Here is a 72089-nt window from a genome sequence, read left to right on the forward strand (position 1 = left end):
GCCTGCGTAGGTTTATTATTCCCCTTTGCTGGAAATTAGATTTAGTGATCACGCAACAGTCATCTCTCTATACCCCTGGCAAGTTATATTTGGTCCCATCTGTGGGGCCTATACATCAGACTCCATGTTTAGCTCACATGGTTTATGTCGGTTAATAGTAGCTTCGACAGTCAGACTCTTAGTGTATTGACCACGTTTTCAGCATTTACTTCAGAAATATGTTCAACATGTTATCTTCATCATTAGTGCTTGGTCATTGCACTCAGTTTAGTTCTCATCTATACTTCTCTTTATATCTATATTATTGTTTAGAATATATCATAACTCAGTTATACGTTATTCAACCTTAATACTTTGTTCAACTTAGCATATCTCTATACTACATGCTCAGTACATTGAAGCACATACTTTTCTACATCATTTCATGATGTAGGTTACGACACTCGGCATCTAGATCATGCATAGATTAATCCTCGGTTCAACTTCAGCAACTTCTGTAGTGAGTCCAGCTCATACTTCGAGGACAATAGACATGCTTTCTATTTTAGTCTTCACTTCAATTTTCAGTTTTGCAAGAGTTAGTTGGGGGCAAGTCCTTTCAGACATATAGTCAGTGTTGAGTTGTTTCCCCTATATATTCAGATAAATTTTCGTTTGGATTCAAATTAGTTTTGTCTCATTTAACAGTTATGTTGTTGCTTACCTAGTTATATTTTTCAGTATGGTTGTTATATGCCAGACTCAGGATTATCTTGGGCCACTCGTGATCCTAGGTCTCGTGCAACATATAGGGATAGCCTCGAGGCGTGACAAGGAAGGTGCTTAGGTATCTTGTCATGCATAACATCTTTATTCTTTTCCAGTAGCTTCTCTATGCAAGGCTACAACGTCACTTATTCCTTTTTTATTTGGTGTGAGCTCAACTTAAGCTATACATTGCCCGAGAAGAGCGGTTTGGGTGCACTTCAACCACTTGAGGCTCCTAATAAACCATGTATTCCTCCATACTTTCAGTGGTTTTCCTGAATATCGGCTCCCCCTTCTTAAGCCCCTTGACATAGCCAAAATATGTGCTTGGCTATGTTTGTGTGGCATAGTCACTGTAGGCACCATGCAAGATCCTTCTTATTCCATGACCAAGAGACACTAGAGGTAGGGGCCGATCATGGCATGAAAATCTAATGAAAGAATTTATCGCATGACTATGTCTGCATTCACATGCACCAGCTGCTTAAGGTTGGACATGACAGATGGGGACTGGCTAGGTCTATGTATTATATCTGGATCGCTTGATTGTAGGTGATCGAAGAAAAAATCAAATGAAAGTAATATCTACAAATCCTACCGATAAACAATTGAAGAAAATTATTATCTGGCTGAAATTGTAATGTTGTCAAATGTAAAAAAAATCATAAAATTTGAGTTCAGGGGGAAATGTTGCTGAAATTTCGATCATAATTTAATGGATACTTATGTCTTATCCCAATTTCTCCATAAGATAATTTTTCTGGCTTAGCCGCCTGAACATTATCTATGTGAAGAAATTTCAATTTTACAAATATGGTAGTGTTGTGATTCTACTTCATCTCTTCTTCTCCCTATTATAGTAAAAACCACCTTTTTGAGATAGGATCCTTGAAAATATTATTATTTTCTAAGTTTTCAGTTTGTCCTTTCCACTAATGTTGTGGAAAATAAGAAAATGTCTAGGAACATACCGTGTCGAATTATGTTTGTCAATTAATTTTTAAAAATTAATAATATGTGTTTGTTATGTTTTGCATTAAAATAAAAACATAAGATTCTTTAACTTAGTATTAACTCACATTTATATTTTTTTATTTTGGGCGTGCACAAATAATCACATTTATCATATAATACATGTATGATGTCATATAGGATTCTATGTAGGATGTGAATTGTCATATAGGACGCCAAGTAGAATCTGAGTGTCCACTTATTAAATCTATAATAATTTAAATGGCTATTGTGCACATTCAAAATTAATGAATATATATATATCAAATGAGATCAAGGTAAAGGCACGTTAATATATTATATCTAATATAGAAGTATTACTTATATGAGAAAATAGAACGAATAAAAATATCATTCTCACACATTACTAATTTTCTTCTTTCCCCCACATGAACTTAAACTTTTCAACAAAAGTAGGCACATCACTCACTATAAATACCACATGCATTCTTTTACTTAAATCACATCCATAACTAATAATATTACTGATTAAATATCTCATAAAAATAAGAAAAATGAAAATGATGAAATTTTTTGTGCTTGTTGTAACTATTTTAGCATTGTTGCTAAGTGTAGCAAATGCACAACAATGTGGAAGTCAAGCTGGTGGAGCTTTGTGTGCCAATGGGTTATGTTGTAGTCAATATGGTTATTGTGGCACTACTCCTGATTACTGTGGACAGGGATGCCAGAGTCAATGCAACTAAATTATGTTTTGTGTGTACGTTCTAGCTTGAAGGCTATGATAATAATAAGGTAATATATATCCATGTGGTTGTGTGTTTAAAATATATAAATTTGTATTACTAGAATAAAGTGGGAACATGTATGTACTGTGAGTTAATTCCACAAGAACAAGAATATAGTGTCTGGTCATGAACACTATATATGTACTAGCTTGTTTGTTTTCTATTTCAATGTGATGTTTATTAAGAATGGTCAAAAACCACTTAATAAAAATGTCCACTAATTAAGTATTATTAGATTCATCCAAATAATTTTATTTTCCATATCATGTTTTCAGCCATGTGTTAAACATATATATCAAATAAATAGTCCAATTCAAATTAGAAAGAAGCAACGTGCAAGTCAAATAACAAATAGACCAGACTTTAACACATAAAACAATTCATAGTCAACAAGTATAATTATCATATGATCAACTATATCAATAAAGATCGTCCAGTCATTCAATACTCACTGTTAGGATCGAAAATAATTAGATGTAATGCGAAAGTTAACAAAGCAAACTTCGATAGACCTCGATAGATCACGCGCGAGTAAGAAGACAAACAAGAAATATATCAAAAGACACAAAGATTTAACGTGGTTCGGTCAATCAATCTACGTCCACAAAGAAATGAAAAATTCACTATATAAATATGAGAGTACAAAAATTCACTATATAAATCGGTCATATCTATATTCTTGTTCAGAATATTCATAGCTCAGTTATACATTGTTCAACCTTTATACTTTGTTCAACTTAGCATATCTCTATACTGCATGCTTAGTACATTCAAACACATACTTTGCGCTATATCATTTCATGATGTAGGTCACGACACTCAGCATTCAGATTATGCATAGATTAATCCTCGGTTCAACTTCAGCAACTTCTGTAGTGAGTCCAGCTCATATTTCCAGGACAATAGACATGCTTTCTATTTTACTCTTTACTTCAATTTTAAGTTTTGCAAGAGTTAGTTGGGGGCATGTCCTTTCAAACTTATAGTCAGTGTTGAGTTGTTTCCCCTATATATTCAGATAAATTTTCATTAGGATTCAAATTAGTTTTGTCTCATTTTTTAGTTATGTTAATGCTTTCCTAGTTATATTTTTCAGTATGGTTGTTATATGCCAGATTGAGGATTATCTTGGGGTCACTCGTGATCCTAGGTCCCGTAAAACGTATAGGGATAGCCTCGGAGCATGACAAGGAAGGTGCTTAGGTAGCTTCTCTATGCAAGGCGGCAACGTCTCCTAGTAAACCATGTATTTCTCCATACTTGCAATGGTTTCCCTGAATATCGGCTCCCCCTTCTTGAGCCCCTTGACTAATTGCATAGCCAAAATATGTGCTTGGCTATGTTTGTGTGGCATAGCCACTGTAGGCACCATGCAAGATCCTTCTTGTTTTATGACCAAGAGACACTAGTGTAGGGGCCGATCATGGCATGAAAATCCAATGAAAGAATTTATCGCATGACTATATCTGCATTCACACGCACCAGCTGTATGAGGTTGGAGATGACAGATGGGAACTGGCTAGGTCTATCATCTATGTATTATATCTGGATCGCTTGATCGTAGGTGATCGAAGAAAAAATCAAATGAAAGTAAATTGTATCACATGACTATATCTTCATATCTAAAAATCCTACCGATAAGCCATTGAAGAAAATTATTATCTGGTTGAAATTGTTATGTCAGCACAAAAAATGTAAAAAACTAAAATCATAAAATTTGAGTTCGGAGGGAAATGTTGTTGAAATTTCAATCATAATTTAATGGGTACTTATGTCTTATTCCAATTTCTCCGTAAGATAATTTTTCTGGCTTAGCAGCCTGAACATTATCTATGTGAAGAAATTTCAACGTTACAAATATGGTAGTGTTGTGATTCTACTTCATCTCTTCTTCTCCCTATTATAGTAAAAACCACCTCTTTGAGATAAGAGCCTTGAAAATATTATTATTTCCTAAGATTTCAATTTGTCCTTTGCACTAATGTTGTGGAAAATAAGAAAATGTCTAGAAACATTAATTTTTAAAAATTAATAATACGTGTCGACTTATGTTTGTCAATTAATTTTTAAAAAATAATAATGTGTTTGTTATGTTTTGCATTAAAAATAAAAACATAAGATTCTTTAACTTAGTATTAACTCACATTTAGATTTTTCTATTTTAGGTGTGCACAAGTAAACACATGTATCATATAATACACGTATGATGTCATATAGGATTCTATGTAGGATGTGAATTGTCATGTAGGACGCTAAGTAGTATCTGAGTGTCTACTTGTTAATTCTATAATAGTTTAAATGTCTATTGTGCACATTCAAAATTAGTGGGTATATATGTCAAATGAGATCAAGATAAAGGCACGTTTGTATATTATATCTAATATAGAAGTATTACTTATATGAGAAAATAAAACAAATAAAAATATCATTCTCACACATTACTAATACACATTACTAATTTTCTTCTTTCCCCCACATGAACCTAAACTTTTCAACAAAAGTAGGCACATCACTCACTATAAATACCACATGCATTCTTCTACTTAAATCCCATCCATAACTAATAATATTACTGATTAAATATCTCATAAAAATAAGAAAAATGAAAATGATGAAATTTTTTGTGCTTGTTGTAACTATTTTAGCATTGTTGCTAAGTGTAGCAAATGCACAACAATGTGGAAGTCAAGCTGGTGGAGCTTTGTGTGCCAATGGGTTATGTTGTAGTCAATATGGCTATTGTGGCACTACTCCTGATTACTGTGGACAGGGATGCCAGAGTCAATGCAACTAAATTATGTCTTGTGTGTACGTTCTAGCTTGAAGGCTATGATAATAATAAGGTAATATATATCCATGTGGTTGTGTGTTTAAAATATATAAATTTGTATTACTAGAATAAAGTGGGAACATGTATGTACTGTGAGTTAATTCCACAAGACCAAGAATATAGTGTCTGGTCATGAACACTATATATGTACTAGTTTGTTTGTTTTCTATTTCAATGTGATGTTTATTAAGAATGGTCAAAAACCACTTAATAAAAATGTCCACTATTTAAGTATTATTAGATTCATTCAAATAATTTTACTTTTCATATCATGTTTTCATCCATGTGTTAAACATATATATCAAATAAATAGTCCAATTCAAATTAGAAAGAAGCAACGCGCAAGTCAAATAACAAATAGATCAGACTTTAACACATAAACAATTCATAGTCAACAATTATAATTACCACATAATCAACTATATCAATAAAGATCGTACAGTCATTCAATACTCACTGTTAGGATCGAAAATAATTAGATGTAATGCGAAAGTTAACAAAGAAAACTTCGATAGACCTCGATAGATCGCGCTCGAGTAAGAAGACAAACAAGAAATGTATCAAAAGACACAAAGATTTAACGTGGTTCGATCAATCGATCTACGTCCACAAAGGAATGAAATATTCACTATATAAATATGAGAGTACAAAATATAGAGAGAATTTATTACATCAATCAATTCACTAGGAATACAAGGGAGGTTCACACAAGTGATAACGTATTAAACTTGTGTTCCACAAATTTTCCCCACAAGAAACGGACTAGCCAATTATAAACCATTTCCTACAAAAAAAAAAAAAGGATAGCCAAGGTTAAACCTTTTCCTAAAATAAATAAACATATATATGGTAAGAAACTCAGACCAAATAATACCCAAAATTCACTACATCATGAAACAAAACAGCAATAAATAAATTAAAGCATACACACATGCTAAGTGATTTATATATGCAAATATTCATGATCTGCAGTGAGCAAACTCCATACATGGACCAAAACGGCGTGGTAGTCGACTAATATATATATAGTATATAATAAAAAGCAAAATATACAATAATATTTGACAAATTAAAAAGTTAGTATACATAAAGTGTGCAAACACTACTTAATAAAAGATTCTTATTTAGTTGCAACTTTTTCTGGTATATATTTTCTCAACTTTTAGTCAAGTGGAGTCTTGAATAGATTTGATCTTTCTGAATTTCTAATCATACAAAAGGCAATCTTTTGGGTAATAACTGCAGAAAAAATTACTTTCCTTGCAAGAAGAAAAAGGGGAAGAAGCAGGGTCGGACCCACGTTGGGTCCAGGGTATTCATCCGAACACCCTCGGCAAAAAAAAAAAACGATATATATAAGGTAAATTTTTTATATTTTTGTAGATACATATATTTTGAACCCCTTAATAACAAATAAAAATAGATGGCTTAATGGTAAGACCCTTGAATATTAAGTTGCACGCCCAAGGTTTGAATGCCTTCAACATTTATTTATTTTCCTTTATAGTTTCAAGCATTTTTTATTCAAAGGACCCATTTCGAAAGACTTATTTACACGTTTATATTTTTATTTTTTGAACCTCCTAAACAAAAATCCTAGGTGCGCCGCTGGGAAGAAGAGTTTATTAAATTGCAAGAAAGTATTGAATATAGCAAGATCTTTGATTTACCATTAATAATTGATTGTACAAATTAGTGTTGTCAATCTGTGTTAAGAAAATCAGAAATTACTTGTTGTAATAAATCATTCAGAAACACGAAGTAACTGAGATTTTTTAGAACCAGTAAATAAGATGAACAGAACTTTATTTGTAAAAAATAATTTAATCTGTAAAACTTACCAGAATCTGCAATACTCTTTCAGAAAATTTAGGAAAAAAATCAAGTCCACTGAATTCACAGTGTCCCCTTAAGGAAATTATTTCCCTCTAGTATCCGAGGTTTGATTTGGAATATAACCTCCCAGGGTAAAATGATCTTAATCAGTAGAGTATAGATACCAAAAACTCTACTGTCAGCGAATCAATCCACAGCAGGAAAGTACACGAAGAAATATGTGTTTTTAAGAAGAAGGAAGATCAGAAAATTCGTTAGTCAATATTCTGAAGACTGAATGGTATTTATAGGCAAGAATAATATATTCTGAAAGGATGCACGACCATTAATGAAAGGTTGCAAACTTTCAAATGGTATTGACTGTTCCTGAAAGTTGCAACCTTTCAGAACAGTGGCGGGAATTTTTAAATATAACGGAATTTAAAACGGGTCACGCGCGCGGATCCGAGTCGGGTCGGGTTAACTAAAAAGTTGAAAACATTTCGGTTAATTTCTGTTATCAACTAATTAATTGAAAATAATTTTTGGCCATTTAATTAATTAAATAAATAATTAAAACAAATTTATCCAAAAAATTATCTCTCGATCGATCATTTGCCAAAGCCAAAGTCAAAGCGAGCGATGACGACGACGGCGCGAGGGGGGTCCCTCTTTCCAACCCTTTTAACAATTAATAGGAGTGTTTATTTATTTAAACTCTCCTATTTTCATTTCCATTACCGACGAGGGACTATTGACTTTTTTATTAAAGCATTAGAGGACTTTTCAAATTCCCAACCTTTCAAGTTCTAAACTTTTCAAATTCCTCTCCTTCCCTCTATTTCCCATCAATTCTTGCTACATACCCAACAATCCCCCACATTGATGGAGAATAGTTATAACATAGGAATGCACGGACAATTGTGTACTTTACAAGCAAGGATTAATTGCATCTGGATAAGTAGGTTTCCCCTTGGACTTTCCGTAGTGAGCATATGTCGGATATACTCGGTCAATCGGTAGATGTGATATCTTTGAACCGTTGAACTTTGGTGTATACCTAGACAACCATATGTCACACAATTAACCCTTTACTGTTTATGATTCTTACGGTTGTGTTCTTTTCAGCCATGAACACCTCCTGGTTTCATGAGTGTATAGAGAATAGACTTTTGACATAAAAATCTCTTTGAAGCGGCTTCCACTTCACACTCACATAGGTGATTTCTAACCGTGTCATCTCGTAGATACACTATTTGGTCGAATCTACCAAACTTAGCAAATCATTAAAATCTTTAAGCTTTATTACCTCATTAACAAGACTTAAAGTCTTAACCTTTTCCTGAACATTATCTTCATCATGAGAATGGATTGAGTTAATTGACAATGTCGAACCGTCAGCCACAACTTTGTTTTTCTCCTTGAATCTAGCTCTTGGGATCTCCAGTCCGCTAGATAGAGTTACCGTCATGCTGACTTGTCCTAAGCCGTAAACCCATTCCCTTAGATGATCTTTCAACTGCCTCTCTCACTAGGCCTTTCGTTAGTGGATATGACACATTATCGCTTGACTTTACATAGTCAATTGTGATAATTCCAGTAGAGAGCAGTTGTCTTATGGTGTTATGTCTACGTCGTATATGACGAGACTTCCCGTTGTACATAACGCTCCCTGCCCTACCTATTGTTGCTTGACTATCGCAATGTATGCAAATTGGTCCAACAGGTTTGGGCCAGAATGGAATATCCTCTAGGAAATTCCGGAGCCATTTCGCTTCTTCACCAGTCTTATCCAAAGCAATGAATTCAGATTCCATTGTGGAGCGAGCAATACATGTCTGTTTGGAAGATTTCCAAGAGACAGCTCCTCCACCAAGTATAAATACATAACCACTCGTGAATTTTACATCATTTGACCCGGTGATCCAATTTGCATCACTATATCCTTCATTCACAGCAGGATATTTATTATAATGCAAAGCATAATGTTGTGTCCATTTTAGATAACCCAACACACGTTTCATAGCCATCCAGTGAGTTTGATTCGGATTACTAGTGTACCGACTCAGTTTACTAATAGCACATGCTATATCTGGTCGCGTGCAATTCATAATATACATCAAACTTCCCAACACTCTGGCATATTCCAATTGAGAGTCACTTTGACCTTCATTCTTTTTAAATGTACAACTTAAATCAATTGGAGTTTTGACTACATTGAAATTCAAGTAATTGAACTTATCCAATACTTTTTCAATATAATGAGATTGAGATAATGCTAGTCCCTGGGGAGTTTTGATAATCCTGACCCCTAAGATCAAATCAGCAACTCCTAAGTCTTTCATATCAAACTTGCTGGACAACATGCGCTTAGTAGCATTTATATCGTCAATTTCTTTACTCATTATTAACATGTCATCAACATACAAACAAACAATGACTTCATCATTCATAACGTTTTTAATGTAAACACATTTATCACATTCGTTAATCTTGAATCCATTTGCCAACATTATTTGATCAAATTTAGCATGCCATTGTTTGGGTGCTTGCTTGAGTCCATAAAGTGACTTCACAAGTCTGCACACTTTCTTTTCTTTACCAGGAACTATAAACCCTTCAGGTTGTTCCATGTAAATTTCTTCCTCTAACTCTCCATTTAAGAATGCTGTCTTTACATCCATTTGGTGGATTTTAAGATCATGCACTGCTGCTAGTGCTATTAATATCCTAATTGATGTTATCCTTGTTACTGGAGAGTATGTGTCAAAGTAGTCCAGACCTTCCTTTTGTCTGTACCCTTTGACTACCAGTCTAGCCTTATATTTGTCAATAGTCCCATCAGGTTTCATTTTCCTTTTAAAGATCTATTTTGATCCTAAAGGTTTATTTCCTGGAGGAAGATCAGTCAATTCCCAAGTGTGATTGCTTAAAATTGATTCAATCTCACTATTGACTGCTTCTTTCCAATAAGTTGACTCTGACGAAGACATAGCTGCTTTAAATATTTGAGGCTCATTTTCAAGCAATAGTGCTACAAAATATGGTCCGAAAGAAACAGATTTTCGTTGTCGAGTACTTCGCCTAGGTTCCTCAGTAGTTAGAATAATTTCCATTGATTCTTCTCGTCGTCGTTTAGGTCTTTCACTTGTTGACTCACTTTCAGTTTTATACAGATAAATGTTTTCAAAAAACTCTGCACTATCTGATTCTATTATCGTATTAATATGAATCTCAGGATTATCAGATTTGTGAACCAAAAATCGACAAGCTTTACTATTCACAGCATACCCAATAAAGACACAATCTATTGTTTTGGGTCCAATTTTAACCCTCTTAGGTAAAGGAACCTCTACCTTGGCTAAACACCCCCACACTTTGAAATATTTCAAGTTGGGTTTTCTTCCCTTCCACAACTCATATGGAATTGATTGTGTTTTTTGATGGGGTACTCTATTGAGTATTTTATTAGCTGTAAGGATGACTTCCCCCCAAAGATTTCGTGGTGAACAAGAATTGATCATTAAGGCATTCATCATTTCCTTTAATGTTCTGTTCTTCCGTTCTGCCAAACCATTTGACTGTGGTGTATAAGGTGCAGTAGTTTGATGAATAATACCATATTCCAAACATATCTCTGCAAAAGGAGATTCATATTCTCCACCCCTATCACTCCGAATCATTTTTATCTTTAGATTCAATTGGTTTTCCACTTCATTTTAGTATTGCTTAAATGCATCAATTGTTTCATACTTACTATTAAGCAAATATACATAACAAAATCGAGTGCAGTCATCAACAAAAGATATAAAATACTTTTCCCACCACGAGATAGTGTTGACTTCATATCGCATATATCTGTGTGAATTAAGTCTAAAGTTTTAGAACTTCTTTCAACAAACTTGTAAAAACTTACTTTCCACGCAAATTTCAGATTTTGACTTATCGCATTTAAAATCAGGCAATACTTCTAGATTAACCAATTTTCGCAAGGCTTTGTAATTTACATGTCCCAAACGGGCATCCCATAAATCACTTAACTCCAATAAGTAAACAGAAGCAGAATTTTTATTAATACTGTCAATAACCATTACACTTAGTTTGAAAAGACCCTCATTGAGGTAGCCCTTTCCTATGAACATTTCATTCTTACTTATTACAGCTTTATGACTAACTAGGACACACTTAAACCTGTTCTTAACGAGTAGTGCAACAGAAACTAAATTCTTCCTAATAGTAGGGACATCCAGAACATTGTTTAAAGTCAACACTTTGCCGGATGTCATTTTCAACATTACTTTTCCAGTTCCTGCAATCCTTGCTGTTGCGTGTTTCCCATGAATAAATCTTCATCGTACTCAGCAGGAGTGTACGTTGCAAGGCTTCTTTTGCAGAGCAAATATGTCTAGTAGCACCCGAGTCGAGAAACCACTCCTTGGGATTTCCAACTAAGTTACACTCTGATATCATTGCACACAAGTCATCTGCATCTTCTATTTTTTCCATGATGTTTGCTTGACTTTTGCCTTTGCCTTTGTATTTATCCTTTCTTGGAGCATGACAATCAGAAGATCTATGACCAGCCTTGCCACAATTATAACAGTTGCCTTTGAATTTCTTCTTGGCCTGTTCTGACTTCTGCCCGTTGGACTTCTTTCTCTTTTTGTCTTTGGTAGGAGCTTCTTCAACAATATTAACTCCAATGATTGTTGAACTCTTACACGACTTCTTTTCGGCATTTCTGTTATCTTCCTCAATCTTGAGACGAATCACAAGATCTTCAAGCTTCATTTCTTTACGCTTATGCTTTAGATAATTCTTGAAATCATTCCACGAAGGAGGCAACTTCTCGATCATTGTAGCCACTTGAAAAGCTTCATTTACTACCATATCTTCATCAATCAGATCATGGAGAATAAGTTGAAGTTCCTGCACTTGTGATCCAACAGTTTTACTATCTACCATTTTATAGTCTAAAAACTTTGCGACCACAAATTTTTTCAAGCATGCATCTTCTGTCTTATATTTCTTCTCAAGTGCATTCCACAACTCTTTTGAAGTTGTTATTGCACTATAGACATTATATAAGTCATCCTATAAAGCACTCAAAATGTAACCTTTACATAGGAAGTCTGACTGTTTCCATGCTTCAACAATCATAAATTTTTCCCTGTCTGGCATATCATCAGCAGGTACTGGAGTATCTTCACTTGTAAATTTCTGCAGACCAAGAGTGGTAAGCCAGAAAAATACTCATTGCTGCCATCCTTTGAAATTCACACCTGTGAATTTACCCGGTTTCTCTGCTTGTGACACAAGAGTTCGGGTTGGTGCAGCAAAAGCCACTGTAACACCAGTGTTTTCCATTTCTGATAAACAAAATATATACAATATAAGTAAGCAATAAATTATAATTGCAGACTTAAAGGAGTATAAATCACAAAGATTTTTGTCTCCACCAGAAACACAGATTTATATAATTTCCTTAAGATTGTTGCCAATCTGTGTTAAGAAAATCAGAAATTACTGGTTGTAATAAATCATTCAGAAACACGAAGTAACTGAGATTTTTAGAACCAGTAAATAAGATGAACATAACTTTATTTGTAAAAAATAATTTAATCTGTAAAACTTACCAGAATCTGGAATACTCTTTCAGAAAATTTAGGAAGAAAATCAAGTCCACTGAATTCACAGTGTCCCCTTAAGGAAATTATTTCCCTCTAGTATCCGAGGTTTGATTTGGAATATAACCTCCCAGGGTAAAATGATCTTAATCAGTAGAGTATAGATACCAAAAACTCTACTGTCAGCGAATCAATCCACAGCAGGAAAGTACACGAAGAAATATGTGTTTTTAAGAAGAAGGAAGATCAGAAAATTCGTTAGTCAATATTCTGAAGACTGAATGGTATTTGTAGGCAAGAATAATATATTCTGAAATGTTGCAACCCTTTCAGAATTGACACGACCATTAATGAAAGGTTGCAAACTTTCAAATGGTATTGACTGTTCCTGAAAGTTGCAACCTTTCAGAACAGTGGCGGGAATTTTTAAATATAACGGAATTTAAAACGGGTCACGCTCGCAGATCCGAGTCGGGTTGGGTTAACTAAAAAGTTGAAAATATTTCGGTTAATTTCTTTTATCAACTAATTAATTGAAAATAATTTTTGGCCATTTAATTAATTAAATAAATAATTAAAATAAATTTGTCCAAAAAATTATCTCTCGATCATTTGGCAAATCCAAATTCGAAGCGAGCGAGCGACGACGACGGCGCAAGGGGGATCCCTCTTTCCAACCCTTTTAACAATTAATAGGAGTGTTTATTTATTTAAACTCTCCTATTTTCATTTCCATTACCGATGAGGGACTATTGCCTTTTTTCTTAAAGCATTAGAGGACTTTTCAAGTTCCCAACCTTTCAAGTTCTAAACTTTTCAAATTCCTCTCCTTCCCTCTATTTCCCATCAATTCTTGCTACATACCCAACAATTAGTTGAGATCGATCGTTGCAATCGTTGGTTTTCAACTTAGAAGCTTAGTCCTAGTATACATGAGTCATCAATTTGTGTCGATTATGACGGTGTACTTTTCAATAAGACAGTTATCAGCTCAAGTTGATAACGTCTGTATCGTTTGTACACAAAATAAAATGGAGTCTAGTTCAAGATGGTTAGTAATAGGTCAATGTTTGAGCCTATTTTACTCTCTATTGTACCTACTTGTGGAAAACTGCTGAAAGAAATAATATAAAGCAATATTTATGGCAAAAGAGTAAGCTTTAAATTTCAAACCTCAAGAACTTGTTGCCCATGATATTCCATGGTCAATATTAGAAATGAATGAACCACATATTAGATTACTTCAACCGTGTTCAAATTTGAATAAGTCAACAAATGGTTTTTGAAACATTATTAGGTAGGCCAATATCTCTTCAGTCTTGCTTATCTGTACTTTGGTGAGATATTTTTTAATTCTCACAATTCTATTCTTAGAATCTGAATCTTTCGTTGTAACACCTCACAATTCTATTTTTACAATGTAAATCTTCCGTTGTAAGTATATAACCTCGCACAGGTCTGCATTAGTTCATTGAGTGGACCAGGTTAGCTTTGTTGTAATGTCATTAGTAATATTTATTGCATATGTTATCTATTTATGAAGTTGTGCTTACCTATTCACATTCCATATATATGGAGTTGGATGATGATTTTATCAGTACATCGTGAATTTTGTATACTTATACTGCATTTGTTTTTTCTTTGTTAACTACATGGCATATTTTGATGGGTCCATGGCGACCTCAATTATGAGTCCAACATTTCTTGAATCCAAGGGTGAGTTAATTTTTTCGAGATGCTATGTGTTCATCTTTTCCCTGTGGTCTATTTTTTGGATTTAGATTGATTTCTTTTTTGGGATTGCATCCCATATTCTAGATTTCATAGATATTTAGGTACGCGAGTTTCGGGTTGTTGAGAGAGTGGGGGTTTCTGGATGGTGGTTGATACTTATAAAGACTTGTTTTGCGTATTGAAAATGTTTTAAGTGATCAATTGCTTGTGAATTATTGGTTCTTCCACTGAAGATTTAATGTGGGTGCCTCTCATGACGGGTTGGATCGTGACACTTTGAAAATGCAATCAATCTGAATATAAGAGAATTTTTATGGCTCAGCTGCCTGAATATTGCTTATGTGAACGAATTTCAAAAATTACAAATATGACATGTGATTTAACTGTCTCGAAAAACTATGCTTTTTGAAAAAAAAAGAGCTCTATTTTATGTATTCGAAGGGAAATGGGTGTTAGATTTTGTAGACTACTAAAGAAATTGTGAAGTTAAAGTAGTTGATAGAGTTGAAGATGAAGATGGAGGAAAAAAAGAATGCTTTAATCAAGAAGAAGCTTTTGAGGAAGACAATAAAATAAAGAGAGAAAAAAATTAAATTTCTGTGGGCCAATAAGAAAATTCATATATCTTAATAAAAGTCAATATACAAAGAAAATGATATTTAAAATATTAATCATATATTGACCTATAAAAAATGACATGTGTATTATTTTATTACAAAAAATCTTTTTTAAATTTTTCACACGCTATTAGCTGAGTGAACTCATTTTCTTTGACATGTCATCTCTTATGATTGCATTTAATTCAATTTAAAGATGTTAAAAGAATATTTAAACGTCTAATTGTTTAAGTACTAAAATAAATTATCCGACCAACAATTTTTTAAAATGTATTTTCTCATTAAATAACGACACTAGTTCTAGAATGGGTTCTCCTCCCCCGATTTCCCGACAAAAACATGTTAAAAATCCCACTTCACAAGTTATTACTCCCTTCAATGATTGTTGTAATTTTTTTATAAGAATATTTGGTATAATATTAATTGAATTAAATTTTATGAGTAACAACTATTTAATTATTAAATAAAAACTAAAGTACTTTATAGATTTTTAGGACATGGCCAGCTGCATGTTTTCTGTTAGTATCACATGATTGATACAAGAACATTACAATAATAACGTCAACTTACCTAACATATCAATCAATCATCAATCTATAAAAACAACTAAAAAAATGATCATGCCTCTGACATCAATATCTGTTATATATTATAGTCATGTTATATATCCTACAAATTATATCAGTATCTAACCTAACTTTATTTGGCACCTCCCCTTTCAATAAAAGCTATAAGTATTCTCTCCACTTATAGTGCACTTATTTGTTACTACAAGGTACTTCTTTATCTTAATTCTTCTTAGTTTGTTTTTTTAGAAGAATGACTAAAAATTTCAATTTTCATATCACGTGTATTAAGATTATAAAATTAAATATCATTTTGATATATTATACATATCTTTAATATGATATCATAAAATTTAACTCTTTAAATTCAGATATTATTAAATAAATTTGAACAAAAGAAGTAATTATTTTTTAGATAGTATATGTTATACATTTATAAAAGCATGGAAGCCCTCTAAATCTAAAGACACATAAAAATATTTTTTTTTTCTTCTTTTTTCCTAAACAGATATATGTGTACGTGTATAACCCCACCAGCATGTTTCTTGTTAGTGGATGGAAATGGAAATAATTTTTGGTCTACACAAATGCTGAGTCAAATACACATATTATACATAATGTATTTTATTAACTATATATATGCATATTGTCTCTTAGTGAATGAAATGTCTCATTACCTTATCGAATCATTCAAGAGGAACAATCATTATGATTAATATAGTGTAATATGTGATGGATATCATGTAAATATAAATTAAAAAATAAAAAAGCGACAGTACCTATACTATATGTTAGGATTAGCAAAATATTGTAGGAATGGTGATGAACACTAGGCCCAGGTCGTACTCATGAAAATCAGGCCTAGGTCGTAGTCCCTAAAATCAAGTCTCATCTAAAGAATGAAGAGGAACAGGTCGCAGGAGTTGTTTCTAAAGTCAAAGTCGATCCAATGTTCAAGACCCATCATTCAGATCAACGTTCTCAATCAAGAAAGCCCACACACTCGTGTCTCATTACATTTCATCATATTTTTGTACATAGCATAAGATTATTCTCTTAGATGCTTCTTCTAGAAATTGTATGGGTGCACAAAGTTTGTTAGGAGTTTATTAACCTCTTAGATTATTTTACGTTTCTGCCATTTTATATTAGGATAAATAGCTACTTTTTGTTCAATAAAATTCACTCAAAAAATTTCCTCACATTTTTGTCTTTCACAGTTTCTTCTAATTTTCCCACAAATATTAGTGACAGAACCTATTCAATGAGGAATTTAGTAAAATATATATGTAACTTTGTTGCTTTTCATATTTATTTAATCTAAGAAAAACTAGTGGTTAGGAGAATGATTGAGGCATAAATCACTTTTAAAGTTCTAATTAATTAATTAGCATTTTTTCCAACTTGGAGCAAAAGTGCAATGGTGAAAACGAAATAGAGGACCATCTATCCCAAACAGTACGGTGAAGTGATAGGATTGCTCCTTTGTACTAGAGATTTTGTGTTCGAGTTCTGGTGTGAAAATATTTTTGGTAGAAAGAATTTTCTCCTAAATGAAACTCTACATGGCACAAATTCAAATTAATTAGATTTCATTGTGAATATTAGATGAAAAAAAATTCATCTTACTTATTAATGTCAACAGTCGGCGGACTACGCTTTACACTGATGTGTACTTATTACTTTATTTTGCTAATTGTATATTTTGAAGTGAAATGATATTTTTGTGGTCGATTACAATTTAAATAAAAGACAATAACTTTTTTAAGTTCGTGTGTTATTTATAAAAGTAAAAATATCTAGTACAATATATGAAACAACATAAGAAATTTATAAATAACTACAAATTTGAATGTATGTATAACTACAAATTCCTTTCGGAGACATGCGGGTGAAACAACGTTCTTCTTCTCATGATGTTTGGGCGTAACAAGAGGCCGCTTCAAGTATTTGGCCACTACAATTAATTTGGAAACTAAAATGTGTCTATGTTTGTGTGTTTAAAAATATATGAATTTGTATTTCTAGAATAAAAGTGGGAACATGTATGTACTGTGATTTCCACAAGATCGAACAAGAATAGTGTCAGGTCATGAACACTATATATGTACTAGTTTGTTTGTTTTCTATTTCAATGTGATGTTCAATAAGTATCATTAGATTGATTCAAATAATTTTACTTTTGATATCATCTTTACATGTTTTAGTCCATGTGTTTAAACATAGATGCATCCTTGGTCATTCATGAAAAAAGGGTTTAAGCATGTAAGATTCACTGAATTCAAAATTGAATTAAGATAACGTCTATCATAAACCTTAACCTCCCGAAGGCAAGCCAAAATCCCAGCAACACGCAATAAATGTATTAGAAATAACTAACATTGAAGTAATAATAAGATCGGGAAGGGGTTCACTATATAGATATGTACATGTATAATAAGTGCCCAAAATTGACCAAGCAAGACAAATATATAGAAGAATCAAGTCACATGCCACCGATACAAGAGCGTCTAATGTACAACTTGTAATTCTATATATATTTACCCAGTGTGACAAAATAAGATACAAAACATATAGATTGTACAAAAGAGACAAATCACCAAGTCTTTGAAAAGTATGGAAGCAATTCTAGACATCTTTCACAAGCAATTCTAGACATCTAATTTTCTACAAAAATATGGAAGTTTCTAAGTACAAAATATTCAGAAAAGTAACTTTCTCTCTCCAAAAAGATTAATTTATATATTTCTAAAATTTGGCAAAAATTGCAGTTCATAGCACACTCGGTGAATTTATTCGGGCTCGACGAGCTGGTTGATGAGTCACCGATTTCTCCTTTTTATCGCCCTCTCACCATTTAAACGAAACTCCTGACGTTCAAAATTCAATCGTATTTGTAAGTCTTATTAAGTCGTCCGAGTTGATTCAGCGAGTCGCCGATGTTAGGAAAAGCTATGATTGTATAGTAATCATAAAAAATTTTCTTTCTTAGAATAGGACTGATTTACAGAATATACATTTTGAACCATATATACTCCTTCCTAGAATAGAACTTTGACCCTACAATTGTATAGCTATAAATTTGTGGCTAGTGTATCATCAATATATTGAGAATACTATTTTTCAGAATATCGTTTGTCTTTCAATCGTATCGCCATGCTCCTGAACAACTTGGTTACTCTCCAGGAAAATTTGGGAAGTCTTATACCATTCATAACACACTACATTTTGTTGATGTACCTACATCTTACTCTTAGGCTTCTTGATACCAACCCACCTCTCAAGACGTACTTTAGAACAAAATATCGACAAAATAATAAAGAGTCGAATTCTGGACAAACGACTACTGAGCATTTGCCTATCAGTTATTATTCTTAGATTACAGTTTATAGTTTCAGCCTTATCCTTTTATTTTCTCTATATACATGTAATCAAGATTAGTTATTAGTAATATGTAATTAAGAATCAACATTATTATTTTCTCGAGTCTTGTCCTCTCCATACGGGCAACTTTATATGTATAGTTGTGTTTAAGATACTTACACAAACTATTTAAGTAAATCTACTTGCTTTGTTCTATTTTGTCAATTCTTTACTTTTGGGTACTATCAATTTTGTTATTAGAGCAGATTGATCCAACATGGTCAATACCAGATTGTCGAATTCCCGAGAAAGCGTACTCAATGTTGAATCTCTTACCCAACAATTATTTGTCATAGAGTCAAAGTTAAATACGATTGACTCCCTGGAAGCATATGTTGCAACATTGAAGGCCCAGACTAGTTACACTCAACAAGAAGAATCCAATCAAAGAAACTGTAATAAAGGAAAGTCTGTATGGTAAGATGAGGAAGAAGACATTGATAGTCCATCTTGGCCAAAAACTCCTTTTCAAAAGCCATACACAAAGATGGAATTCCCCATATTTGAAGGAGATGATCCTAGAGGGTGGGTTTTGAAAGCAGAAAAATAGTTTTGCTACTATCAAACTCACGAGGAATATAAAGTTGACAATGCGGCGATGCATTTGGACGGGTATTCTCTTGATCTCTTCTCTTGGATAAATTCTGAGCGAACTTTGTTTTATTGGGAAGAACTTGTTAAAGCATTGCAGGAATATTATGGTCCTGCAGAGATTAAAAATCCCGACGAGCACCTTTGTAACATTCAACAAACAAGTTCTGTACAGGAGTATCGTCAAAAATTTGCAAAGCATTAATCTAAGGTGAAAAATTGGCCAGATCACTGTCTTTTGGGGGGGATCACTGTCTCTTAGGGGTGTTCCTGAATGGGTTAAAAAATGAACTTAAATCTGATGTTAGGATTCACAAACCTAGAACTCAAGATAAGATCAACATGAGTTCTGCACCTTCACTCGGACATGGTAAGGGTCAACACATCAACAGACCTCCACTATTCAATGGACAATACTACTCATGGTGGAAGGCAAGGATGGAAGACTTCATTCAAGCTGAAGACTACGAATTATGGGTAAGAATTACTAAGGGACCACTAATTCCTACCATCACTGATAGTGAAGGAAATAAAGTACCTAAACCGGCAGATACATATAATGATGCAGATTATAAGATGCTAGGAAAAAATGCAAAAGCTAAGTGTATTCTTGTGTGTGGATTAGGACCTGATGAATTTAACCGTATCTCAAGTTGTACCTCTGCTAAACAAATATGGGATACCTTACAAAATGCTCATGAAGGTACAACTCAAGTCCGAAAATTCAGGATTGCTAGTTTGTGTTCAGAATATGAAGCCTTTAAGATGAAATCCGGAGAATCTCTTCAAGATATGATCACCAGATTCACCACTGTGGTAAACGAACTAATCTCATTAGGCAAAGTGTATACCACTGACGAACAGGCTGACAAAGTACTTAGGATTTTGCCTAGGTCTTGGGAAATCAAAGTCACTGCCATTAGAGAAGCTAAGGATCTAACTATTATGTCTTTGGATGAATTAGTTGAAAATCTCAAGACCTATGAGATGAATGTAGACAAAAGAGGTGAAGGGAATAAAGAAAAAGTTCTTGGTCTTAAAGCAACTGAAAGTGATGAATCAGACATAGATGACGATGATCTAGCTTTGATAAGTAGGAACTTCAAGAAACTCTTTAAAAGGGGATTAAACTCTACCGAAAAATCACCACCCTTGAAAGAAAAAACTTCTGAACGATCACAAAATGGAGGTTGTTTTAAGTGTGGTAAGACAGATCATCAAATAAAGGACTGCCCAATGTGGGAATTAGAATGGAAAAAGGAAAAAGCTGAAAAAGAAAGGAAGGAACTCCTCAACAAAAAGAACAAAAAAAAGGAACAAGCAATGTATGCAGCCTGGGGAACAGGTTCCTCGGACATGTATGAAGATGTTGAAAAGCTTGCCTTGATGGCGATAGAAGAATCAGACGCTGAACCTGAATCAGATTCTGAAGAAACTGAGGTAAACTTTCTCAATCTAAAAGATAAGCTAGCAAAGTTCTTAAAGGAAAAGCTTTCACTCCTATTGCTTACATCCATAGACACAATTCAAGAACTTGTGAATACCAAGAGCCAACTACTTGCTTCCCTATCTAGCTTAAAGTTTGAGCATATTAATCTCAATAAGAACAAAATCGACCTACAAGATAAAATCAAGCAACTTGAAACCCAAAATCTGGAACTAAGAACTAAGAATTCGAAATTAAAAGTTCTTGGAAAAGGAAAAGATGGTGAGCTGCCTGACCAAAAGCTTGAGGTTGACAAACTCAAAAACACTTTAAAGCTAGAAAAAGAAAACTGTAAAAGGATAAATCTTGAATTGACTAGAGTAAGAAGTGATCTGGAAAGAGCAAACAAATGGACAAAATCCTCTATGATAGTAACTCATCTAGGGAACAACAATAGGAACATCAAAACCGGAATAGGATATGAACAGCCCATAAATGGAAATCCTACATTTTGTATTGTTTGTGGCAACTCTGGTCATTCTAAACAATATTGTCCCAAATATAAAATTGCTACTGAAGAAGACAACCCAACAAGAACCTATAGAACTGTTCAGAGGAACAGGTACATACCCAGAAAAAACAGTCTGCCCAACTGGGCTCGTAGAAATCTAATTCACCCTTTTGATCAAAACAAAGAACCCAAGCTAATCTGGGTTCCTAAATCCAACCTCTAATTTTTCAGGAAGAAGTGAGAGAAAGCAAGCAGCAGTGGTACATGGACAGTGCTTGCTCAAGACACATGACAGGGAATAAGACATTGTTTCTCTCACTAGAAGAAGGAAAAGGCGGTATGGTTGCTTTTGGTGGTGGAAAAAAGGGTCAAATCAAAGGTTGTGGGAAGATTGGAAGAACTGATGAACATTCAATTGATAAAGTATACTATGTGGAAGGACTTAGACACAATTTACTCAGCATATCTCAGTTGTGTGATAAAGATAACAAGGTAATCTTTCGATCCACTGGTGTTGAAGTAATCAATCTAAACACACAAAAATTAGTGTTAACGGGAAAAAGAGATAAACATGTCTACACTGTAGACACCTCAACTATCTCTGACACAAATCTAGTGTGTTTAAGCGTGTTGGAAAAAGATCCCTTGTTATGGCATAAACGGTTGGGTCATGCTAGCCAAGTTCAAGTAAACAAACTTATTACCAAGGATTTAGTTATAGGACTGCCTAAAACAAATTCAAAGAGGATAAGGTTTGTGAAGCATGTACTCTAGGGAAACAGATAAAATCATCATTTAAGTCCAAAAAAATGGTAAGCTCAACTTGTTCCTTAGAACTAATTCACATGGACTTATGTGGACCAATGAGGGTTCAAAGTAGAGGGGGAAAAAGATATGTGTTTGTCTTAGTGGATGATTACACTAGGTATACCTGGACACTATTCCTTGCTACAAAAGATGATGCGTTTGAAGTTTTTTGTTCACTAATGAGAAAAATTCAAAGAAAATATGGGAAACAATTAAAGGCAATCAGACAGATCATGGAACTGAATTTGAAAATTCAAAGTTGATCATAACTTCTCTGCCCCTAGAACACCTCAGCAAAACGGTGTGGTGGAGAGAAAGAACAGAACTCTTCAAGAAATGGCTAGAACTATGATGATCGCAAGCAAAATTGCAAACCAATTCTGGGCAGAAGCAATAAACACTGCTTGCTACACCATAAATCATTGCATGACCAGACCCTTGTTAGAAAAAACTCCATATGAATTATTGAAAGGGAGAAAGCCCAACATCTCTCATCTTAGAGCGTTTGGATGCAAGTGCTTCATTCATAACAATGGAAAAAACCTGCTTGGAAAATTTGATGCTAGAAGTGACAATGGAATTTTTCTTGGATATTCTACACATAGTAAAGCCTATAGGGTACTCAACAAAAGAACTATGTGTGTCGAAGAGAGTGTTCATGTTATTTTTGATGAAAGCAGCACTATGTCAAATGAAGATGTGTTGTTCAGTAACACATCAGCTAAAGAACATGCTGTCTCTGAACAGGAACAGGTCCAAGAAACTGGTTCCTCTGACACAACAAACAGAGAAGAAACTGAAACTCAAGTGAATTCTGATGAAAGAGTTGATACAGATGAAAATCAATCAGATGTTAATGAAGAACAAGAAAGATCAACTCCTATCCTAAAAGAGTACAAATACCAAGGATCACACCCATTGGAAAACCTGCTCACTGATCTTTCTTCAGGAATTACCACTCGATCAAGAATGAAGAATCACTACGCGCATAGTGCATTCCTATCCATGGTAGAACCAAACAAAATAAGTGAAGCTCTTCAAGATGCAGATTGGATTATAGCCATGGAAGAAGAATTACATCAATTTGAAAGAAGTAAAGTATGACATCTAGTACCTAAGCCCTCAAACAGAACTGTAATTGGAACTAAATGGGTGTTTAGGAACAAGTTAGATGAACATGGTACCATAATCAGAAACAAAGCTAGGTTGGTTGTTCAAGGATATAATCAAGAAGAAGGGATAGATTATGATGAAACTTTTGCACCCGTGGCAAGAATAGAAGCAATCAGATTGCTTATAGCTTTCGCATCTCACATGGAGTTCACATTGTATCAGATGGATGTCAAAAGTGTTTTTTTGAATGGGCTATTACAAGAAGAAGTTTTTGTTAAACAACCCCCCTGCTTTGAGAATAATGTCTTCCCTGATCAAGTCTATAAGCTTGACAAAGCTCTCTATGGGTTAAAACAAGCTCCAAGGGCATGGTATGATAGATTGTCAAAATTCCTTTTAAGTCATGGATATTCAAGAGGTAAAATTGACAATACACTCTTCTTCAAGAATAAAGAAAAGGTCTCCTGATCGTGCAAATCTATGTTGACGATATCATATTTGGAGCTACAAATAAGAGTCTCACAAAAGAATTTGCAAATCTTATGAGCAATGAGTTTGAAATGAGTATGATGGGTGAATTAAACTACTTTCTTGGGCTTCAAATAAAACAAACATCTAGAGGTACATGGATTCATCAACAAAAATATGTAAAAGAATTGCTTAAGAGGTTCAAAATGGACGATGCTAAACCAATTGATACTCCAATAGCCCCTGCCACTAAGTTGGACCTTAAAGGAACAGGTTCTGTTGTTGAACAAAAACTGTATAGAGGCATGATTGGCTCCCTTTTGTATCTCACTGCTAGTCGACCTGATATTGTGTTTAGTGTAGGATTATGTGCTCGCTTTCAAACTAATCCTAAAGAATCACATATTCAAGCAGTCAAGAGAATACTCAGATATCTAAAAGGAACCTCTGATTTAGGACTTTGGTACCCAAAAGGAAGCAATTTTGATTTAGTTGGGTATGCAGATGCTGACTATGCTGGATACTTGGGTGATAGAAAAAGCACTATATGAATGGCTCACTTTCTAGGATCATGTCTTATCTCATGGGGATCAAAGAAACAAAACTCAGTTGCACTATCCACTGCTGAGGCTGAATACGTAGCAGCTGCGTCATGTTGCGCCCAACTTCTGTGGATTAAGCAACAACTTAGTGATTTCGGTCTCAAAATTGAACAAGTCCCAATTTTCTGCGATAATACTAGTGCTATCAACATTGCAAAAAATCAGGTACAACATAAGAGAACTAAACACATTGACATTCGTCATCACTTTCTTAGAGACAATGTGGAAAAGGGTTTAATCTCTATGAACTTTTGTACTACGGAAGAACAAATCGCGGACATCTTTACAAAGGCATTAGCAAGGGAACACTTTGAAAGGAACAGACTGGAGCTAGGAATGATGAAGATAAACTAAGAAAATAGAAGCTGAAGGAATAGGACTCTCAAAATCATCTTTGCATGCTTAAAAGGTATGTCTACTCTTCTTAACTAAGATAGACTAAAATTCTAAGACAAATGCATTGGGTTCCGTTCCTTAATTAATTGAAAAAAATAAATAAATCATCATCACAACCGCCAATTCAAAACCTGCAGAAAACCCTTCAAGTCATACCTGTTCCCATTCTCAGTAAAACCCTTACACTTCCCTATAATTCCTCTTAAACAGTCCCCTTTTCTCTTTCTTCTCCGATTGTCCTCATTCTCTCTCAAACCCTTGAAATCCCAGAATCCACATTGTGTTGTTGAAAAAAAATGGCCATGTCCTACAATCTTTCACTAGCCATAATTCCCTTTGATTCTCAAGAAAGCCTACACGCCCTACCAGCCATTCTCTACATTGATTCGACCGGCATAACTCGATGGTCTCTTATGGAAGATGCTTTAGTTCAGGGGGAAGAGAGAAGTCAAGGGTTAGAGAAAGATAATATGAGTGCACAAAGTGAGGGGGAACATATGTTTTTTCACAGGACCAAGAAAATAGTTCTGATGATGAAAATGTCACTTTGCTTGAAATGCTTTCCCAAATCAGAACGTGTTCCAAACAAAGTTCATCTTCTTGCAAACCTCCTGCTACAACTCTTCCTGAAACTCCAGAAGAACCTCACTCTATTCTACCGGCAAAGGTGCCAATGAGAGTAACTAGATCTGCACAACGCACTCGAGAAGCAGAGACTTTGGCTAAATCAACCAAGAAAATTCGCACAAGAAAGCGTAAGTCTTCTTCATCGTTAAAATTTGTAGCAGATACAGTGAAAAGTCAAAAACGGAAAAAAATTTCATCCAAATCAAAATTTCATGAGTTAGATGATAGTGATTACCATGCAAGAGTGTTAGCCTTTAAGAAGAGGAGTGTGATTAGGGGGAGAGTAATTTCTGGCTTTGGGGGTGGTGAGATGGATGAGTTAGTGATCATCTTACAAGAACAAGGATGGACAGAATTGATGCTTCAAGGATCCTTTAGGCGTAAAATGGGAAGAGTAGAAACCAGAGAATTTTATATCAATGCAACAGGAACTGCCTCATCAATTACTAGTACTGTGTGTGATATTTTTTTTTACACTTACTGTTGAGATTTTGTCTTCAATACTTAGAATTCCAAACAAAGTTCATCTTCTTGCAAACCTCCTGCTACAACTCTTCCTGAAACTCCAGAAGAACCTCACTCTATTCTACCGGCAAAGGTGCCAATGAGAGTAACTAGATCTGCACAACGCACTCGAGAAGCAGAGACTTTGGCTAAATCAACCAAGAAAATTCGCACAAGAAAGCGTAAGTCTTCTTCATCGTTAAAATTTGTAGCAGATACAGTGAAAAGTCAAAAACGGAAAAAAATTTCATCCAAATCAAAATTTCATGAGTTAGATGATAGTGATTACCATGCAAGAGTGTTAGCCTTTAAGAAGAGGAGTGTGATTAGGGGGAGAGTAATTTCTGGCTTTGGGGGTGGTGAGATGGATGAGTTAGTGATCATCTTACAAGAACAAGGATGGACAGAATTGATGCTTCAAGGATCCTTTAGGCGTAAAATGGGAAGAGTAGAAACCAGAGAATTTTATATCAATGCAACAGGAACTGCCTCATCAATTACTAGTACTGTGTGTGATATTTTTTTTTACACTTACTGTTGAGATTTTGTCTTCAATACTTAGAATTCCTAACAGGGGATGGGATCACTATGTCAAGAAGGATTGGCCTCCTTTAGAGGGTAACACCTCTCAACTTGACATATGTAGGCGATTCTCAAATGATCCTACTCTTTCAGAATATTCTAGTGTTGACAAGGGATGTATGTTACCTTTACATCAGATGCTGTTTAATGTAGTTCACAAAATTCTTCTTCCAAGAAAATAAAAAAAGACTGAAGCATGTTACTTGGATCTCACACTTATGGACTTACTATTGTCTAGGACTCAAATAAACTTGCCAATCCTAATCATGAGTCACATACATAGTTTGTCCAAGGTTGATAAAAAGCAAAGGGGTTTGGCTTATGGAAAAATGGTTCCAACATTTGGTGTGCAAATAGGGAATGGAGATATCATACGCTGCAATAAAGTTTGTCGAAATCTTCAAATTCAATTATCGGGCTTTACTATCACTTAGGATTACTACCCTTTTGCAATATGATGGGCTGATTTGTTTTTGGTATCAAATGGTTATCTTCTCTCAATACGATTTAAGATAACTAGAAGGATATGTTCATATTTTTCAATTGGCAAGGGACACGTTACAAATCGCAAGGTGTGAGATCGACAAATTCAACCAAAATTTCTCTCCAATCTTTTAACATGGTATTAGAAGTTCTAGGTAATGCAATCCGAACACTTGTACATGAACTCCAGTTTGTGTTTTCTGAACCAACATCTCTTCCACCATTTAGAGTATATTCTTATGCTATCCCTCTGTTACCAAATTCTAAACATCAAAACGTCAGACCTTATTGTTATCCATATGGTCAAAAAATAGAAATTGAGAACTAAGTTGTAGCTTTATTAGAATCTGGTTTCATTCGCCCTAGTTCAAGTCCTTTTGCTTGTCCTGTTCTCCTAGTTAAAAAGAAAGATAACTCTTGGAGCTTTTGTGTGGATTACCGTAGCCTAAAAAATCATTGTCCTAGACAAATATCCAATTCCAAATATCGATGAGTTGTTAGAAGAGTTACATGGCACCACAATTTTTTCTAAGATTGATCTTTGTTTCGGATACAATCAAATTTGTGTCCAACCGAATGATGTCTATAAAACTGCCTTTCGCACCTATTCAGGCCATTATGAGTTTCTCATAGTGCCTTCTGGAATCACCAGTGCACCATCCACATTTCAAAATGCCATGAATGATCTTTTAATGTCATACCTTCGAAAGTTTGTCCTAGTGTTCTTTGACGATATTCTAATCTGTAGTCCTGACTCTCAAACACACCAACAACACCTTCAAATATTCCTCCATCTTCTTTTTGTCAATTCCTTTTTTTCTAATCCAAAGAAATGTTTATTTGGTCAACACCAAGTTAGTCTTTTAGGTCATGTGATTTCTCAAGATGGATTAGCCGTAGATTCAAAAAGAATATTTGCGGTGTTGGAATGGCCTATTCCAAAGAATGCCAAGGAACTTCGTGGTTTCTTAGGTATCATAGGTTATTACATGCGCTTTGTTAAAAACTATGGGATCATTGCTCGTCCTTTAACAGAATTGACCAAGAAAGATGCTTTTACCTGGCATGCAACAGTAGAGCAGGTTTCTCCAAAATCCTAAGAGGATCTAGAGATCAGTACCGGTGCTTTTTCTTCTATATTTCACTCAATAGTTTACAGTTAAGTGTAATGCTTCATATAATGGAGTTGGGCTATTTTACTGTAACACTGTCATCCAATAGCCTATTTCAGTAAGGGATTTTCCTATTCTAGTCGCATTAAATCTACTTATGATCGTGAATTGCTGGCTTTGTTCCTTGCATTGCAAAAATGGAAGCATTATCTTTTGGGTCGGCATTTTACTGTCACTATTGACCATTGTAGCCTAAAGTATCTTTTGCGTTAGCGAGTGACTACTGCAAAACAACAACATTTGTTTATTAAATTATTGCCTTTTGATTTCACTATTGTCTATAAGTCAGGAAGTGAAAACAAAAGAGTTGATGCATATCTCATCGCTCTCAACATGCTGATTTTTTTTCTTTGGTGATACTTATTGCATTAGATTTCAGTGATTTGACAAAGCAATTGAAGTTGATCCATATACTAAGAAGATTCAAGATCAACTCTTTTTTAATCCATCAATTCATCTTGATTTCTCACTGTCTGCTTACCATTTTTACTACAAAACTCGGCTGGTTATTCCTGATAACCTTGAACTCAGAGCCAAGATTTTAGCAGAGTCACATGATTCTCCAACATGAGGGAACATAGGTTATTTTGAAAACTCTCAAAATGGTATATGCAAAAAATTTCTGGCCTTGTCTGAAACATGATGTCAAATACTTTGTCCAAAATTGTTTGATATGCCAGCAACATAAATATGAAACATTAGCTCCAGTTGGTCTCTTACAACCTTTGCCCATTCCTAATAGAGTTTGGGAGGATATCTCCCTTGATTTCATTGTTGGTCTTCCTCCTTGTAATGACTTTGATACTATTTTTGTGGTGGTTGATAGGTTTAGGCAAATACAACCATTTTCTTTCCTTATCTCATCCTTTTACTGCTAATACAGTGGTAGTGATTGGGGTTTTCTGTAAGGAAATTTTCAAGTTACATGGTTTACCGAGCTCCATTCTTTCATATCGTAATGTGGTCTTCAAAAGTGCTTTTTGGCAGGAAATTTTTTGCCTTAGTCACATAGTCTCCGTATTGGTACTTCATATTATCCCCAATCTGACGGTCAAACAAAAGTGGTCAATCGATGCCTTGAAACTTACGTTGTTTTGCTCATGACAAGACCAAATTATGGCTTCAGTATGTATATTGGCTTGATTATTCTTTCAACAGTGGATACCATTCTTCAATCAATATGACTCCTTTCCAGATTGTGTATGGGAGAGAACCACCACTTTTGCATACCTTTGTTCATGGAGAAACTAAAATTGCTGAACTTGAAAAGTAGCTCGTGCAACGAGATCAAATGTTAGAGGTACTACGTTCCATAAAGAAGTCTCAAGTTGATTCCAAGTGGCTGACTTGTCTTTTGATGTGGGTGATGATGTTTTCTTTTGTTTGCGACCTTATTGGCAAAAGAGTTTAGTCAAACATCTTAATCAGAACCTTCACCTCAATATTTTGGACGATAAAAAACTGTTCGTCGAGTTGGTCACGTTTCTTATAATTGCAGTTTCCTGAAACATCTAAGGTACATCCTATTTTTCATGTCTCGCTGCTTCGTCCTTCTCGTGGTTGTTCTGATGTTACTTCCCCCACCCTTACCACTATCGAGTGAATTGGAATTATGGTTGAACCTCGTTGGGTGAAAGAGTTAGGAGTGCTAAATCTGGTACTTATTCAATGACGATGTCGTCCTATTGAAGAGTCTAGTTGGGAAGACTATGACTGATACCTACCCACCTCTCAAGACGTACTTTAGAAGAATATATCGACAAGACAATAAAAAGTCAAATTCTAGACAAACAACTGCTATAGTAGTTGCTTAGCAGTTACCTGGTAGTTATTATTCCTAGTTTACAGTTTATAGTTTCAGTCTTATCCTTTTATGTTCTCCATATATATGTAATCAGGATTAGTTATTAGATTATGTAATTAAGAATAAACACTACTATTTTCTGGAGTCTTGTCCTTTCCATATAGTAAGATACTTGCACAGACTATTTCAGTAAATTTACTTGCTTTGTTCTATTTTCTCGGTTCTTTACTTCTGGTTACTATCACGTCTACACAAACTTGTTGGAAAGAGACAATGTCAGAAGAGCTTAATGCATTGAATGAAAATTCTACTTGAAAATTTGTTGATAAACCAACAGGTGGAGTTCATTGGAAGTAAGTGGGTGTATTCCATTAAACTTAAGGCGGATGGTACAATTGATCGCTACAAAGCTCGATTAGTTACTCAAGGGTACAAACAAGAGTATGAGGTGGATTCTGAGGAGACTTTTGCACCTGTTGCTAAGATGACAACGGTACGAACATTATTAGTTGTGGCTTCGACGAAAGTTTAGTCCTTACATCAGATGGATGTGAAAATCACATTTCTCCATGGAGATCTGGAAGAAGTGGTGTTTATGAAACCATAACATGGATGAGTTCTGCCAAGACCAAATGCAGTTTGTCGTCTTCGAAAATCTCTTTATGGCTTAAAACAGGCTCCTTGAGCTTGGTTTGACGAATTTCGATCCACATTTCAAACTGTGGGCTTCTCTCAAAGTTCTTCGCATAATTCTTTGTTTCTTCATACTTCTCCAATAGGTATCACAATGCTTCTCATCTATGTTGATGATATCTGTGAAATAAGGTCTTAGGCCTAACTCACACCCCAAAAACTAGCTCAAAGGGAGGAGGATTGCTTAAGCCTTATAAGGAGTCCACCCATCTCATTAACCACTGATGTGAGACTTTTTGTCATTCTTTAACACCCCACCTCACGCCCAGTGCTTAGCATCTGGTGCGTGGGCAATTTTAATTTTGGGGACCCCAACATCGGGCAAGACGGGCTCTGCTCTGATACCATGTGAAATTAGGTCTTAGGCATAACTCACACCCCAAAAGCTAGCTCAAAGGGAGGAGGATTGCCCAAGCCTTATAAGGAGTTTACCCATCTCATTAACCACCGATGTGGGACTTTTTGTCATTCTTTAACAATATCATTATTACAGGAAATGATCCAAAGAATATTACTAAGTTGAAAGAATTCTTGCATACCTCATTTAAGTTGAAGGACTTGGGACGATTGACATACTTTCTTAGACTTGAGGTTTTATACTTGCCTACTGGGATCATGCTTACACAACAAAAGTATGCTCATGATCTTGTTGCAAGAGCTGGTCTTACTGATGACGAGGTTGTGTACAACCCAATGGAGATTAATACAAAGTACAAGGAGGTTAATGGAGAACCATTCAATGATCCAACATAGTATCGGCAGTTGGTGGGATGCTTAGTTTATGTCACTATGACAAGGCCAGAAGTCAAGTTCTAAGTCAATTTGTGGTTAATCGTTTCCGTATACATCACACTGCATTACTTCGTCTCATTCGATATGTTTGTGGTTCTATGAGTCAAGGTGTTCTTTTCTGTTCTGATTCTTCTATACATCTTGAAGGATATACTGATGCAGATTGGGTTGGTTGTCTTTATTCTCGTCACTCAGTTACTGTTGGTGTATGTTTCTTGGCACATTCTTGATATCTTAGAAATGTAAGAAATAATCCCGTACATCTAAATAATCTACAGACACTGAGTATCGTGCTATGTCAGCAGCAAGTTCAGAAATTGTTTGGCTATGACATCTATTATTTGAGCTTGGTGTCACTATTAGATCTCCTATAGTGCTACATGTTGTTGATGACACTAGTGCCATTAAAACCGCCACAAACCCAGTGCAACATGAAAACACAGAGCATCTAAGGTAGACTCCATTACATTCGAGAATTGGTTATTGATCGTCTCATCAATCTACAACACATTCCAACTTGCTGATTTGTTTACAAAGGTGATGACATGAGCACGACATCAATATCTTATCACCAAATTGCTACTTTGTGATCACCGGTATCGATTTGAGGGGGATGTTAGGAAAAACTATAATTGTATAGTAATCAGAAAATATATTCTTTCTTAGAATAGGACTGATTTACAGAATATATATTTATAACCATATATACTCCTTCTTAGAATAGAACTTTGACCCTACAATTGTATAGCTATAAATATGTGTTTGCTACTGTATCATCAATATATTGAGAATACTATTTTTCAAAATACCTTTCGTTTTTCAAGCAGTCAATACCTCTTTTACTTGTCGAGTTGGATCAGTACGATACTTAAAACCTTCCACAAAAATTCAAACAAAAAAAGTATTTGCTTATAAAAAATTTAAACCCCCTTTAGAATATTCTGAGTTACATTACTGATCAAATGTCACTAATTATGACGTTTACTTTGTCACTAATCACACCATGTCAATCTAAAATTATAATATTTCAATAAATAATCTAAATATAGAGACAATTATTTATGACATGCAATTTTTTGCTATATGTGATAATTTTCTTTCTTAAAAAATCTCAAAAACCAGATTTACTTTAGATCATTCTTGTTTATTCATGACTTGCAAAAATTGTTGTTTTACCTATAACTCTTGTCATGTATCATCTATATTAATCAAAAAGTCAAGGTGATCATTTTGATTTTCAGTTTTTGTAGAGTGTGTCTTCTCTTTTATAATATATCGTGGTAACTTGTTTGATCTACTCCTTTCTTACTCTTTGTGTTCCTTTTTATATGAAGATGTTACTGTTTGGAGTGTCAAATAATTTACTAATCATAATATTCTTAAAATTTTATATTTTGAACCATTAGTTGTTTTATCGACTTATAATATTTTCTATGTACTCTTTAAGTATATACATTTTATTCTAATCCTTTTTTTTTTGAAGAATATATGCCGTATTAAAAATCAAAACTAAGTGTAATGACCCTCATACTCTTTCCTTTCACACAAATTGGACATAAGGAGTGTTTATTTTTCCAAAATTGGAACACCCTTCACAAAGTTCTTGCTACGTCAGTATAATTATTCTATAGATAATTTAGATGCAGATAAAGTAATTTCAGACTGGTCATTTTTTCTTATTTTATATAATGTTCAACCTTGGTTAGATGCAATATTTTCTTTCTTAAAATCTCAAACAACCAACATTGTTCTTCTAATTATTCTCGTTTGTTCATTCACTAATAACAACTATATTTTACTTGATTTTTAAGTATTATGGAACGATTTTATCTTTTGGAATATATCATGGTAATTTTTTAACTCGAATTGTCTTCGTTAATTCCATCACTTAAGAGATATTTTTGAGAAACCATGACAAAAATTTTAATCTTCTAAATATTTTGTATACATGATCAATTTCATTATTTTTTTGGTTAATGACTTTCATTTCTAAATAAACGTATACATCATGAAAATAAAATCTTATTTGTATGATTTTAATCCAACTTTATAGTCATCTGATATTGCTCAGCTACAATTCTCTTTTATCTTGTTAGGATCCCTCTTCTTTTCAATTAATTTCCTCTTTTCCTTTGTGAAATGACAATAATTAGTAGTTAAAGATGTTTGATCGATAATTCGAGAATAGTTTTACTTTATTCTTTTATTATATTTTGTATAAATGATTTTTGTTTTTTTTTCCTTGTTATATTTTTATCTTCATTTGTTTATGCAATCTTCCAAGCGATCACGAGAAAAGAAAAGGATTAGGATGCAAGGGTGTAAACACACTATTTCTACAAGTGAACCACTAATAGATGTTGCAAGCATCATTGTAAGATTTTTTATGAGCTATTTTTTTTTCTCTTGTTCTATGTTAACTTTGTATCGTTTTTAGCTTTGAAGAGGTTCTTAAAAGGTTGAGACTATGGACCTAAAGTGCAACTTCTTGATCATAAATATAGATGAAGTATAGAGACTCATCAAAAATCTTACAATCATGTTAGCAACATCCCTTAGCGGTTTACTTAAAGCAACAATTGTGCTAGCACCATTGCCTTCAAACCACTTTACTTTTCCTTTGGAAGAGTGTATCAGCAACTGAAGATAAGTATAAGAAAAATAAATAATAATTTATATAAAGATTAAAAGAAAAAAACTAAAAATATCCCCAAATTATAGATCAAACATTTCTACATTATTTTTATTTCACAAAGAAAAAGGCAATTAAATGAATAGAATAGGGAGCTTTACAAGATAAAGACAACTAGAATTCAAAAATATATCAGGAGTAAAGTTAGATTGAAATCAAACAAATAAAATTGTTTCATGATACACATTTATTAAGAAGTATATGTCATTCACAAAAAAATAAATTTATCATGTATCCTATAAATATTTATTAAAAGATTAAAAATTTTGCCATGATTTCTCAAAAATGTCTAATGAGTGATGGAATTAAAGAAAACAATCAAGTGAATAAATTACGATGATGTATTGCAAAGGACAAAGTTGCTCCATAAAAACATAGAATCGATTCCCCCCCCCCCCCCCTTAAAAAGGTCTTGGATTGTGAATTATATATATAGAGGATATATCACCTGACTTAAATCGAAAAAAATCAAGTTAAAAAAGTTGTTATAAGTCAATGAACAAAATGAGAATAAACCGAAGAAGGAAAGTTGGTTGTTTGAGATTTTGAAGAAAGAAAATATTACATTTTGCCACAATTGAACATTATGTAAAATACCTAAAAAAGAGACTAGTCTTAAATTACTTTCTCCACATATAAATTTTGTGAATGGTATTCTATCTTTGGAAAACAAGACTCTCCTTATGTCCTAATTGGTGTAAAAGGATCAGAGTATGAGGGTCATAACACTGAATTTTGATTTTTAATACAATATTTATTCCTCAAACAAATTAAAATAATATGTATATATTTAAAAACAACACAAAAATTACTATATGGAGACATAATAATTAATGGTGCAAAATATATACATTTGAGAAATTATGATTAGTAAGTTATTTGACACTCTAAATTGTAATATATCCTCATATAAAAAGGAACATAACTAGTAAGAAGAGAGTTAATCAAACAATTTACCATGATATATCATAAAAGAGAGAATCACTTTGCAAATACTTAAAAATTAAAATTATGAAAACATGTATCGACTTGTTGATTTATATAGAGGATACATGACAATTCCCGTTCCCAACCCATGACCAATATGAGCTAAAAAGAATAATTACAGCAAGTCAACTAATAGAAAAGAATGATCTAAAGAAATAAATTTGATTGTTAGTAATGTAATTAATAACGTAATTCAAAATACTCTAAAGGATGTTCAAACTTAAGATAAGCAATATTTTTTTTTAAAGATCTTGGTTAAGTCACTGATTACATCATATCTTCATCTAGCCAACATTCTTCTTTTTCTTTGCAAATTTAAAAAATTAGAATCAAGCTCCAATGGTGTTTAATGTTGTTTTCATGTCTTTATATTCAAAACTTATATGCATGACTAGATGAACTTTGATAACCCTTCTTCAGTAAATACCTCCCATAGTTAATTATTTCCAAAAAAAAAGAAAAAAAAGCTTGAGAAATCCAAATGAGAATATTCTCAATGCAATGTCTAAAAACTCGGATTATCCATTTACTTGATAATTGATGCATAAATTACTTAATATTCATGTATACATACTTTCAAGGATCTATGAATCATAGAATGTATGTATTAAGTTAGGCATTTAGTATGGTCCCTTTTGAAGTGGTTTGTCAGTAGAAATAGGTTTGTCCATCATTGTGAGATATACTTGAAGATATTTAAATATGATGATCTCTAGCTCTCTATATCTCTTGTCTATATATTGCTTGTTAAGTATTGTTTATATTTTACAATACTTTAAAAGCACAAAGTTTTAACCAATTTATCTTCTCTTAGTTCAGAACAAGGTTGAGCATCTATTTTTTTCTTTTACAACTCTGTTTTGTTGAGGAGTTCTAGGAGCGAAGAAACTGTGATATATTTCATGTTATGCACAATATTTTAAAATTTTAATATTTTTTAAATTTTGTGTCATGGTCAAATCAAATACTTATAACTTTAGACTTTTTTTGGTCTAGTTTCACAAAGATAAGTAAAAATTTCAGAATTCTCCTCTTTTGAACTGAAAAATATGGTCCAACTGAATTATTTGGTGTAATCATTAGCACTAATGAAAACATACCACTTATGTCCTTTGACGAGAACCCTCATGGGTCCACATAGGTCCATCTGTAGTAGTTCTAGGGATTTTGATGCACTAACCTTCTTCGGTTTGAAAGAAGATGTGTACCAAAAAGGTATCTTTGGGAATATTGTTGATGGTAGCGAAATTCACCTTTGGGACGACAACTAGGTAGAAGCCTCTCACTCACTTTGGTAAATAATGCATAGTCCTATTCATGAATCGGAAACAAACCTCTTAGTAAACTACCTCCTTAGAAATGATTTTTGCAGTCTCTCGCATCTATCTTTTGACAACACCCTTGATGTCGAAGCTTCCATCATTACTACCTACACCCAAGAATCATCTCACAAAATAAATACTTCTTTTTTGAACCAAACTGTAAATGGAAAGTTCATACTAAAAATGTGTATGAGTTGTATACCTCAATCAATCCAAGGTGCCAACATCTATAATGGCTCCAATAATTGTTTGGAATTTATGGAAAAATAGGAATAGTAAACAATATCAAAACAAGAATATTTCCTTTCAAGCCATTGAATGCTACCACTTGTCTTAATCCCACCAAAAAAATCTCACATATAACATCAGTGTGCACAAACTATATCGTTTAGATCAATTCCTCTTTTTTATGGATAAAACCTTTCTAAATTAAACAAATAAAACACCTTTGTTTCTAAGCCAAAAAAAAAACAAGACTAGTAGGCCTTATAACATAGGTGTTAGGAGTCTCACATTTAGAAATAAGGATTAAAGAAGTATGAGAAAATAATTTAGTCATATTACCTCCTTTGAAGAAGTATTGCACAAAATTAATAGGATCGTGCTTGATAATCCACCAACATGTATGATTAAAAAAATATCATTGAATCCATCTAGTCCTACAGCACCATCTGGAGACATCAAAAACATTATTTTTAAATTAGTTAATTATAGATCTATATCCAAAAATTTCCAATTTGCATCTTTGATTTTATGTTCAAATGACAAATCTAGGGTTATATTCATGAAATAGATGCATATTCAATTTATAATCACTTACCTTAACCTTGTAGGTGACAAATCTAGGGTTTTATACTCAATCCTAACAGAAGAGTAACTGATGTACATTTTTCCTATTCCCAGTCGCATTGATTTGTAAAACCCTAATTTTCTTCATCACCTTTTGTTATTTCAATATGAACAACCTCTACACCAAAGAATGAAAAAATGTTAAAATGCTTCAAATGGTCTTAAATGTATAAAGAAAACTTTAAGTTTTTTAACGAGTCAACAATAATTATATGGGACTAATCATTTGGTCAAATTACCCTTTTGATCACCAATATTATACAAAATAATGGGGAGAAAATAGTCAAATGACCTTATGATCTATTAAAGTATTTTCGACTACATATAGAGATCCTATTAACCCCTTAGACTATTATTTAAAAATGAAATTAATTCCACTCTGAATAAAATATCATCATTAATCATGTGTCTTGTGGTGAAATATACATATTTGAAACATATATTCGCTAGGTAATATTGTATATTTATTTTTAAAAACAGAACATTTTTCTCCTTCTTCCTCAACCTTTCTTCCTCAATTATTATTTTTTCGAACTTAACCACGTTAAAACATCATTTTTTACCTCAATATATGTCACGAATCAAGGGTATCCCCTACATGTGACATGACACCTAAAGTCCTAAGAAATCCTAAGTTAACCACATGATGTAGGATGATACTAAGATAACATACATAACTCAAGTGACAAGGATTCAGGAAGTAGTACGGAAGCCTATACATTTTTGCATATATTTTGGACATTTAGGAGTCGTTTACAGGAAACTGAAGATTTTCTTAATTTTTCACGCATGTTAGCCCATTATTATTTTGATGATAAGACTTTCAGATGAATTTTGGCAAAACCTTAATGAAACCCTTTGAAGAGAGTTTGGGGAGAAGTGTGTGAACCCTCTCATTTTTGTACATATTTTTGGCATTTAGGAGCATTTTACAAGAATTAAGTAATTTTTCCAGCTTTTCGTGTGGGGTATCCCATGAATATTTTGGTGATATGGACTTCAGATGATTTTTTTTGGCAAAATCTTTATGGAACCCTCTTTAGGGAGTTAGGGGAGCAGCATGAAGCCTCGCCATTTTTTGCACATATTTTGGACATTTTAGGAGCCATTTTACAAGAAGTGGGTGATGTTCTCCATTTTTCAGTATGTTAGCCAATGAATATTTGATGATATGACTTCTGAATGATTTCTTTGCAAAATATTTCTAGAACCCTCCGTAGGGAGTTGTGAGAGCAATATGTGTCTCACTAGTTTTACACAAATTTTGGCTATTTAGAAGCCATTTTTATAGAAATAAGCAATTTTCACAGTTTTTACGCGTATTAGACCATGAATATATATTTTGGTGATGTCTCCCAATTGATTTTTTAATTTTGCGAAACCTTTATGAAAACCTTCGTAGGGAATTGGGTGAACAATATGTGAAACCTCACCATTTTTTCCACATATATTGGGCATTTAGGAGAGTTTTTACTAAGAATTAAGTGATTTTGTCATTTTTTTCGTATGTGCTAGGCCATGAATCTTTTGGTAATATGGTTATCATATGATTTTTTTGCAAAAGCTTTACGAAAATCCTCCACAGGGGAGTTAGGGGAATAACACATGAAGCCTCACCCTTTTTAACATATTTTGGACATTTTAGTATCCATTTTACATGAACTAGATTATTTTCTCAGTTTTCGTTCTATTATCCTATGAATATTTTGATGAAATGACTTCTGGACGATTTCTTTGCGAAATATTTCCAGAAGCCTCCTTAGGGAGTTGTGGAGCAATATGTGTCTCACAATTTTTTATAAATATTTCTGGCATTTAGGAGCCATTTTATTGAAACTATGTGATTCTCACTATTTTCGGTATGTATTAGACCATGAATATTTAGGTGATATGTCTTCTGAATGATTTTATTTTTGCAAAACCTTTACAGAAAAACCTTTGCGAAATCTTCAGAGGGAGTTGAGGGAACAATAAGTGAAGTGTCACAATTTTTTTTACATATATTGGGCATTTAGCAGCATTTTACAAGAATTAAGTGATTTCGTCCTTTTTTTGTGTGTGCTAGGCCATGTATATTTTGGTGATATGAATTTTAAATTTGTTTATGTAAAAGCTTTCAAAACCCTTCGTAGGGAGTCAAGGGAGTAGCATATGAATCCTAACCATTTTCTACACATATTTTGGACATTTTAGGAGTCATTTTACAAGAACTGGGTGATTTTCTCAGTTTTTCAGTATGTTAGTCTATGAATATTTTTATAGTATGACTTTAGTCTATGAATATTTTGATAATATGACTTCTAGATGATTTCTTTGCTAAATATTTCCAGAACCCTCTGTAGGGAGTCGCGAGAGAAATGTGTGTCTCACCATTTTTTACAATATATCTAGCATTTAGAAGCCATTTTACAGGATTTAGGCGATTTTCACAGTTTTTCTTGAGCATTGATTCATGGATATTTTTGTGATATATTTTTTATTTTTCAAAACTTTTACTGAGACCTTCATAGGGAGTTGACAGAACAGTATGTCAAACCTCGCCATTGTTTGCACATGTATTGGGCATTTAGGATAATTTTATAAGAAATAAGTGATCTTGTAAGTTTTTATGTATGCTAGTCCATGCATATTTTGGTGATATGAATTTCAGATGATTTTTTTTTCAAAAGCTTTACGGAACCCTCCGTAGGGAGTTAGGGGAAAAGCATGTGAAGCCTAACCATTTTTTGAACATATTTTGGACATTTTAGGAGCCATTGTACAAGAACTAGATGATTTTCTTTTTTTCTGGATCTGTCATCCAATGAATATTTTGATGATTTGACTTTTGGACGATTTCTTTGCAAAACATTTCCAGACCCCAACGTAGGGTGTTGTGGGAGCAGTATGTGTCTCACTATTTTTTCACATATTTTGAGCATTTAGGAGCCATTTAGCTGCCCTTTGACCTCTTCCATCGTCTTTTTGCCTTGACATTTAGCATTCTCAAGGTCTGTAACTTTGGGCGATCTCCTTTTGCTTCGCGGAACTACTCAGGGATTCGTCGACTGCGTTGCTTACTTGGTTTATTCCCTCAAAATGACAGACTGGAACTTTAGGCGGTCAAGCTATAGCCACTCAGCAATTCACCAAATGCTCTTGGCGATCATCAAGCTTTCCTTTCTTCGATTCTTTAGCTTGTTTTGTTCTTTTTTGCCTGTTAGTATCCTTGTTTTATTCCTCAAAATCCATACACCTTAAAATCAAGGATTTAGCATCACTTATGGCACAAAATAAGCATTTGAGGAAACTAAACCTACGTAAACAAATCCCCAAATGAATCCAAATCTTAGACGCATCATGCCCCAACTTCCCTCCTGTAGTTCAGGGTCTTGTTCCCTGCGCCAAGGTTGCCAGTTTCATTACCCTTTACCATCTTTCTAGATGAATTTCCCTTGAATCATACCTATGTCTTCTAATTTATTTCTACACTCTAAGGTATGTCTAATGCATATTAAACCGTTAAGTTAAAGGTCGTGCGCCAAGTGGGAGAATGTAAATTTCTATGGCCCACCAATTATATTTTAGTTTAATAATTAATACAAGTTAAATCCTATATGTGGAGAAGTGGGTGGGAAAGTGGAGAAGTTACTTAGTAACTGTCAACTACCCATTAAGTCTTCCGCTACCCCTTACCTCTTCTAACTATTCATTAAGTGGGGAGTTACTTGGTAGTTTTAAAACTACCCATTATCTTCACTACTCCCCATCATGGAAAAGTGTGAATGATGTATAAAAGAATACTCTTATTTAAAGGGTTCTCTCTGCCATAATGACATACTCTTATCCATCAAAACTATTCATAAAGTATAAGGCTAGAGAGTGAAACAACTTTTGAAGAATGAAAAGAAAGAAAAAACTTCTGCTCAATTCAAGTCAAGATTCCTTAAAAATCACTATGCCTGATTCGAGTATGTATTTTTAGCTGAATTATCATAGTAATAGATTTATGAAAAAATCATATAGTTCTACGATCATAGATAATTGATAGAATTTATGAATGCATAGATTGTTTATGTTTTCACAATCATTAAAAATCCTAACATCTCATACTTTGTTTGACCATTAATTAAACTCAATTAGGTACACTTCACTATGTTTTTTCCATCAATCATGAGCATGTTGGTGTTATATAAGATGTTAGTGCATGAGAAGTGGAATGAAAATCTTATGTCTGATGTTTTTCCTCACGAGGTTTATGATGAGGTGCGTTTAATCTTAAGATATCTTCCAGTTTCAGAAAATAGTGATAAACCTAATACATTTGGAAACATCATCAGACAAAGAAAGGATGAGCAGGAGGATATCATGAACATTTGAGAGAAATGAATCCCTTTTAGAGTTTCATATTCCTTTGATGGAGAATTTGGTTTTAGAGAGTACCTATTGGGGAAGTTTTGTGAGGAGCAGAATTGGAAACTCTGTTAAATGTTATTTTTGTTCTGACAATGTACAAGAAACATTCAATCATTTATTTATTTCTTTTGTTGATTTTATTTGCCAATGCAATATGTTTGCGAGCAGTGAGGATTCATGGTCAATTTATGCATTTGAAACAAACAAATGAGTATATGGCATATACAAAAGGTCCACACCTCAACCAATAATTATTAGTACTAACTAACAAAAGAAAGCATATACAAAAATCTCTCTCTAAATAAAACTCTTTAAAAAATCATACCATAAATGTTGTTATGTTATGTATAAGAAAAAAAAATCTTCTATTTATAAAATTCCAAAACTTCTCATCAACAAGAAAAAGAATTAGTCAAATATGAAAAAGATCTTTTCCATAAAAATAAAGAGTTTCACCAAGAAAGATATCAGGCTTTTGTTGCTTTCTAGTGAAAGAAGAGAATATAGAATTGATTTAAGGGTATGCACATTTTGTATGATAAGAGTCAAACTAACTTGACTTCAAAAATGTGAACTCAATTCCTTGTATTCACGAAGCATAAGAAATTTTGTAGGACAAAGCTTTATATATAACATGTGGTTTATCTGTTTTTTACTTGACACAAAATTTAAAAAGATAAAGAAGATTTTCAAATTTTATGATAATATGTGAAATATATTAAAATATTTTTTAATCTTAAAGGTATTAAACATCACATGAGTTTTATTTTAAGAAATTAGTCATTTGATCATATGATGGAGGAATTTAGACTTGACTTCAACCTAGGCTTTTATTAAAAATCATAATTACACGGAGGACATGAACCATGTTGTGAGTCTAGATTTATCCAGTATGATCCATTTTAGGCATGCACTTCATATCTTCACATGTGAAGATCTGGCTGTCACATGTGACAAATCAAGAAAGAACAATTCGTTTTACATACTTTAATCTCAATTAATTATTTTGAAAAAGATAGAACTTTTTGAAATTTTTTAATTTTTAATTCATCTACTGCATAATTGATTGTGTTAAATGGTATATTGATTAATATCAATAAGTGTTTTCTTAATATGTGTACTAATTCAAAAGTGGACAAGTAATTAGGGACAAAGAGAAAATTGTTAAAAGAATTAAACTAGGGAAAAAAGTATGAAATATATCTGAACTTTGACCGAAATTTATGTAACGATACCGAACTTTGAATATGACTTTTTACCCTTATATTATTTAATAGTGTATTTTATAAATATATATATATGCTCATGTATACTTTAATAGTAACGATCACAATGTACTTTCATCTCAAGTCAACACAAACTATCATATATGCCAGTACGGGGTTTGAATAATAGGATGGCCTTGTTAATACGTACTCAAGAATATTTTCCCTTGGCTTTATATCACTCCACAAGAAGCCAATTCTATAGGATCACAATAAACCAAGGACCGCTACTAGCCTCAACCAAAATACACACTTTCTTAACTTAGCAAACAACAATGGTCCTTAAATATTCGCAAGACAATCCTCAAATGACCTGGATGCTCATCCACGCTCCAATAATAGATAAGGATGTCATCTACGAAGACAATGAAAAACATATCCAAATATTGTATGAAAACCATAATCATCGGGTCCATAAAAGTTACAGGACATTTGTTAGTCCGAAAAAAATAACTACTAATTCATTTTGACCATACCTAGTTCTAAATGTTTCCCTCAGAATGTCAGATTCTCTAACTTCAAGCAATATGATAGCCTGATCTAAGGTTTAACTCTGGGAAAAAGCTGGTCGAACAAGTCATCAATAGTGGGAATAAGATACTTATTTTAGATTGTGACCTTGTTCATCTTGTGATAATAGATAGATAGTCGATAAACATCCTAAGAGAACCATATTTATTATGCACGAAGAGAATTAGAGCACTCCATGGAGAGATGTCAGGTCTGACGAAACCTTTATTTGGTCCACTCCATAAGCTAAATCAATGGAGCCATTTTGTAAGGAGGAATTGAGAACAGTATGGTATCTTGAAGAAAGTCTATTTTGAAGTCAATTTCCCACTCGAGAAGGACTCTTAGAAAATCTTCGGGGAACACTTCATGGAACTCATGATTTACTATATGGATGGAATGAATGGTTGGGGTTTTAGAACTAGAATACTTAATCCACTATAGATGGTAACCCTTAGAAATTATTTTTTGGTCTTAAGGCAAGAGACAAAACAACCTATAGGTTTTGAAGTGCTACTCTACCATTCTATGACTTTTCAAACCGACCTATAGGTGTTGAGGTTCTACTCTACCACTCTATGACTTTTCATTCAGAAACGGTAATTTAACAACTCTGATTCTATGATCGACAGAGGCATAACCATTATGTTACTAGTCAAATACTACAGATAATACCAAATTAAAGCATATCCAACTCTACCAGATCCAATATACTGACTTTCTAAAATAATAGAGAATGGCGATTTTGGTATACCCGTTTAGTTAAGACAGAGTAGAGACTGAAAAGAGTTGTAATTTTCACAAGCCAAATAGTCTCATATGACAATAAGTAAAGTTATCTAACTAGGCCGAGAACTCTTCATTTTATTTATACTCTATTCATGCTCTACACAATTACACAATGTTCATCCCTCACATCACACTTTCCTCTAGTTCAAGTACATATTCATCTAATCATACTATGATTCTGTTTACGCAGAGAACATTAGCAAAGGTGCCTATTAATAAGAACGAGAAGTTCAAGGAATCTACAGGAACACAAAAATTAATCTCCCCATCATCATCACAAATAAATTCACGGTAGGAGTGATGACATCGATGGTAAAACACCAGTAAGTGACGTTAAAGCTCCAAATATTGTTACACGCTCAAAATGAGCTAGGTGGAGTTAGATTCTAACATTTTGCTTATGATTTTATTAAGTCCTAAAATGTCTAATTATAATGTTTATAGTCAGTATCTAAAGCTTGGAGAAGTTTGGAGGTCAAACGACCAAGAACGTCCAAGACGTTCGAAAGTTTTGCCTCAAAACGAGCTTGTGTGTATTAACGTGTTTCATCAAGTTTTATGTGTTCTTTTGATTTCAAATTGATATGAGAGTTATTTACATCTATACTAGAGTATTTAAGGTGGAAACGTCTGGGCAAAACTCCCTAAGGACCAACCAAAGGGTCCTTTAGGAGGACCAAGCCTTGAGCGAGCAAGTTGCCTAAGGCAGCAACAACTTAGTCATGGAGGGAGCCAGTCCGCGTCTCGGACTTAGTCCACCAATATCCAAAAGTTTATCCTTGTCGCGGAGACAGGGCTTACTCAACCGTTTCAGAATTTTATTTTCAAAAATCATGCGAGATCACCTCCGCATCGCGGACTTGTTTCTCGATGATAATTCCAGAAATTTAAGTTGAGTTTGACTTGGTTAAAGGGTCCTATAAGTTCAGGGGTCTTTTGGGTATTTTAGGGATTAGTTATTGGAGGCAATTAGACCTTTTTAAACCCCCAATTCACCCTTCAAATCAAAACCCTCAAGTCCAAAACAAAAGCTTTCTATTGTTTCTCTCCAAAAACCTCCATTGATAATGCTTTGAAGCTCCAAGGAGAAAGGTAGATTTTCCATGTTTTTTTCCATCAATCTATTGGGATTTTCTTCACAATTAAGGTATGATTCTTCATCCTTGAAATCTCTTTCTTCAAGGAGTCAATTCCATTGAACTTCAAATATGATCCAAAACATAAATCTTCTAAATTAAAATCTAGACGTGGGTCCTTGCATAAAACATTTTAGATTAAGTTATGATTGAATTATTGTTAATTGAACGATTTTACATCAATATTTCTATGGACCCATGTAATCCATGAACCCTAGTTTTTGACTACATCGTGGGTGACTTGATCATGTCTTAATGCTATTGAATTCTTATGTATTTTGAGTAGGGCTATTGAATTATGATAGAATTATGTTAGAATTGTTAGTATGCTACCCTAAATTCATAATCTATGTTTAATTACATTTGATTCATTATCTATTATAAGTATTGGATTGAATTGGTGATTATGTCCATGGATAAGGGCCTTTGAGTATTGTATTGGATGATTTAGCTATGGATTAAAGCGGTGAGAGTAGATTGGTGGTACGCTGCCCTATTTATTTATTTTTTATAATTTGTAATTTAGGTATTGAATTATGTTGTGATTGGTATGGTCAACTTATGGTGGCGTTGTTATATGTTTTATTTGTGAATTATGTGGCCTCGTCGGCGTGACTTTATAAATTATGATGATCATGGCCTTGTCGACATTACTTGCTATTATATATGCGTAGCGATTTATGTGAAGTATGATCATATCTATCTACTTGTGAGCAAGATGAAAGTATGTGTTCTTATATTGACATTAGGAGATCATGTTAGACTATGACTATGTCCTTATGTGTGTAGTCTTAAGATTGATGTATGATTCTTTCTACTTGGTTATGTGAGTATTATGATGGTTATATTGATATATAATAGTGTATAGGGTGACCTATAGTTGACTTGGTTGTCCTTAGGTACTCTAGAATAGTATGCTATGTGTATGGTACGGTGAAGTATGTGTGTGTCTTGTTTTGATAGACTTGTGTCCCTTACTTAATACATGTACAATGTGAATATGTTTTCTTGACTTGGTATGATAAATCTCCTTTGTCTTGCATATGTGATTGATATGTGGCCTTGAACATAGTGAGAAGGTCAAATTATGTGGAACCCTCAACCTAATTGAGAGGCTATGATATCCTTGAAGTTGAAAGTCGTAATAGTATCCTTCTTGTGTGAATGGTGGACTTAAGGTTGGTTGGATAGAACGGCATGAAATCATACTTAGGAAAGTTATTGAGCTATCCTCTTAGTCTTTGGGGGTAGACTTGGTGGACCATCTTTGGTAAAGTGAAATGTGATTGGGTTATGAACTAGATATTGAACCTCTTCATGTGATCCTTTATGTGAATCACTCTATGAGAACAAAGGCTAGCCCCAAGGGAATGTGGTTTGGCAAATATCTCTAGTTAAGGATGAGGCTAGAGTGCAAAGAAACCTTTCATATTCCTTAACCATGTGCCTACATGGGATGTGTCCTAGTTTTACCATTGACCCGAGAACAAACCTCCATCAGACTAGGTTCATGACTCTGGATTCCATGCATAGCTAGTATGGTCTATATCGAATATTTTCTATTCTGATCATATGGCATAACCACTAGTGCTGGAGAAGTTCTATGAAGTTTAGGTGGTGGTATGAGACGCTATCTACACATTGCACATTTAGGCTTTGAAGATGTTAGTGAGTGAGTGCCTAGGTCTTCTCCAAGAAAATTACTTGAATGTTCTTATATGTGATGAATGTCTCTTAACTAAACTAAAGAAGATAATGACTTAAGTTAGAAAGCATGTAAATAAATAAGTACTTACCTATAGAGTAGTTTAAGGGTTTTCTAGTTAAGGTGTGAAGGGGGCATATGAATGGTCACTTCATGTCTTACCTAGGTAAGTCTTAAGAATGACTCTTGTTAGGGAATGTAAATTTATAAATTATACATGTACTAAACTTAGAAAGTCTTAATGATTATTTAGGTAATCTTGGAGAGGGTGTATGGGCGTTCTCTTCTTGAATTACTTAAGTAAGTCTTTTGATAACCTTTGGGAAGGATAATGTCATATTATATATACATTAGTGTATGAAGTAAGAATGATCTTATTCTAGATAGTCTAAAGGATCTCTTAGGTGTGTGTGAAGGGATTGTATGAGTGGTCGCTTCATAACTCACTCAAGTGAGCCTTAGAATCATCTTGGGTAGGAGGATCTCATATTTATGTGTTTTCGGATATACATTGATTTTAAAATGTGAAGTGTGAATTTTATTGGAAGTTATAGTGAACTTACAGTGAAGTCACTATAAGCTTGCTGTAGGTTTATTGTAATATTCCTATAAATTAAGTATAAATTGTAATTTCTTCTAATTGTGTTGTTTGGTGTTTAAATGTGATTCTTATGCTTATACTATGAAGTTCTAATAAAAAAGAGCATAATTTTATAAATGTCTGTTTCTCATGATTTTATGCATTAAGCTATACTTAGTACATGTGTTTGTACTAATTTCATACATTTTGTTATATCTAAATGTGTAGGTGGAAGGTGAGAAACTTCTTGAAGCAAATCTTGGAAATTAGGATTCTTTCAAGCAAGTTGAAGTATGTACATGTGTTTGTACTAATTCCATACATTTTGTTATATCTAAAGGTGTAGGTGGAAGGTGAGGAAATTCTTGAAGCAAAGCTTGGAAATTAGGATTCTCTCAAGCAAGTTGAAGTATGTCCTGACTTGACTCGAGGGCATAATCATCTTTAGACTTCTTTATTTCAAAGTATTGTAATAGATGTTAGATTGTTATATTTCGACTGTATGGGATGTATCTCAAGTATTTCATAAAGTCTAAGGATTGCATATATTGAGACTTAGAGTTTTCTATTTCTTTTATATGAAAGACATTTTAAGATGTTTCATCTAAAAAGTTTTAATTCTGCATTACTTTTCATACATGTATGCGATGAATGATGTCAGAGAGCTTGTACAAGACCTCTGAGAGGTCAAGTATTCCATGTCATACACCGAGAGTGTCATATATTTTAGGGTGAGATCTCGGGGTATGACAAGCTTGGTATCAGAGTATAGGTTATGAAACTGTTCTTAGGAATCAAAAAGTCTCATAAAGTCACGTCTAGTATATTCTTGACCATCAATGTGAGTCGCGACACATCTTTGGGCAAGAGGATATAGGACGATAGAGTTTCCCTTCTTTCTCTACTCTTGTGTCATGTCGCAGAGTAAAAAGTTATGAGTGTCTTTATTAATGATTTTCTTTGAATTATTAGGAAGATGAATAGTAGAAGGATGACCGCTAGAAGGTCGCAAGAGGGAAGGGTTAATGAGGAGATTCCTCCTCTAGTTGAACAAGTTGAGCAAGTTCTTCAAGGTGCTCAAGGTGTTCAAGTCCCTATCGTGGAAGAAGGTAATGATGTTTCGGAGGTTCCCCCATAAATGACTAATGGGGAGATTAGAGTCTCTACTTGCTTTAGCCCGAGCCATGACTACTCATGTGAATAGGGGTATTGAACCTAGATTGAATGTTGTGGAGAGAAATATGACATCTAGATTGAGAGATTTTGTGAGGATGAATCCTCTTATATTTCTTGCCTGTAAGGTGGGATAGGATCCCCATGAGTTTCTAGATGGTGTTTATAAGGTGTTGAGTGTCATTGGTGTGAATTCTAGGGAGAAGGCGGAGTTAGATTCATACCAATTGAGGGATGTTGCTCAAGTGTGGTACATTCAATGGAAAGATAATAGGTCGGTTGAGTCGGGTCCTATAGAGTGGGAGGAGTTTAAGGAGGCTTTGTTAGGAAAGTACTTTCCCCGTGAGAGGAGGGAGGTGAAGGTTGAAGAGTTTATCAATCTCAAGCAAGGAAATATGAGTGTTGAGGAGTACTCTTTGAAATTCACTATGTTGTATAGATATTCTCCGTCCTTAGTGTCTAAACCTAGGCATGAGATGAGTAGGTTTGTGACCGCTGTTGCCGACCTTGTGAAAGAAGAGTATTGTACAGCCATGCTCCATGGTGATGTAACTTTTTCTAGACTCATGGTTTATGCTCAGTCCATAGAGGAGTCTAAGCATAGTAGGATCTCTAGAAACTTGAAGAGGAGTGGGCAAGGTGAAAAAAACCAATCTAAGTTTAAGAAGAATGTTTCAAGTCAAGATGAACCTAGGGGTCATAAGGTGAAACTTGAGAAGTGTAGTGGTTCTCAAGGTAGCAAGCCTAATTGTGCTACATGTGGGAAAAGGCACTCTGGGTAATGCCTAATGAGTACCGGGTGTTGCTGTTGTTGTGGTATGAATGGACACAAAATGAGGGATTGTCTTATTATTGCGGCTAGAGGAAGGGAAGGTAATCAAGTTTCTCCAAGTGTTCCGGGAGATGATGCTCCAAAGAAGACTCGTTTCTATGCACTCCAGGCTAGGGGATCAAAACTGATAAGGACGATAATGATGGTAAGTTCTTGTTTTTCTCTATTTAATATTATGAGTTCCTTCTAACTGGGGGAGTATGTTGAGTTTTAGAATGCTGATTTATTGTCTCATCTCTTCCATTCAATTAAAACTTGAAAGTTAGAATGTCATAGTAGCATATCACATGTTACATTGTGTTTACAAGTCTTGTTGGAATTAAATTTCATTGATTCCTTTCATTGTGCATTTAATGAAGTTATGATTATGTTGTATATTGAGTTTATATGATTTTATATATCTTATTGTCATGATTTTATCATCAATTCCCTAAAAGTTGCATTTTTGGAATTGTTGCATAATTCACTGTGTTTTCCCTGGCAGCTTAATGTAAGATTGTTGAAAAATTGGCTAAATTGTTCTTTTGTTGAAAATTGTTTTACTATGTATATAATTGATGTATATGAGCATGATAATTAATATAAAAAGATTTCTTGCTATTAGAAATGAAGAATGTGAGTCTTGATTGCATAATGAGTTGTAGAATAAGTTTCTAGCTTCTTGTTGCGTTGTGAGACTCGTGTTTATGTGAAAAATTGTGTTCATCCTAATTGTGTATTGTGTATGGTGTGGTATGGTTATTCACTAGTCTTGAGTTTCTTATCTCTTGATAGTGTCTAAAGAGTAGCAAGTGTCATTCGATGACAGATGTTTCCAAGTGGGGGACTATTGTTACACCCTCAAAATGAGCTAGGTGAAATTAGAGTCTAACATGTTGGTTATCAATTTATTAATTCATAAAATGACTAATTATAATGTTTATAGGAAGTCTCTAAAGTTTGGAGGTCCAAGAACGTCGAAGACGTTCAAAAGTTTGCCTCAAAACGTGCTTGTGTGTTTTAACGTGTTTCGTCAAGTTTTATCTATTTTTTTTTAGTTGAAATTGATGTGAGAGGTTCCTTAAATATATAATAGATTATTTGAGGTGGAAAAGTATGGGAAAAACTCCCCAAGGACCAACCAAAGGGTCATCGAGGAGGACCAAGCCTTGAGCGAGCAAGTTGCCCAAGGTAGCAGTAACCTAGGCATGGAAGGGAGCAAGTTCGTGTCGCGGGCTTGGTCCACCAATATCCAAAAGTTGATCTGCATCGCGTAGACAAGGTGGACTCCACTGTTTTAGAGTTTTATTTTCAAAAATCATGCAAGAGAAGCTTCGCATTGCAGATTGTTTCCCAACGACAATATCAGAAATTTAAGTAGAGTTTGACTTGGTTAAAGGGTCCTATAAGTTCAGGGTGTTTTGGGTATCTTAGGGTTTATTTATTGTAGGTTATTTTACCTTTTTAAACCCCACTTCACCATTCAAATCAAAACCGTCAAATTCAAAACAAAACCTCTCCATTGTTTCTCTCCAAAAACCTCCATTGATGAATCTTTGAAACTCCAAGGAAGAAGATAGATTTTCCAAGTTTTTCTACATCAATCTTGTGGATTTTCTTCACAATTAAGATATGGTTCTTCATCCTTGAAATCTCTTTCTTCAAGGAGTCAATTCCAATGAATTTCAAATGTGATCCAAAACATGAAATCTTCTAAATTGAAATTTAGCCATGGATCCTTGCGTAAAACGTTTTAGATCAATGATTTATGATTGAATTAGTGTTAACTGAATGATATGACATCAATATTTTTATGGACCCATGTAATTCATGAACCCTAAGCTTTGACTACTTCGTGGGTGACTTTGTCATGTCTTAATGCTATTGAATTTTTTATGTAGTTTGAGTAGGGTTGTTGAGTTTTGATAGAATCATGTTAGAATTGTTAATATGCTTCCCTAAATTAATAAATCTATTTTGAATTACTTTTTATTCATTTTCTATTGTAAGTGTTGGATAGAATTGGTGATCATGGTCATGGATAAGGGCCTTTAAGTATTGTATTGGATGATTTAGCTATGGATTGAAGTGGAGAGAGTGGATTGGTGACACACTTCCCTAATTCTATTTTTATTATGTAATTTAGGTCTTGAATTATGTTGAGATTGGTATGGTCCACTTATGGTGGCGGTGTTATATGTTTTATTTGTGAATTATGTGGCCTTGCGACTTTACTTTATGAATTATGATTATCATGTCTTGTCGGCATTACTTGATATATTATGATGATTTGTGTAGTGATTTATGTGAAGTATGATTATATCTATATACTTGTGAGTAAGGTGAAAGTATGTGTTCTTCTATTGACATTAGGTGATCATGTTAGAGTATGACTATGTCCTTATATGTGTAGTGTTAGAATTGATGTATAATTCTTCCTATTTGGTTATGTGAGTCTTATGATGGTTATTATTATGGTTCTATAGTAGTGTATAGGGTACCTATAGTTTACTTGGTTGTCCCTAGGTACTCTAGAATAGTATGCCATGTGCATGGTATGGTGAAGTATGTCTGTGTCTTCTTCTGATAGACTTGTGTCCCTTACTTGATACATGTTAAATGTGAATATAACTTATTGACTTAGTATGCTAAAACTCTTTAGTCTTGCATATGTGATTGATATTGTAAAATTCCAGAAAATGTACTTGTCTAGTGAATAGCCTATTAGGTTTTTAAGAATATGTATTGGGGTACATAGGCATCCGAATGCCCAATATTGAGTAATATTGGGCATGTTAGAGAATATTGGCTTAAGGATGTTAGTCAATTTCTATATATTAACAAGTAACTTAAAATACAATTTGGTTCAAATACCCCAATGCAAGCTTGTTTAGAATTGTACATGCAATGAAGACCCTAAGCTAATAGCATTGATTCTTAGCACATTAGGTGCGAGGAATCCAAGTGTCAAGCCTAGGTACCATAGCACATGATCATTTAAAATGATCATGTGGATTAAGCAGTGTCCAAGGACATAGTGAGGGTCCTTGGACAATAAATGAGCAGCAACACATGTGCTAACCGGCCAAGAGACAAGCAACCAAGCCCAACCGAATTCGGTTAGGGAGGTTAGAGAGCAGGCGCGCGAACGACTTAAGCCACGTGGGGCCTAGATTCCTAACTAACTCTAGGATCTAACTAACTTACCTAACTAACCTAGGACAAATAAAAAAAACTAACTAGTGTGCCCGAAATCCTAAAACCTAACCGGGTGACACTAGCCTAGTAACTAACTTAAGAAATATCCTAATACCTACCTAGGATGGTCCAGAAAGGTTGGTTATGGTCCTAGTGACTTAGGGGTACTTTAGTAATTACCCTAGGTCACTTAATTAATTAAATTAGTGATTTAATTAATTAATTTAAATTCCTAGTCAAAGCCGAAACACTTAGCAAATTTTTAGATTTGGCTAAGTCAAATGCTCTCCTATTTTTAGGCAATTTAGGAGGAGCATTTTGGTAATTAGCTAATTGATTTATTTAATTAAGTTAACTATCTAAGTTGAATTAGTAAATATCAGTTTCTAAGACTTAGACTTAGGATTAATTAGTAGAATCCTCACGACTCAAAAACAGTAACAAACGTAAGAAAAATAGAAGGGTTCTCCTTAGGCGATTTCAATTCTTCAAGATTTTTCGTGCAAAGTACGGGGTGATCTTCGTAGATTCAATTCCACAGTAAGGCATGAGTTTTATCTCTTGGATTCCTTTCTCCAAGAGGATTTTTAAACGTTTTGAATTCAAGAAAATCAAAACTAGAGTTGTTCCCAATGAAATTGTAAAAAATCTCCCTAGTTCTCCCTAGTTCCGATTCTAGTAGTATGTATAATGCAAATCTCGAACATGTTTTTGGTATGTAGTGCTAATTGATCATTATGTACAAGTTTTTGTGTTTTGATAATGTCGAATGATACCTATAGGTTAGATCCATATGATAAATGCCTAATTGTGTTTGAGGAGATGAAATTGTTATAAGTCGTTTATGAAATTCAGTTTACTGTTGAAAGGAATGAAGGTTTCGATTCATGTTTTGTGTTTTACAGTAGATGCATTTGTAATTGTTTGGAATGCAATTTTTCTAATAAGAAATAAGAATTAGAATCAAAGCTAGTTAGTAAATCTACAATGTCAAATCAACTTTATAGCTTGGCCACAGTAAGCACTGGATTTTTCTTACAATCTAATCAAATGTTAAAAGTTGGCTTACTTAAAATGAAGTTTTAGATTACTATAATATGTGAAAGTTTGGTTTATGTCAATAAATTGGTCAACAATATTATTTCAAAAATATGTAATAGAACTGGCCAATATTAAGTCAAACCAAACCTATATGGCCAATGCATATTATGTTGTTTCTTGTTAGGCCAAATACATGTTAAAGATTGACTTGACAAGATGTAGCTCAATAAACTCATAGCCAAGGGTATGCCAATGATTGGGACAAGTCCCAACATACCCTATCAAAACGAACTTGTGAACATAGTAGCACACTAAATAAGTCCTTATAACTTTCATAAAGAATGGTATAAAACTACCAAATATCATTGAACAAGATAAGGTGAGTAATGAAATAACCAAAAGCTTGTAAGTTATGAAATTGACCTAAAAATGGGGTGTTAAAGGAAGTGATACAAGTATCACTTGCACCTAAAAAATTATGTCAAAGATAGTCACATAAGAGGGTATTAGAAATCGTGAGACAAGTCTCATTCACACCATAATGATAATGTAAGACTTAAGTTCACATTCATCATGTAAAAAAAGGGACGACAATTCATACATTGAGCTAAGCATACCTCATATTAGAAGAAAGCTTCTATATGCATAAGTCAACTCTAAAATATGTAAAGTATAAGAAATTGAGCAAAGCACCAATAGACTAGAGATGAGCTTGTGCAAGCACATGTAAGCCTCATGAGATGAGACTACCACCAAAGTGGATAAAAGTCTCCAAAATCTCCTAGTCTTTGAATTATGTTACCAACATAGGTACTAGACAGTGGATTCTACCTAAGAGTGATAGGTAGTATTCGGTTTCAATTTGGCCGGTGAACCGCCTCTTTTCAGTGTAGGGAAGACACTGAGTTTCATGTTTAGCTTACATGATCTATATCGGTTAAATGCTCCAGATTCAATTTCACTTTATCCGGTGAACCACCTCTTTTCAGTTTGGAAAAGACACTAAATTTCATGTTAACTCACATGATCTAGCTTCACTTAGCCGGTGAACCACCTCTTTTAAATGTGGGGAAGACACTGAATTTCGTGTTAGCTCACATGATCTATGTCAGTTAAATGCTAAAGATTTCTTTAAGAAAGTAAAATACAAAGAAATAAAATTATGTTCAAAGTGAATATGAGATCAAAGAAGAAGAAAAGTAAGTTCAAAGTGAACTAAGTAAGCATAATTATCAAATATTGGACATAGACAATAAAGATTGGCTTATAAGAGCAAAAACTTAATAACTCATCAATTGGAGTATGAATATAGGTCCCAACATCTTTATGTTATGCAAATTATAAAATAATGGGCATAGATAATAAAGATTGGCTTATAACGACTTCATGCCCAACTTAACAAGAATGGAAAGAGTAACTTGTAATAAGGGTAGTCAAATCATTTCTTTAGTCTTTTGGATTACTTGATTCATTGTAAAAATGGGACTACAATGAATAATTTCACTCGTAAGTAAAATATAGGATCAAAGGAGATCATTGAACTACACATCAAAAGGAGGAAACGACTGAAAAATAAACTATGGAGAGAAGAGCTCTCGTGAGCAACAATATTAATTTTTGTTCGAGTTGTTCTAAAATTATGTTCATGATTCCAAGTTCTTATGTTCATATATAAAATGATTTATGTGCTTTAAATGCATGAAAATATGTCATATTCATAGCATGATTCATAAATAACGAATTAGGAAAGTAAAGTGATTTCACTTTTCAAAAATGGCATGTTTCTATAGGAAGAATTTTTCTTGATCATGCCTAGTCCTTATGTGTTAATGTGCATACACCCATACTTTGTACAAGTGTGTACTACCCCATATAAATTACTATTTTTATAGGTGCAGGTCTTTGAAGAGTTGTTGGACTAGTACCTCCAAACTTTTGGTAGGTCCTCTTGAGTTCGAGGATGCCTACGCTTCATATTCTAGATTTAGTAGATTAGACATAGCTAGTGGATGTTGTCCCTAGCGTTTCCTTTCAGACATTTGTTCAAACTTTCGTATTGAGTCCAGTTTGGCAACTATTATACTATATTATGAATTCTTCATTTCATTGTTCAATCAGTTAATAGATTGTTATTTATGTTGAGATGTCAGTATATCACTCTTATGCAAAAATTATATGAAGTCTAAGTAAACTTCATTAAAGTTAAAAAGTTTTAAATTTTTCGCTAAATTTAACTGTATGATTGTGATGAAAGCTAAGAAGAGGCTTGTCTGCGACTTTTGAGAGGTTAACGACGCCGGTCTCATCTAGGGTCTAGGACCCCGCTGTGACAGACATCTGGCCTTGAACATAGTGAGAAGGTCAAACTATGTGGAACCGTCAACCTAGTTGAGAGGTTATGATATCCTTGAAGTCAAAAGTCGTAATGTTATCCTTTTTGTATGAATGGTGGACATAAAGTTTGTTGGCTTGAATGACATGTAATCATCCTTAGGAAATTCGTTGATCTATCCTCTTAGACATTGTAGGTAGCCTTGGTGGACCATCTTTGGTTAAGTGAAATGTGATTGGGTTATGAACTAGATATGAGACGTTTTCATGTAATCCTTTATGTGAATTACTCTATGTGAACAAAGGCTAGCAACGAGTGAATATGATTTGGGAAGTAGTTGTAGCTAAGTATGAGGATAGAGTGCAAAGAAATCTTTCATATTCCTTAGCCATGTGCCTACATGGGATTTGTTCTAGTTATACCATTTGCCCGTAGAACAAACCTCCATCGGAGTAGGTTCATGACTCTGGATTCCATGCATTGTCTATTCTCATCATATGGGATACTCACTAGTGTTGAAGAAGTTCTCTGAAGTTTAGGTGGTGATATGGAACGCTATCTAGAGATTGCATGATTAGGCTTTGAAGATTTTAGTGAGTGAGTCCCTCGGTCATCTCCAAGACCATTGCTTGAATGTCTCTTAAGTGAATTAAAGAATATAATGACTTAAGTTAGAAAGCATGTAAATGAATAAGTACTTACCTAGAGTAGTTTAAGGATTGTCTAGTTAAGGTTTAAAGGGGTCATAGGAATGGTCACTTCATGTCTTACCTAGGCAAGTCTTAAGAATGACTCTACATAGGGAAAGTAATTAATAAATTAGACACAATCTAAACTTAAGAAGTCTTAACGATTATTTAATTAATTTTGGAGAGGGTGTATGAGTGTTCTCTTCTTGAATTACTTAAGTAAGTCTTTTGATAACTATTGGGAAGGAGAATGTCATATTATATATACCCTAGTGTCTGAAGTGAGAATAATCTTATTCTAGATAGTCTAAAGTATCTCATAGGTGTGTGTGAAGGGATTGTATGGGCTTTCGCTTTATAACTCACTCAAGTGAGCTTCGAATCATCTTGGCTAGGAGGATCTCATATTTATGTGTTTTTGGATATACTTGATGCTATAATAAGAAGTGTGAATTTCATTGGAAGTTATATTGAATTTATAGTGAAGTTTCTGTAAACTTGATGTAGGTTTACTGTAATGTTCCTATAAATTAAGTATAAATTGTAATGAATTTTAATTGTGTTGTTTGGTGTTTAAATGTGGTTCTTATGCTTATGCTATGAAGTTTTAATCAAAAAGAGCATCTTTTTTTTATTATTATAAATGTCTCTTTATGATGATTTTATACATTAAGTCATACTTAGTACATGTATTTGTACTAATTCCATACATTTTGTTATATCTAAAGGTGTGGTGTAAAGTGAGAAGCGTCTTGAAGCAAACCTTGGAAATTAGGATTCTTTCAATCAAGTTGAAGTATGTCCTCACTTACTCTAGGGCATAATCATCTTTTGACTTCTTTATTTCAAAGTATTGTAATAGATTTTAGATTGTTATATTTCGATTGTATGGGTCGTGGATCATGTATTTCTTTAAGTCTAAGGATGACATATATTGAGACTTAGAGTTTTATATTGGTTTTATATGAAAGACATTTTAAGATGTTTCGTGTAAAATTTCGCACTACTTTTCATACATGTATGCAACAAATGATGTCAAATGGCATGTACAAGACCTCCAAGAGGTCAACTACGCCGCTTCACACTTCGAGAGTGTCGTATCTTCTAGGGTGTGCTTTCGGTGTATGAAAAATGTATTCGAACGAGCCAAGAAAGAAATCGAGGCACTATTTCACTCAATTCATCCAAAGAAATGATACTACCAGGGTAATCCAAAGAAGGAAAATGGAGTGACTAACATTTTCTTACCTCAAGATCACAAGAGAGATTGGTTTCCATGGATTTTTAGTTGTTTTCATCACTCTGTCATTCACGATGAGTTCACTTCTGTTGTCTATAATTTGTGTTGAGCTACCCTAATTTTTCCTGGTTTTAAAAATCTATTTTCCAAATTTTTCCCGCTTCTTTCTATATATGCGCAATCAGAAAAAAATAGCCTATTGAAAACAACTTCTACCTGTTCAATAAAGGTAGGGTTAAGCTCTGCATACATCTTTGACGTATGAAAAACACAACTCAAATACTGAAAAGAAAATTTATCTTTCATATGTCAAAGATGTATGCAGAGCTTAACCCTACCTTTATTGAACAGGTAGAAGTTGTTTTCAATAGGCTATTTTTTTCTGATTGCGCATATATATATATATATATATATATATATATATATATATATATATATATATATATATATATATATATATAAAAGATTGCTCTATCAAAAACTATCTTTGTACCTATATGGTAAAGTCTGCATAAAGTGTTGTGATACGAAAGATAAGTGTTCTATTCATATTAGAGAGTCATTTGTATAAACTAGGTATTTGAATTAGTGAAAAGTGAGTTTAATATAGATTGATAAATTCCTTTAAAAATGATATGATAATTAATTAAAAACTAACACACTCCTTTTTTAAATAATTTATTTGGCTTGATTCGAATAACGGATCAGATTAATAATGATTGGTAGTGGTATAAATTGAGACTTAAATCTTTAGGCTGATGGAAAATAACTTACTAGGAAAGCATTACATGAAAAATGCAATAAGTCACTAAAATTAATAATTTTGTTATAAAATAAAGTACTAGAAATTTAATAACAAAGAAATAGAGAGAAAGAATAGTAATATTTTTCTTTCAATATTTCAAATGCATTTGTATCTACATATAAGATGACTATATATAGAAAGTAAGTATATCTCTAATACTTCAAAGTCATTAAAGAGATCTCTTAAAGTCATAATTAAGTCCCTTAAAGTTATACTTAAATCTTTTAAAGTGATGAAGTATGAATTTTTTACATGGCATCCAGATTTCATTATTTACAACACTCCTCGTTGGATGCCCATGTACAAAATAAAATCTAGAAGAATAAAAGAGAGTTTACATAGTTAATCTTACTATGCATTGTTTTTTGACTTGTTAAAAACCTTACCAAGAAAAAATTCAGTCGAATAAAAATCTTGATTAAGGAAAAAAAATGCAGCGCCTATTTACTCCCCTTGATGAAAACCTCATTTAATATCTCGAAGACGATGTTTTATTGGGTAAAAGGAAAAATATTTATTTAGAAGAGTTTTCGACTTTTTTAGAGTCGCCACTTAATTTTGAAGAAAAATCAAGAAAAGTAGTGTTTTAAAAATACTTTAAACGGAAAAAAAATCTAGTGAAAAGCAATTAACGGGGTTTAGGGATTCCTATTTATATTTTAGGAATGTTTACAGCACCTAAAATATTCACTAACTCGTGATTATCCGACAACTAACTTTACCTTGGCTAAAATTGATTTAACTTGGATTGAAAAATGTTTAGGATGGTAGAGAGCTAGAATAATAAATTATTATCTAAGTGAGTTATTTATAAAATTATTAATTTTAAGTCGATAAAATATTTAAGGCATTTGTGAAGATTCAGATTTTTTAAACTTTAAAACTAACGACAATCAAGAAACACACACTCAAAACAAGTAAAGAGAGGGAGAGAGGGAAAGAGATTTGGGTCTAAATCTGGGTTCTTTGTTCGCCTTGACCGGAATTTTGGACCCACCTATTTTGGGTTTTTAACCCATTTGACTTTTTAGATTTTCGACCCATTTTTCTATGGTACTTGTCCTAGACTAAACATACAATAATAATAGATAATCATTCAGAAAATAAAAGAGACAAGGGCTTAGGCCCCAAAATACAAACCGATAAAATGGAAAACATAAAATAGGGGGGATGGTAGGTCCTAAGTCTTCAACACTTCCAATTCGCTTCAAGTTTTCGCCACTCCAAGATCTGTACACCTCATTTTGTAGCTGACTGACTCGGAATGAAAATAGAAAACATTCAGGCCTTTATGGCCCCCTTGATATCCATAAGGATGGATTCATGGTGAACCCTCGGGAAGATTTTACATACAACAAGAAAATAAGGATTAGTATCCGAATACTAACATCTCGAAACATTAACTATAAGTGACAACAAGTCAGAAACCACAACTAAACCAACATTAAATCAAACAATCGAATAAATGGAAGTTGAATAATCACACCAAAATAAATTTACAGAAGCGAGATTTGAAAGTCATGTTGCATAAAATGATGCCCTTCTACCAAGTAGTTTGGGGAATCAGGATGGGCGTGGAGGTTCAGTTCTGCAGCATCTCTCCTGGCTCAGCATCACAGAATCCTTTCAACTCGATCTCTTCTTCAATAACAACATCGATCTCCTCGAAAAGGCAACATATTCCTTCCCCAAGGTCTTCATGCTCGTCATACTCTCGGACTGGGAACGATTGATACACATGAGGAATTGGCTTGGCCAATGCTTGATCTTTCTTCTTCTTTGTCTTCTCATCATCATCTATGGGGACGTACCCCAATCCATACTTTCCCCTTTGACAAGAACTTGAATGGGTTCAATAATTCCTTGGGAATTTTTCCTAATCCGAAACCTGGTTCAAAATCATTCTGCGGCATCACAGTGTCTATCATCTTATAGATGGCAGGCATGGGAGTCTGTGGGGCCAAGTCCTCACCAGTGGCATTTACCAGCTCCAGCGTGTAGAAATTTGTACCTCGCGATACTTTATCATTGTTTGGAGTTTGCCTGCTTGAGTGAATCCCTTCACCATGAATAACTAGCTCTTCGTTCTTCCAAACGAATTTCATCATCTGATGCAGAGTAGAAGGGACAGCTCCATCCATATAGATGAAGGGCCTTCCCAGAAGAAGGTTATAGCTGATATCGATATCGCATAGTTGAAACAGTGCACTGAATTATGCTGGACCCATTTGGATGATCAGATTCACAGCTCCCAACTTATCTCTTTGTACTCCATCGAAGGCTCTCACGTTGACTTGATTTTGCTCAAGTTTTCCCAAGTCAAACCTTAACTACCTCAACGTCGACAATGGGCACATATTCAAACCAGATCATCATCCACCAAAATGCGATTTACGACCTTCTCGTGGCATACCATAGTGATCTGCAATGCCTTGTTGTGTGATTTCCCTTCAATAGGCAGCTCATCATCACAAAAGTTGATTCGATGCCCTCGAATAACCTGGTGAATCATAGCGGCTACGTTGTCGCGGCTAGTGCCTGCGGGTACATATATATCATCAAGAGCATTTATCAAAGTCTGCCTGTGTGATTGAGAACTCATCAGCAGGGCCCATACAGAATTCTGGACTGGAGTCTTCTCCAAATTCTTGACAGTAAAATAATATTTCGGTTGCATTCTTCTCCAAAATTTCTCTGTCTCACTCTCGCTTATTGGCCTTTTAGCTTGATCATTCTTTTGACCTTCGAAAGCAAGCTCCTTAGGAGTATAACATCTTCCGGATCGGGTCATACCTTATGCAGCAGCAGTCTCAATCACAACTTTTGGCTTGATAAGAATTTTGATGGCACTAAGGCAACAACTTTTGCGGGTGTCAAGATAATGAAATTTTTCTTCTCTTTTATTCTCAATAAGTCTACAGCCTTTTCCAACTCGTCATGAACGATTGGAGTTATCACTTTCGTCCCATATCAATCATTATTTGTTTCTATCATACTGACGTTACCGCCTCCGTGATTTGGCAAAGGATTGGTATTGACATTAGGTGCAGTTGGTTGGAGAGAAACCACCTCTTGGTCAATTAAATCCTGAATCTTTTACTTGAGGTTGATACAGTCCTCAGTATCATGCCCAATACTATTGAAATGATAAGCACATCTCTGATTAGGACTATAGAATTTCGAATTAATATCCACGGGTTTGGGCCCCACTAGGTGGATGTATCCGGCTGCAATCAGTCGCTTGTACAACTTTGTTCGGCTTTCGGCGAGCGCGGTGAAATTCCTTGAAGGTTTCTTCTCGAACCGAGATTGAGGGGGATCATAACTTACTTGTAGGAATCTAGGCATTTTGAGCGGTTTGATAATTCTGTGGGTAAGTCTGCGGATTGATATTATGATTTAGGTGGTTTAACATGTGATACTACGTTGGGCATGAATTCTCCTTGCAAGATACGTAGGCAGCCTCTCCAAACCCGCCCCTATCTTTAAAAATTTTCATTCTTCCCTTTCGTGTTACGAGAATATACGAAGGCCAGATCAACGGACGTCAAAAGAGCAGCTGCAAGAAGACCTTATCTCAACGTGATTTAGCCTTTCTGAGACAGTGTCACAATTAAAACAAGCAAACTCTTGCTTGTAAAAAATGTGTTTCCGTCCTTACTCGTAAGTAGGTATCCTCAAACAAAGCAATTTGTGTGTTTATCTGCTCTCTGTGTGATATAATGCATTTTGTATTCTGAATCTACACTGACAAATTTGCCTTTTAGTTGTCCTTCTCAGGTACTTTGAAACTGATCTGTGTAGATCAAAAGCTGGCAGATCATCCCTATTTCACTAGATCAAAAGGTCCCGCAGATTCCTTCCCTAGACAAAGCTCATACAAAGAAAAAACTATTATGAGGGATAATAATGAAGAAGTAAGTCTTACTAATGTTGTGGTGGCTCAACCTACCATAGAGGACCAGAATGAGTTGATTCTGCAGTTGATGCAACAGATTGCAGAGATGGGGGTAGAGATGCAAAGGATACAGGATCTGCCTCCACCAGGATTTGCTGCTAAAGGGAGACCTCCAATCTATTTCCTTCTTCAAATATGGATCGAGCCCACAACCACCCATCTACACCTACTCAGAATCCGTTGTTATAGATCTGACTATCCAAAATCCCCAATATGCTTCTACATCCTACCAAACTCCGCCTCCTCCTCAAAACAACCACCCCAAATATCATCCCATCCTCAAAATACCCACCATCAAACTGCTCCACCACCGCAAAATCAAAATAGAAATCTAAATTAATTATTTTAGATTCTTTATCATCTTCAAATTTTGAAACTCTCTTCTATGAGTTTGAAGATTTATAGTGTGTACCTTTTCGTCACCATACACCTTAGTTTACAGAGAATTCCAAGCTTTCTTTGTAGTCTAACAAGTAGCAATTTTTGCAAAATATGCTCTTGAGACTCTCATTTGGATTTTTGCTCAAGCCTTTTGCATCTTGACGATACTTAGCCTCTAGATTTTTCATCTCTGCTGCTGTAAGATCACCATCATTGTTTGGATCTTTAAAGACATTTGCAACAATAGTCCACAAACCTTCAGCTTTCAAATGTGGTCTCATTCTTATCTTCCAATATTTGAAATCAGTTCCATCAAAAAATGGAGTAAGAACAATTGAAGAATCAGCACCATCATTTGTTTAGGTGCCATTATTTTTCTTCACTTAACCCAAGATTAAGAATGAAAGCTGCTTTTGATACGAATTTGTAGGAAATATGGAAGGAAAATAGTATCTTTAGAGAATGCTCAAGTTTATTATAGGCTACTTACACTTTGTTTGGATCATTGTTACCCATTGTTTCATAATGTATTGTATTGTATTGCACTCTTTTTTACTGTATTGTGTGGTAGATACAATGTTTGGCTAGACTGTATTGTTTGTTGTTATTTAATAACTTTTTAGTTGTTTGATTTGTTTGTATCATACTGTATTATAATTTATAAATTTATAAAAATATCCTTTATCATCATAGGGTGGGAGGTTTGACTAGATTTAAATAATTAAGGTAAAGGGTAAAATAGTATTTTGAAATATTATATAAAGATATAATTGAAAAAAAGAATTAAGTAACTATAGGAACACACCAAATTGGTTGTTCCATAAAATAGGGGTTTTCATTGTTATGTAACAACGAATTTAATAATATAGTACAATACATTTTAAATAACAATCAAAACAAACATTGTAGATATAGTAACGATACAATACAATACAATGGATAACAATGATCTAAACATAGTGTTAAGATCACTGAGATGATTACAATCATCAACTACATCTCTATTTATACTAGTAATAATGTAAATCAAAGGTCTTGCACAAATAACTAAATACATGTATCACAATTTACTAGACACATGTATTACGAAATCATAAAAAGACTTCTTGAAAAATTAAGAGGCAATTTTGAAAGACTAAACGTAGATGCATTAATTCCAACATGTGTATGTTGATTATTTTCCACCAATACCTCATAGAGTTATTTAGAGAATGAAGAAAAGAACAAGTTTATTTGCTCTCTACTTTCAACTCTTTCTACTTGAAACTTTTTTCTTCTGAGTGTCTATTTACGTGTTGCTATTTATATTTCCTGATATAACATGAGGAGATAATTACAGATCCTAGTTATGCGGGCAAGTTTTTCTTAATGACTAACCCTCATATCGAGAATACTGTGGTCAACTTGGTGCGTTTAGCATTTGTTTCCTGACGGATTGTTATTTTTGTATGAAATATCTTTTAAGACTGTTTTGGAATTTGTCTGGAGACGATGAGGGAATCGATGCAGTGCTTTCTTGGAGGATTAGTTATTAGAAGTTTAAGTATCAGAAAAGTGTTTGAGTTTTATTTGGGATAATTATTCTAAATCGTTTGAAAATTAAGAAGTACAGAAATTAATTATTATTGGGAAGGGTCAAAATTGGGTGTTAACAAGTGTCCACAACCCATTTTGACTCATTACAAGCAATGTTTATAATATCTGCATCAAGGAAAATAACAAGATCTTCGGTGGTGACAGTGGCTAGACAATTTTCATTGTCATCTTCTTTAGTTTTCACTTTGTTTTTATTGTCCCTCTTCAACTTTCTGCAATACTTTTTTTTGTGTCGTTTCATGCCACAATGATAACACTCAATATCCTTAAGTCTGTCTTTGGATTTGCTACTATTTTGTTCTCTACACAGAGAACCACGAGTTTTGTTTCTCCCCCTAGGGCTAGTTATCAGGACATCCGACGAAGAAGATTCTTGAGTTTTTCTTCTCATCTCTTCGTTCAATACACTACTCTTGGCGAGATCAATAGAGATCACACCATCCGGAGCAGAATTTGATGAAGAAGCTCTAAATGTTTTCCAAGAGTCTGGTAGGGAACCAAGTAGAAGAAAGTCTTGAATCTCTTCATCGAATTTGATGCCGATAGCTGATAATTGGTCATGATTCCCTGAAAATTGTTCAGATGATCTGTTATCGAAGAATCATCATGATACTTTAAACTCAACATCTGCTTTATTAAGAACTTTTTGTTGTTGCCAGTCTTCCGAGCATACAAACTTTCAAGATGCTCTCATAGGGTTCGAGCATGTGTTTTCCCCGGAAATATGGTTCAACACTTTACATCGACCCATTGCCTAATGAATCCACAAACCTGTCCATTCAACAAATTCCACTCTTCATCTATTTTATTATCAGTCTTTACAGTGGTAAATACTGGTTTCTGAAAATTCTAACATAAAGCATATCTTTCATTTTCCCCTTCCAAATGGTATAATTAACATCATTCAAAGTAATCATTCCACTTGTGTTGACTTCCATCATTTTTCCCCAAAAAGTATTGTTATCGTAGATCAAAGTAAATATTTTCTGCTGTGGAAGTTCAGATTGTGCTGTAACCACATAGCATACTCAATAAAACCTTGGCTCTGATACCAGTTTGTTGGGAAAAATGCGGACAAACCCAAAAATATATATGATAAAAGTAATGAAAATAAAATGGGAAAATAATGACATGAAGAATTTTACGTGTAAACCCTTCTAAACAAAGGAAAAACCACGGGCCAAGAGGACCAACTGATATCACTATAGTGAGGAATTGTATACTGTGTAGTCACGAATACAATACTTAAAGTGACTACTATACACTCAGAGAAACAACACCATTTTGGTTTTCACCTTACTAAAATATCGCTCACACTCTATTTTTCTTTACACACTATTTTTCTTGTATAGTCTATGGAATACCTCACTTTGCTCTCAAAATGGTTTTTCTTTCTAACTTGGTGTGTTTAACAAATGAGCAAGAATGCTTTATTTATAGAAGGAGAAATTCATGTCTATGTCACTAATGACATGGGTAAATATAGCAAAGTCAAAAAAGGGTTGCAAATCTTACTAATTTGTCAACTACCAAATCTTTTATTTTCAACTCTAATTATTGTTCCTTTTTAACAATTACTTGTAGTAATTGAATAGCAAAAGTTGACCAAAATATGAGATGGACTCAACATATATATGGTAATGTGTTCTGGTACTTATAACAATACACTTGTTTGTTGGGTGTAACTGGTATTTTGGAACAAGTTAATGAATACTTATATGTTCTCCATGCTATTTTGTATAAGGGTTTGTTGGAGCTTTTAAGCGTAAAAAATAGAAGTTGAAAATGGATGGACGTAGCTTGCATTCCAAGTCAATAGGTGAAGGGCTGAAGGATCAATAATATTTAGAAGTAAATTTGACAATCATACCTTGAATCTAGGTTATTCTTTTTTGGATGTAAACAACATTCACATATTCATTGGTCCCTCAAGTGGGATGTGAGAAGGGTGGGGTGTATTTAGATCTTACTTCTTTTTTTATTAGATAGGAAGGTTGTTTTCGATGAACCGTGTAGTCAAAGAAGGATTAGAAGGAAAATAGTGACAATAAAATAGCAAGATAAACAAAGTAAATGAAACATGTTTTAATAAAAAATGAAGAATAAGATGTGTCGTGAATACTAAAAAATGCTACTTATCCTACTCAAAAGTATGACAACACTTGGCTATATACTACAGAATCTTCAACCTACATACTGTCGTATCCAGAATCTTGTCTGCAATAAGTTGAGATATGTTATATCTTGTCTAACTTTCTTTTTCGGCTCACATCTATCTCTTATAAAACTTGTTATAGTTAACGTTCCACACCTTCTCTTCACATGTCCGAATTATCTCAGTTTTGTTTCCTTCCTCTTATCAGCTACGAGACCACTTCCAAGTTCCACCTAGTTGTGTAAAACTTTGTTCCAATTTCCATTTTTTCTAATATGTTCACACATCCATTTGAGTATTTTCATGTCTGTTATCTTCATGTTCTAAACATGTACATTCTATTTGGAGATTAAAAATATATTTTAGGTTAAAAGGAGGAATCTAAGAATGTAAAAAGTCAAGACATGATAAGGACAAAGACGAGCAGCCACAAAGGTTAAAAGGGCAAAGATTTGGCTACTTGTTAAATTCTTTATTTAGATTTCAGCAGCCTTTTTGCCTTTCATACATTTCAACTTTTTGCCCTCCATATTCCAGCCATAATCATCAATCTTAACTCACATTTATAATTATTTGGTATTTGAAACTTATTCATATATCTGTTCCACATAGTAATAATACGGAAAGGATGGTCCGAATTAGGGGCTTATCCACGTTGGGTTCAGGGCGTTCAACCGAACGTCTCGGTAAAAAAAATACACGATATATAAAAGATAAATTTTCGATATTTTTGTAGATAGATATATTTTGAACCCCCTTAATAATAAATAAAAATAGATGGTTCAATGGTAAGACCCCTGAATATTAAGTTACATGCCCTCGCTTCTAATCCCTGCAACAACATTTTTTTTTTATAGTTTCAATTTATTTTTGTCTAAAAAAATCAATTCTGTTTTTAAAGAAATCAAAATTGGAGCCAGTGTCGGATTCACAATTACCTAAAATTTGAAGAAGATCACATCCTTGAAATGTATGACGTGATAGCATATTTTGATATTGATTGATTGCATGACTCAAATTTGTGGTAAATCAAACTGAAATTAAAACTTAAGCCACATGAGCTTTTCCATTTAAAAGAAAAAAAGAAAAAAGAAAAAAATGAAGAATCTAATTGTCATAATTCTAAAGTTTTATTTGCAGAAAACTGAAAATTAAACAACTCGATACACAGTTTCCATTGAAATATTATGTAATGTACAAAGATTCAATATTCATTATTATAGTTGTATATTTATACTTTCACTAAATTTATGTCTCTGCCGCTACACTTGAGAGGGTGTGTTGGACATGTACTTAGAAAATATTTCATTTGAAACATTTAATTAATCCAACCAAAAAGGTAAGACAATATAATAGTTATCTTACTCCATATCAATCAAAGTCAAAAAAAAAAATGATACGAAGAAAGTTAATGCTAATGAAGTCACTGCTTGGACAAGTGAATTATAATATAAATAAATGTTCAATACATTTACTTGTTGAATCTACAAAGTTAAAAAAATGATTTGTCATTTTATACCTATTTTATTTTTAGCATTAAGTATTATTCATTTCCTAACATTTAAATAACTTATAATAATTAGGAGGTGATATATCATATGATTATTATTTTACCTATTAATTATATCAAATATATCAAAAAGACTTGAGACATAGTAAAATTATGGTAGCTAAAAAGCTTTACATCATCTAATTTATCTTTCAAAACACCAAAAATAAAATAAAAAATACATCAACTCAAACTATTAAAAACTTGACTATTTTTAGAATTAGTAGCTCAATACAACTAAGTACACCCCTCCCCCTTCTACCCATGCTTGTTTTTAATGACTCTGATGTTTGAGTCAATTTTTATCTACTTGACTGATTTTACGAGATATATGCCTATCTTTTACTCCCTATGCTTATATCCTACCATTTATTGGTGAAAAGAAGCTAATTAAAAATTCTTTGTCCCGGTGATAGAATCATCTTGGGATCAAATAGTTCTTTTCTTTGTTGAAAAATATTCCATTTTTTACCAAAATGCTTGATCCATTCCTCTTTTGTCTTGTAATGTGGAAGATATTGCTTTACGTTGAGGCCAACTTTATCACAATAATCTAATATTTCTTCATTTTGATCATCCAAAATTTTGCATTCGTTATATCCACTTGAAGAATGTAAAAATCCCACACAATAAAATGTTTCCTCTTCTGGTATCGTGGCTGACATCCTATCATCCCATCTACATTTTCAAAAATCAAATAATCAAATAATTAATTTTTATAATATTAAATTGCTCAAAGAATATCTACATATATAAGCTTAAAAAAATAACAAATAAATGACTGAATTAGAGTTAGGATAAAGTTACTCAATTTTACTAAACTAGGAGTAACTTTTATAAGATTCCCACAATATATATATTAAACTCTACCACTCCCTCGTATTCAATATATGCAATACACTTTTTTTTGTCTTCCGAAAAGAATGATCGACACATTTATGTATTTAATAACAATTTAACTTTAAAATGTTCATTTTATCTTTAATCAAATAATCTATATTCATACAAACATCTATGATTAAATTTAGATTAATGTTTCAGAAGTTTTACATTTGACATCTATGATTAAATTTAGATTAATGTTTCAGAAGTTTTACATTTGTTTTCTTAACCTCTATATCAAAATTCATATCAAACATCACATAAATTGAGGTAAAAGGAGTGCTACTCCCACTATTCACTTTTAATTGTCATGTTACTCTTTTCGAAAGTCAATTTGACTAATTTTTAAAGTTAAATTAGATTACATTAATTCGATATTTTAAACAAAAAAATAGATATTCAAAAACTATACGAAAAATACTATAAATTTCAATTTTTTCGCATATCAATACAATGAAAAAATATTAATCAAAATTATTATTATTTTACTCAAAAAAAATTATAACAATTAAGAATGAACGGAGATAGTAATATATTATAACTATATATATTACGTATCGAAGGGGGTGGGGTGAAATGATAGTTTTTGAGAGTACCTTTTCCGACTTGTTGGGTAGACAAGTATGGGTCCAGTTGTCTTGTTTTGTCTGAGGATGATGTCCACAAAAACAGCAGCATTAAAATGCAGGATAGATGACTTGGGTACAAACAAATTGAGCCATGGATGTGGAACATCCCACATCCCTTTTGATTGTAACTCTAATTCCCCACTTCTAACTCTATTCAAAAATTCCACAAAACTCACATTTTTCTTGAACATAAATCCACCTAAATACTTCAATCCTTTTACCAACTTCTTCAATTCCTGTACATTTTCAGAAAATTATAATATATATGTGAAGTCAGTCTTATATATATCTATATATATATATATATATACTATATATATATACTATATATATATATACACTAAACCTTCTTAATGAAAAAACGTGTTAAAATATATTGATATCATCAAAATCAATACACACTACTTATAATTTACATGTGCGCTTTGACCGAATATATTTAAAAATTAATAAATTAGAAATATCATTAATTTTCAATTGGTTAAGAAAAAGTAAATCACATAAACTGAGATCGCACATACCTCATCAATAGTATTAGCATTTTGGTCATCATAATACTTCACTATTTCCAAGCAATACATAATTCTATTTTTGGATAATAATGAAGCAATTTTGGTTTGATTGGAAGGTGAAAAAAATGAGGATCTCCAATTATTTAGAGAGCTTTGTTCCATCATTAGAGAGCCCTCAACATAATCCAATCCATTATGATGAATTGAAATAAGATGTTCTTGATCTTTTGTGAATTTTGAGAAATCATCATACAACATTCTCACCCATTTCACCTACAAGAAAAACAAAATCATAAATCATATATTTGCATATGTAAGAAATAGAAGTAAAAATCTTCAAACTAATATTATCTATTTTGTTTTATTAACATTCTTTATTTTTTAATATGTATTTGAGAAAAATAACATATTTTAATATTTAGAAACAATTTAACTCAGATAAATGTGTTTATTTAGAGGCTCAATACCAACTAGGTTAGTTCCTCGAATGGATCTCTCAGTTGTTCAGAGAAGATTGTTCAAAAGCAATATATATATATATATATATATATATATATATATATATATATATGTAAGTCGTATCTAAAAAAACATACAAGTAAACACTATATATAATGATGATGACTAGGATTCACCAATTCTAAAAGTCTTTTTTTCTCCTCCTTATTTCGTGTTCGGTCAAATACAATCATACTTACTCTTGTTGGGGCTTTATCCAAGACAATTCTTGCTCTGGTTATTATTCCAAACTGTCCCAAACCTCCTAAAACTCCAAAAAACAATTCTGAATTCATATCTTTGGAGCAAGTCACTAGTTCCCCTTTACCTGCAACCAAACATGAGTCAACAACTACTAAAATAATAATAATTAAATTTAAAAAACCATAAATTAATTGTATTATCATATATTAGCATGCATCACCTAAAAATATATAATTATTATTATTATTATTATTCCCCAAATTAATTATGTGATTTAAGGAAATTAATATATAAAGTATGTGTTTGGTCATGCATGCAATAGTAAATTACCAAATATATATATAAAGCAACTTGCAATTAATTAAGTTTTAGATAAATTTTTCTATGATTAAAAAAAAAGAAGTTTAGATTTTTGTGGTATATTTATTTTAGTATAAGGTGAAAAATCTTACCTACAAGATCTTACAGGTGGAAAAAGAGACAATTACAACCTATGAAGTAGATACTAGACACATA

The 72089-nt window shown here is 33.5% G+C and overlaps 3 protein-coding genes and 1 long non-coding RNA gene across 7 annotated transcripts in view; 2 read left to right on the forward strand and 2 right to left on the reverse strand.

Moving 5' to 3' along the window:
* Positions 1 to 19717: 19717 nt before the first annotated feature.
* On the forward strand, positions 19718 to 23558 carry LOC138339157 (uncharacterized). Its single transcript, XM_069290483.1, has 4 exons — positions 19718 to 19908; positions 20019 to 21792; positions 21879 to 22399; positions 22739 to 23558. The coding sequence occupies exons 1-4, from the start codon at positions 19718 to 19720 to the stop codon at positions 23556 to 23558; spliced, it is 3306 nt and encodes a 1101-aa protein (XP_069146584.1).
* Positions 23559 to 36138: 12580 nt separating this feature from the next.
* Positions 36139 to 37656, reverse strand: LOC112942259 (uncharacterized). The gene is made up of 3 exons (XR_003248352.2): positions 37512 to 37656; positions 37256 to 37362; positions 36139 to 36798 (listed from the first exon to the last, which is right to left on the reverse strand). It is a non-coding gene; the product is annotated as an uncharacterized lncRNA (long non-coding RNA).
* An 11240-nt stretch (positions 37657 to 48896) lies between these two features.
* Positions 48897 to 49875, forward strand: LOC138339158 (uncharacterized). Its single transcript, XM_069290484.1, has 2 exons — positions 48897 to 49046; positions 49231 to 49875. The coding sequence occupies exons 1-2, from the start codon at positions 48897 to 48899 to the stop codon at positions 49873 to 49875; spliced, it is 795 nt and encodes a 264-aa protein (XP_069146585.1).
* A 19057-nt stretch (positions 49876 to 68932) lies between these two features.
* Positions 68933 to 72089, reverse strand: part of LOC101255039 (cytokinin dehydrogenase 3) — a 4276-nt gene continuing 1119 nt past the window's right edge. For 2 of the 4 annotated variants that reach the window (XM_069290378.1, XM_069290379.1), the window contains 4 exons: positions 71570 to 71697; positions 70881 to 71144; positions 70327 to 70595; positions 68933 to 69526 (listed from right to left, as the gene is read on the reverse strand). In XM_069290378.1, the coding sequence (XP_069146479.1) occupies positions 69235 to 69526; positions 70327 to 70595; positions 70881 to 71144; positions 71570 to 71697 (953 nt within the window). In that variant the 3' untranslated portion in view covers positions 68933 to 69234. The remainder of the gene's footprint in view (positions 69527 to 70326; positions 70596 to 70880; positions 71145 to 71569; positions 71698 to 72089) is intronic. The other 2 variants (XM_069290380.1, XM_069290381.1) reach the window with 2 other exon arrangements.

The sequence above is a fragment of the Solanum lycopersicum genome, chromosome 10 (genome assembly GCF_036512215.1).
Source record: "Solanum lycopersicum chromosome 10, SLM_r2.1".
Classification (NCBI taxonomy): Eukaryota; Viridiplantae; Streptophyta; class Magnoliopsida; order Solanales; family Solanaceae; genus Solanum; species Solanum lycopersicum.

What these genes read in the sequence shown, in the direction of transcription:
- LOC138339157 (XM_069290483.1), top strand. Translation starts at nt 19,718, where the DNA reads ATGCATTTGGACGGGTATTCTCTTGATCTCTTCTCTTGGATAAATTCT. An exon ending in AAAACAGTCTGCCCAACTGG is followed by an intron (nt 21,793 to 21,878) that starts GCTCGTAGAAAT and finishes CTAATTTTTCAG; the next exon opens with GAAGAAGTGAGAGAAAGCAA. An exon ending in ACAAATTCAAAGAGGATAAG is followed by an intron (nt 22,400 to 22,738) that starts GTTTGTGAAGCA and finishes CTCTGCCCCTAG; the next exon opens with AACACCTCAGCAAAACGGTG.
- LOC138339158 (XM_069290484.1), top strand. Translation starts at nt 48,897, where the DNA reads ATGAATAGTAGAAGGATGACCGCTAGAAGGTCGCAAGAGGGAAGGGTT. An exon ending in AAGGTAATGATGTTTCGGAG is followed by an intron (nt 49,047 to 49,230) that starts GTTCCCCCATAA and finishes AAGGTGGGATAG; the next exon opens with GATCCCCATGAGTTTCTAGA.